Here is a 72,089-nt window from a genome sequence, read left to right as displayed (position 1 = left end):
TGAAGAACACAAAGTGATAAATGATAAATGTAGGTCATTTTCACCAGAATAAGCTGGCAAATGCAATGCTGGCCTAACAATAATTATTTCAATTTAAAAAATGCTCAAGTACCTAAAACACAATGTGCTTCATGATGTGCTATAGCCTCTCCATATCTCTATTGCTATTGAATTTTTGTATTGTAGGCTGCTGTGTTTAGAATGTAAATCTCAACTGTTTGATACAGCTGCTTTCAATCATGTTGTGCTGTTCGTTTTCACTGTCATTGTGGTGTATGACTCTATCTGCATCCATGCAGCCAAAGACATTGTTTATATTTTACTTTCTGTTTTATTTGTATTTATGTACATTTAATGATTTACTTCGAGGTTTTTAATTCTGCATTATGAGATGCAAATGTGAGCACTTCTGGTTAATTTAACCACAGGTTCTGACAGACTAATCAAAGGCTTTGTCCCATCAATAAAGAGATTAAAACAGAATTCTCCTGGATGTAATTAGGTGTGAACAGGGACAGAAAGGCGTGCGAGTGGAATTTGAATTTTACAGTAAGTGATGAATGTTTAAGAGTGAGGACTAAATTATATATATATATATATATATAAACATGTATTAGTGCATATATTAAGTAATACATTTTGTATTAATTCGTTACATCTTTTTCATTATAACTTAGAATTTGCATCATTAATATGAAAAATAAAAACTAATGACTACAGTACTGATTAAGCTTTTGAATAATAAAAGAATAAATAGAAGATTAGGTAAGCGCTGGGTTTGAATAAGCCTAATAATAACAGAGATTTGACTTCATTGAAATTTTATCTTGCTTATCTTTTTATGTATACATATGGGAGTGAGAATGATATATTTTCTACAGGCTAGAGGCAATTTACAATAGTAGCAAGCAGGTGAACTGGGTGCATCGATTCTGATATTAATGAGGAGAGTGTGATGGAGGTGAAAAACTGCAGAACAGCCCAGCAATGCTGAGAATGTGGAGGTTCTTCAGTTTAATAGCAGGGCCTCATTAATGGACTGTAATTCCATCTCCGGTTTGGTAGCTAGCCAGGCAAACAATCCAGCTAGCAGCAGGCAGGATATTCAATGGCTGGAGGCCACAGCTGGGGATACTTAAGGATAAGAAGAAAGCTCCAGCAATGAGGAAGGTAGGGAATTGGGGTTGGGAATTGGAGAACAAGGAGGCTGGAGATTGGCCTGCAGGGACAGATAGAAATTTGGGGCTGAGGTAATCCAAATAAGGCTGAGGGAAAGATTCCTGATGTTCCTGGCTCACAGACAATGGTGAAAGAGCCACTTCCTTTGAGCAGTTTACAGGACCTACTTTGGTTTACATGTCACGGTGGGAATCTGACAACGTATGTCTTCGTTTCACCTTTTGTTGGATTTCAGTCATGGCTGGCTGTGTTGTTATCAGGCAAAGACATTTTATGCTAATTAGGAATCTCCTTACTCTTTGTGAGTGTCTCATAGGAATGGAGGTCAACTAGCCTGATCTTGACTGCATCCAATCCTGTCTTCTGCTACTTATCCATTGTTAGGGGGGGAGGGGGGGTGGTGGTTTGGGTGGTTGAGGGAATGTGTTAAAATTGTGGAATTACTTCCCAAGAGCAGTTTGTGAAACTTTACAGTTTAGTTGGTAGTTCACTTTGTGGCCATTTTGGTTACCATCAAGTAATAGCTGTTTTCACAGTCTACTTAAAGTTGTGGTTGTATTTTGATGGTCAAACATTTCAAGTTGTTGATCATCTCGGAGTAGTTCTTACACAATAACTGTAGTCACTGGTTTCAACAAAATGTCAAAGGAGTTGCTGATGTCTATTATGTGGGTCAGTGTTACCTGATGTTTTGGGGTCAGTTAGCCAGACATTTGGTTACTAGTTAACTGTTGATGACACCAACAATGTGGGTTCAATTCCTGCACCAGCTGAGGTTAACATGAAGGACTCTCCTTCTCAACCTCTCCCCTCACCTGAAGCATGGTGACCCTTAGGTTAGACCATCACCATTCATTTCTGGGAGAGCAACCCAACGGTCTGATAGGACTATGTTGACTTTGTCTTTACTGTACTTACCTGAGAGAGTGACTTTCAAACAATGTCAGCTGTGCAGCCAGAGAGGCTGAGTGTTAAGCTTTGTACCTTATCAGCAAAGAGGCTGGGACAGGATGAAAACTGTGGAGATATCAAATATACGTCTGCCAAAAAAAAGGTCCCATTGTGCAGTGATAGTGCCTATATCTCTGGGCCAGAAAGTCTGGATCAACATATGTCACAACATGTCCAAAGAGGTTGATTTAAATAACTACCCCTGGGAAAACGTGGGTAGTGTCTTTGTTGTTTTATGTATTGAGGATGATAATGGTGTGTAATGATTTGTTTTGTCCTATGCACAATTTGTTTTCCATTTTCATTTAAAGAAGAAGATCACATTCTCCCTGTGTCTCCGTGGATTTCCTTCGGGTGCTCCGGTTTCCTCCCACAATCCAAAGATGTGCAGGTCAAGTGAGTTGGCTATGCTAAATTGCCCAGTGTTAAGTGCATTCGTCAGGGGTAAATATAGGGTAGGGGAATGGGTTTGGGTGGGTTTCTCTTCGGAGGGGTGGTGTGAACTTGTTGGGCCGAAGGGCCTGTTTCCACACTGTAAAGAATCTAATGAAAGACCATTTGCTCATTTGGAACCTGAATCTTGGCCTGGTAGAATACATATTTAACTTTGAAAGGGATGGAATATCATATAGTGTTACATAAAACAAGATTTCAATGGCTCAGCGCAGATCTTGTTATGAGTCATTACTATCAGCTAACTGGACTTTAGGCAGGTATGATATTCTCCAGATCACAGCAATGTCCCAGCAGACTCATGGTCACTATCAGTGAATCGAACAGACTATCTAGGCAAACATGACAAATTGTAAACAAAAATCAAGCAGAAGAGTCCATTGTACAGACAATTGTATTGAGCCTGACATTGCTTATTTTTTAAGAATAATTTGTGCAGCAATTGTGACACAATAGGATCAGTGAGCCTTTTTACTTGACAGAATCATAAAATGGTTACAACTCCAGGGAAGGTCATTCAGCCCATCAAGAGCATGGCAACCTTATGTATGAACAATTTAGCTAGTCCCACTCCCCACCCTTTCCTTGTAGCCCTAATCTGTTTTGCCTTCAGTTATTCTCTAATTCCCTTTTGAATGCAATGTCTGAGTCTGTAGCAATCATATTCTCAAGCAGATCACAAAAAGCTAACATCCCAAATTCAGCAGATAATAGGAAGCATAATTGGACTGTTGTCCTTTATTTCAGAGGGAATGGTGTATAAAAATAGGGAAGTCTTGCTAAAACAACACAAGACAATTGTCAGATCACACCTGAAAAACTGCAAACATATATTGGCATTGGAAGCAGTTCTGAGAATATCAGTAGTTTGACCCGAGGCGTGGAAGGTTTTTCCTAGGAGTAGCGATTGGGTAGATTGGGCTTTTAGTGATTGGAATTTAAAAGAGAGGAGACCATCCTGAAAATGTAACATTCTTGAACTCTTGACAGGGTAGATGTGGAAAGGTTGTTTCCCTTTGTGGGAGAGTCCACAACCAACATAAGGGCTCACCTGTTTAAAACAGAGAAGAGGAGAAATTCCTTCTCTCAGTGAGTGGTGAATCTGTGGTATTCACAGAGGACTGTCGATCCTAGCGCATTTTGGGTACTCAACGCTAAGGTAGACAGGTTTTTAATTAGTAAGGAAATAAAGGATTATGGGGATAAGGCAAGAGAGTGGAGTTGAGGGTTTTCAAATCAGCTTTGACCTTGTCGAATGGAGGAGGTGGACTAGTCTTGATGGGCTGATTGGCCTGCTCCTTCATTGTGTGAAAAGATTTTTCTTCATCTCACCTTTGATTTTTCTTTTGCAAAGAATTTAAATCAGTGTTCTCTGGGTCATGACCTTATCACTAATGAAAGAGGTTCTTCTTTTACCTGGACCTTTGTGATATTATTCATCATCTGTTAAATCTCCTTTAATTCTTCCCATCAACTACGAACAGATTGAAATCTCTCATTCTTAGAACCATACATGTTTTCTATATGCTCTCTAAATCCTTCACATTGGGGGCTGCCTATCCTTTCACCACAAACCCAGGTAAGAAAAAAAGTGATAAAGGTCGAATACTGTGTCCACAGTACCATCTCCTCTACAGGGGAACATCTGCATTCACTACACAAACTCAGTCCCAGGTTTCCTGTCCTGTTTCATTTTAATTCTCCAGTTTATTGTCATTATAACCTCTCGGTCCTCAGTCTTCCATGGTGCTCCAATGAAACTCAATTTCAGTCCAAGTGACAGCACCCCAACATTGACACGCAGCAGTATCTGAATCCAACACTTGCTTGTTGTCTTTTCCTTTACAGAATCTGTTTTACCTTGTAGTTGCGTTAAGATGGCAGGTGTCCATCATGTGCCTTCACCAGACACATCTTTGTTTCATTTTCTGACTCATTAACACTGCCTTTGGCTTTGCATCACCTATTCTTTGCCATTCAGTCTCTCCTATCATCAAGCCTGTTCCTGAGACCATCTTCATAATTCCAGATTTATTAATTAAATTTAAGTTCTGCTAGGTGCTGTGCTGGGATTTTAACTCATGCTAAAGCAATCAATGTTTACACTCTTCTGCTGGCATCAATACAGCTCCATCCTCAACAAACATAGTTACTGCTCTGTTTCAAGTAGTAGCACACAGCCCTTATGAGATATTAGAATCACATTTTCTGGTTGCCCACTCCTGTGAATTATGTGTCAACTTGGCCTGGGAGTAGTAACCAGAGACAATATTGCTTGCATTGCTTTGTTTGTGAGTCACATGAGGATCATTTCTTCTGCAGGAAGTCTCTGTGCATCAAAGCCAGAAACTGGCCACTGTGGAAGTAAAAAACATTCTGCAATAGCACTTGACTTTTACCATTTACTTGGTTTCAACGAACAGTTAAACAAATGAGTCATTCTCTCACTTTCTGCACAGTATGAGGATATTATAATCTGATACTTCATGGCAACAGCAGACAAACAATTTTGCTGGTCATGGCCACTGACAATGTCAGTGCTGGTAACATTGTTCCATAGACGACGAACCAATCAACATCACAATCTGGATATCAGCCATCTCCCTTCAGTTCACATGACCTGTTTTGTTAAGTCCTTTCACCCACACAGTCCCTATCTCTTTTTTTTACATCCAGAAGTGTTATCACACACAATTGAATGGCTTTTTCCATCACCAAATCACGTGTCAATTTTTATCTATTAGCCATCATCATTAAATCGCCCATTTCTTCACTTGTTCAGTTTATATGCAGAGCCCGTGAAGGACAATGCAATAACACAGAAGATGCACAGCCTCCGTATCAAAACTTTAAATCAACCCGTATGTGGATGTTATGACACACCTCTGGAGGAGGTAGGTCTTGAACCTGGGCCTCTTGTTTCAGAGGGAGAAACATTACAGCATAAGCCCCCACAGTTATCTTTTCAGTTAGTTTGTTTAAAATGATTCAGCTGCAGCATGCTGGTGTTGGTGGCTGATGCTTATGGTAGTAATTTTAAAAGGGTTAATGCTGCATGTACACTTATACACTTAATAGTAAGGCCCTGGGGACTGTTTCTGAACAAAGAGATCTTTGAGTGCAGGTTCATAGTTCCTTGAAAGTGGAGTGCACATAGACAGGGTAGTGAAGAAGGTGTTTGGTATGCTTGCCTTTATTGGTGAGTACACTGAGCAGAGGAGTTGGGAAGTCATGTTGAGGCTGTCAGGACATTGGTTAAGCCACTTTTGGTATACTGCATTCAATTCTGGTCTCCCTGCTAAGAGAAAGATGTTGTTAAGCTTAAAAGTCACACAACACCAGGTTATAGTTCAACAGATTGTGAGATTTTTTTTAACTTTGCCCACCCCTGTCAACACCGGCACCTTCACAATGTTGTTAGATTAAAAGGGTTCAAAAAGGATTTACAAGGATGTTGCCAGGATTGGAGCTTTGGGGAGAGGCTGAACAGGCTGGGGCTGTTTTCCCTGGAAGCTGAGGGGTGACCTTATAGAGGTTTACAAAATTATGAGGGACATGGATAGGGTAAATAGCACGGTCTTCTCCCCAGGGCAAGGGAGTCCAAAACTAGAGGATGGAGGTTTAAGGTGAGAGGGGAAAGATTTAAAGGGTACCTTAGGGGCACCTTTTTAATGCAGAGGATCGTGAGTGTATAGAATGAGGAAGTGGTGGAGTCTGGTATAACTACAACATTTAAAAGGCATTAGGATGGATATAGGAATAGGAAGGGTTTAGAGGAATATGGGCCAAACATTGGCAAATGGGATTAGATTAATATAGGATAGCTGGTTGGCATGGATGAGTTAGATTGAAGAGTCTGTTTCCATGCTGTACATTTCTATGATTCTTTGAAGACTGGCTGGAGCTTAATGCAATCCTACAATGTCATATAATATTGGGTGGGGCAAAGAGGAGTTCATCTTGAGATCCTGATGGGGGAACACATGTCACCATTGTTATCTGGTAAATCTTAGTTAATATATCTAACTAATCAAGAACTTAAAATTTGTACCTTAGACCCAGTATAGAAATGAAGATTGGCCATGAACTAAAAAATAAAAAAAAAACCTGCAGATGTTGGAAATCAGAAACAAAACGGAAATTGTTCAAAAACCTCAGCAGATGTGGCGCCGCTTGTGGATAGAAATCAGTGACTTTAGTTTCATTAATTAGTACTGGTTGGCAGCATGTACAACACTGGCAATGGCCAGTAATTATTGCCCATCCCTAATTGCCAATGAGGAGGTGATTATGAACCACATTTATGAATCTTTTGCAGTTCATGTTGTTAAAGTTGTTATCAAGTGCTGTTAGGTAGGGTGTACCAGAATTTGACCTAGCAATGGTAAAGGAATGGAGATATATCTCAAGCTGGGATGGTATGTGTCTGGGAGGCAGTGGCATATGATGTGCCTTCTCTTCTTGTCCTTCTATATGGGGCAGGTACAGGTTTTTGTCTCCTCTCCAATTTCCCCAAAGGGCGCTGGAGATCACAAAATTTAATCTAATTTTTTGACATTTTCTCAATGGGGTATCTCCATGGAAGAGTGCACACTGGAAATTATTTCTTGATAGCTTTGTTTAATTTCTTAAAATAATTGATTTAAGGTAATTGTAGAGGTTGCTAGTCACTTCCAAATGTCAAGTGTTAAACTGAATTAATTTGTATGTTTTCAACACAATATAGAGCCACTTGTAGAAGGAACACGCGGTGTCCACCAACACCCTTGAGCTGTTCAGGGCGGGGTGGGCACTGCAGGGAGTGGAGTATATTATTTTCCCCTCCTATTGCTGTTAGGCAGTGGTGTGGGGGCAAGAAGGAAAGAAAAAAAGAACAGGAGTGTCAGACATCAAAAAAAAGGAGTGTCAGACATTCTCACACTGTGAGAGCTGGCTCTGAGGGAGCTGGATCAGTGTCAGGGATACTCCATTTGTGTCAGGGAGAGGACTGACTCTATGCTGGCAGGCCACAGCCAATATGTTCCTGCTGCTGTTGGTTTCTGCTTTTCTTTTGGAGGGGGAAACCTGATTCCTGAACTGGCTGAATTGTTTAGCCAGTTTGTTAACTGATATTCCTTTTTATTGCAGAAAAAAACAATAGAGCTACTTGGTTGTCAGGGAGATAAACATACTGTCAAAAAGGCCTGTTCCATCATCTCACCACATCACTAACAGATTTGCAGCATCGAAATCTGTAACATTAACTTGATTGAGTTTTTTGGGGAAGTTACCAAAAAGATTGATGAGGGCAGAGCAGTAGGCGTTGTTTACTTGGATTTAGTAAAGCCTTCGACAGGGTTTTGCCTGGTAGACTAATTAATAAAGTTAGATAACATGGGATTCAGTGTGAGCTTGCCAACTGGATACAAAATTGGCTTAAGAGTAGGAAACAGCGAGTGGTGGTGAAGGATTGCTTTTAAGACTGGAGGCCTGTGACCATGGTGTTCCACAGGGATCAGTTCTGGGACTTCTTTTGTTTGTCATTTACATTAATGATTTGGATGAGAATATAGAAGGTATAGTTAGTAAGTTTTGTGGATAACACCAAACTTGATTTGGAGATGCCGGTGTTGGACTGGGGTATACAAAGTTAAAAATCACACAACACCAGGCTATAGTCCAATAGGTTTAATTGGAAGGTCGCTAGCTTTCAGAGCGACACTCCTTCATCAGGTGATTGTGGAGGGCTCAATCCTAACACACAGAATTTATAGCAAAAATTTACAGTGTGATGTAACTGAAATTATACATTGAAAAATTGATTGTCTGTTCAGCCTTTCATCTGTTAGAATACAGTGATAGTTTCACTTCTTTCATGTGTAAATCACAAAACCTTTTTTATAAAAAAGTTGCATTCTCGGGTTAGCTGTTAACAATGGTGATAGCTAGACAATATGTTGAAGGTGTTGGCCCCCTGTGTTCTCTGTCTATACCATGACGTTTAGATTGATTCTAATCTAAAAAGTGAGATAATAGAGTTTTACATAAATTCATACAGTTTTTGAGCTCAGAGTTCTACATGAATGTGTACAGTTTTTGACCAAAGTACAATGTAACTCTGCAGGTACAAATTCACCTCACAAAATATATGTGTGCATGTGGGTCTTTGTCTGTCTGTGTGTTTCTGTCTGGGTTGGGGGTTGTGAGTGTGAGAAAGTGTATGTGTGTGTGTAGTGAGTGCAGAGTGTCTTAAGTCTGTGAGGGGGTGCATCTGTGAGCGTGGGAGTGTGTGTGGGTGTCTATGTGCGCGTCTGTGTGTATGTGTGTCGATGTGTATGTGTGTGAGAGTGTGTGTGTAGGAGTATCTGTGTGTGTATATAGTGCAATGGTGGTCACCTGTAATGTGACATGAACCCAAGGTCCCATTGAGGCCCTCCCTATGGGAACCGAACTTAGCTATCAGCCTTTGCTCGGCCACTTTTCTCTGCTGCCTCTCCCGAAGTACAACTTGGAGGATGGCCACCCGAAGGTCCGAGGCTGAATTTCCTGGACCACTGAAGTGTTCCCCAACTGGGAGGGAACCCTCTTGTCTGTTGATTGTTATGTGGTGTCCATTCATCCATTGTCGTAGCCTTTGCTCGGTTTCCCCAATGTACCATGCCTCCGGGCATCCTTGCCTGCAACGTATAAGATAGACAACGTTGGCTGAGTCACATGAGTACCTGCCATGTACAAGGTGGGAGGTGTCCCCACACATAATGGTGGTATCTATGTCCACACTCTGACACGTCTTGTAGCGTTAACTGTGACAGTGTTGTATGGAGTTGTCCTGAGAGCCGGGCAGTTTGCTACGAACAACGACTCTGTTTGAGGTTTGGCGGTTGTTTAAAGGCAAGTAGTGGAGGTATGGGGAAGATCTCGGTGAGGTGCTCATCCTCATTGGTAATGTGTTGCAGGTCACGAAGAACATGGTGTAATATTTCAGCTCATGGGAAATACTGAACAACGAAGGTACCCTGTCGGTTGCAGCATGTGTCTGTCTTCTGAGGAGGTCATTACAGTTCCTTGCTGTGGCACATCGGAACTGGCGGTCGATGAGTTGAGCATCATACCCCGTTCTTGTGAGGGCATCCTTGAGTACTTCCAGGTGTCTGTCATGTTCCTCCTCATCTGAGCAGATCTGGTGTATGCCTAGGGCTTGTCCATAGGGGATGGCTGTTTTAATATGTTTTGGGTAGAAGCTGGAGAAGTGTAGCATCGTGAGGTTGTCTGTGGGTTTGCAGTAGAGTGTGGTGCTGAGGTGTCTATCCTTGATGGAGACACATGTGTCCAAGAATGAGACAGATAGTCGAGAGTAGTCCATGGTGAGTTTGATGGTGGGATGAAACTTGTTAATGTCACTGTGTAGTTTTATCGGTGAGTCCTCGCCATGGATCCAGAGGAAGAAAATGTCGTCAATGCTTTTTTAATCACCTGGTGTACAATGTTGGATACGACAACGGATGAATGGGCACCGCACAACAATCAACAGAGAGGAGGGTTCCCTCCCAGTTGGGGAACACTTCAGTTGTCCAGGACATTTAGCCTCGGACCTTTGGGTGACCATCCTCCAAGGTGGACTTTGGGACAGGCAGCAGAGAAAAGAGGCCGAGCAGAGGCTGATAGCTAAGATCGGTACCCATAGGGAGGGTCTCAACCGGGACCTTGGGTTCATGTCACATTACAGGTGACTACCATTGCACTATACACACACACAGATAGTCCTACACACACACACACACACACACACACTCTCACACACACACAGGCACTTCTATACACACATACATACGGACACACATACACACAGACACCCACACACACCCTTACAGACACACACACTCCCACACTCACAGATGCACCCCCTCACAGACTTAAGGTTCTCTGCACTCACTACACATACACTTTCTCAAACTCACAGCTCCAACCCTGACAGACAGGCACACACAGACAGACAAAGACCCACATGCACACATATATTTTGTGAGGTGAATTTGTACTTGCAGGGTTACATTGTACTTTGCTCAAAAACTGCATGCATTCATGTAGAACTCTGAGCTCAAAAACTGCCTGAATTTATGTAAACTCCGTTATCTCATTTTTTAGATTAGAATCAATCTAAACATCATGGCATTGACAGAGAACACAGGAGGCCAACACCTTCAACATATTGTCTAGCTATCACCATTGTTAACAGCTAACCTGAGAATGCAACTTTTTTTAAAAAAGGTTTTGTGATTTACACATGAAAGAAGTGAAACTATCACTGTATTCTAATAGATGAAAGGCTTAACAGACAATCAATTTTTCAACATATAATTTCAGTTACATCACACTGTAAATTTTTGCTATAAATTCTGTGTGTTAGGATTGAGCCCTCCACAATCACCTGCTGAAGGAGCGTTGCTCCAAAAGCTAGCGACCTTCCAATTAAACCTATTGGACTATAGCCTGGTGTTGTGTGATTTTTAACCAAACTTGATGGCATAGTAGAGAGTGAAGAAGGTTTTCTAAGATTATAAAGGGATCTTGATCAAATGAGGTCAATGGGCTGAAAAATTGTAGATGGAGTTCACAATCTGGATAAATCCGAGGTAATGCATTTTGGTACACCAAAAGGAATAGGGCTTATGCAATTAATACTAGGCCTTGAATAGTGTTGCAGAACAGAGAAACCTTGGGGTTCAGGTACATAATTCTTTGAAGTTTGGTCACATATAGACAGGGTGGTTAAAAAAGCATTTGATGCACTTGCCTTCATTGCTCAGTCTTTTGACTATAGGTGTTAGGGAGTAATATTGAGGCTGTATAGGACATTGGTGAAGCCTCTTCTGGAATACTGTGTCCAGTCCTTGTTGACCAGCTATAGGAAGGATATTATTAAGCTGGAGAAGGTTCAGAAGAGGTTCATCAGAATGTTGCTGGGTATGGAACGTTTGACTTCTAAAGACAGGCTAGATAGGCTTGGACTTTTCTCATTGGAGCATAAAAGCTTGAGAAATGACATTATAGAAGTATACAAAATAATGAGGGGTTTAGGTAGGGTTAATGGTAATTGGGGCCACATGGTGGCTCAGTGGTTAGCACTGCTGCCTCACAGCACCAGGGACCTAGGTTCAATTCCAGCCTTGGGCAATTGTCTGTGTGGAATTTGCACATTCTCCCCACATCTGAGTGGGTTTCCTTCCACAATCCAAAGATGTGCAGGTTAGGTGAATTGGCTGTGCTACGTTGCCCATAGTGGTCAGGGATGTGTAGGTTAGGTGCTTGAGTCAGGGGTAAATGGAGGGGAAAGGGTCTGGATGGGATACTCTTCAGAGGTTCAGTGTGCACTTGTTGAGGCACAGGCCCTGTTTCCACACAGTAGGGATTCTAATAGAAGTGTCTTTTCCGCAGGATGGGGGATTTGAAGATGAGGGGACACATTTTTAAGGTGAACAGAGAGAGGTTAAAAAAAATGTGAGGCAAATGCGTTACACTGAGGGTGATTCATGTATGAAATGAACTTCCAGAGGAAGTGTTGGTGATATGGGCGCAATTACAATATTTAAAAGACATTTGGATAAGTCCATTTGAATAGGAAGGGTTTGGAGGGATATGGGCCATGAGCAGACAGGTGGGACTAGTTTAGTTTGGGAATGTGTTAGGCATGGATTGGTTGGACCAAAGGGTCTGTTTCCGTGCTCTATGACTCTGTAACACAATGACAAAAGAAATCACAAATATCAAATTCCCTTGGCATTGAAGCTGTTTCAAACTCAATATATAACCCTTGAAAAATTTATTACAATGTTTAAGTTATTCCCTCTGGACCATTCACATCATGTTTGTTGTTTTTAGATCACATTGATAGCCGAGGTTTGAAAACTCAGGGTAATTAGGAATGAAGAATAAATGCTGGTTTATCAAATTACACCGACATCTCGTGACAAGAGTGAAAAATATCACAAGTAGCTAAATTTAGTGGTTTTAGTAATGAGGCCCCAAGTGCTTAGAGATTTTCCTGTTTAATTTTTCTGACTGTACTTCCAGCCTGATTAAATTAACATTTAAATACTCACCCTATACCACATTGAGTAAAACTATACAGAAAATCTTAGATAGTGAGGTTTCTTGCAAGATACTTTACAAGAATTTTAAGTGGGAAAAATCAGAATGGGATATTCAAAGATGCAAAAGTTAGAGACATATTTGAAATACAAGAGGTTTTTTTATTTACTCATGGGACATGGGCATTGCTAGCTAGATCATCATTTATTGCCGGTTCCTATATGCCCTTGAGAAGGTAATGCTGAGCTAACTTCTTTACCGCTTGAGTTCATCTGCTGTAGGTAAACCCACATTGCCCTTAAAGAAGGAATTCAGGATTTTGACCAGCATCACTGGAGGTATGACGATATGTTCCTTTGGCTTTGGAGGGGAGCTTGCAATTGGAGGTGTTCCCATGTATCCTTTGCCCTTCTCCTTCTAGATGGAAATGGTCATGAGTTTGGTAGATACTGCCTAAGAATCTGTGTTGAATTTCTGCAATGCATCTTGTCGATACTACTCACTGCTGCTACTGAGGATCGGTGGAAGGGGATAAATGCTTGCAGATGTGATATCAATCAGGTTACATTGGCCCAGATGAGTTCAAACTTTATGAGTGTTGTTGGAGTTCATTCATCCAGGTAAATAGGAAGTATCCCATCACACTCTTGACTTGTGCCTTATAGATGGTGATCATGCTTTGGGGAGTCAGGAGGCTGCAGTATTCCCAATATATTTAAATGGCAAGTCGTGTTGAGTTTCTGGTCAATGTTCAATCCCAGAACATTTTTAGTGAGAGATTCAGTGATGATAAATGCTGTTTCTGATTCTTCTGAGAATAGACTTTGCACATAGTCCCTCAACAATGTGGTGATAAGTTTGTCTCAAAAATAATTCAAATACTTTTCTATTGTACAGATAAAAGTGAATGTATTTATTTCTGTACAGATATGTAATTGTTTTGTATCTCATGTACTATTTCTTCAGATATATACTTTATGTACTGATATTAACCTGTGGCAGAGGTTGATTTCTGTGGTAAGAACCTGAATAAACCAGATTCTTGACAGATATTTTCTTCCTTTACATGACATTCCACACAGTGTCCAAAATGTAGAAACGATTTTGTAAATGATCTATGTATTAATTTCAACCAGTGATGTAGAATGGTGTTGTCTGATAATACACAAATCATTAACTTATTTATGTGAAATCCTGACCATTATTTAAAAATGTTGCCACATTTAAAACAAACCTTCCTTTAAATAGCACAGAATTAATTTTCATGCAAACTGCTGGCTGTCCTGTGATTATTGTACAGAGTTGTTTCATTCTAGAAGGACATTTTCCTTTGTACTTCTAGTGCAAGGGAATATTTCCAAAAGGATATTAACAGCACATCCAAATTAGAATACACCCTTTTCAAATTTATACCAATAATGCGAATATTTCTTCTACAGGAGCTATCATGCATTTTCTGTGTCAGAGAGAATCCTCAAGGCTTAATTAAACAATCATTTTAACTCGCTTAGCTCAATTAAGACTTGGCAATGCATATTTTATGAGACTTTAAACAAAGCATTAACTCCTGTGGTAGACAGGACTATTTTTGGATATATTGTCAATATCCATTCTGTTGAAATTTAATGCAGGACTATAAAAGATCTTTTTATCTCTTCAACCAATGTCTGCTTTGCATTAGAATGTGATTAGATTATTGCTGATACCATTTCTCTCCTTTCCTTTTCACTCCATTTAGCACAGGAAAGTCTGTAGATTTGTTTTGAACTCCCGCATGGTTTGTGTTGCTTTGCAGAAACTGGTTTTGTCTTTTACACATAATAAACCAGATATAGAGTCTAAGGGATGAATGTTAAATAACCTTTCATTCAGTGGCATTGGTCCAAGGACAAGATACAGGTTCAATTTGTACACACACTTTGAAATTTGTTCTATTCTGTTTTGGTATCATCATGTTATAAAGTTATACAGCATTGAAGGCGGCCATTGGACCCATCTTGTCTGTGCTTTCTTCTTGAAAGAGCCATGCATCTAGTCCCACCCTTCAGCTATCTCCTCATAGACCTGTATATTTCTCTTTGCAAATATCTCATAGAGTCATAGAGATGTACAGCATGGAAACAGACCCTTCGGTCCAACCCGTTCATGCCGACCAGATAGCCCAACCCAATCTAGTCCCACCTGCCAGCACCCGGCCCATATCCCTCCAAACTCTTCCCATTCATATATCCATCCAAATGCCTCTTAAATGTTGCAATTGTACCAGCCTCCACCACTTCCTCTGGCAGCTCATTTCATACACGTACCACCCTTTGTGTGAAAATGTTGCCCCTTAGGTCACTTTTATATCTTTCCCCTCTCACCCTATGCCCTCTAGTCTGGACTCCCCCAGCCCAGGCCTATTTATCCTATCCATGCCCCTCATAATTTTGTAAACCTCTATTAGGTCACCCCTCATCCTCCGATGCTCCAGGGAAAACAGTCCCAGCCTGTACAGTCTCTCCCTATAGCTCAAATTCTCCAGTCCTGGCAACATCCTGTACATCTTTTCTGAACCCTTTCAAGTTTCACAACATTTTTCCGATAGGAAGGAGACATATCAAGTCCTTTTTAAATATCAAACTTCCAAATATTAACTATTGAATCTGCTTTCACTACCATTTACAGTTATAAAGTCGTAGAGATGTATAGCATAGAGATGTAAACAGACCATTCAGTCCAACTCGTCCATACTGACCAGATGTCCTAAATTAATCTTGTCCCATTCACCAGCAGTTGGCCCATATCCTGCTAAACCTTTCCTATTCATGTACCCATCCATATACCCTTTAAATGTTGTAATTGTACCAGCCTCTGCCTCTTCCTCTGGCAGCTCATTCCATACAGGCACTACCGTCTGCATGGAAATTTTGCCCCTTAGTTCCCTTTTAAAGCTTTCTCTTCTCACCCTAAACTAATGTCTTCTAGTTCTGGACACCCCCATCCCATGGAAAAGACCTTGTCTGTTTACCCTACCCATGCCCCTCATGATTTTATAAACCTCTGTAAGGTCACCCCTCAGCCTCCGGTGCTCCAGGCAAAACAGCCCCAGCCTATTCAGCCTCTCCCCATTGCGCAAACCCTCCAACCCTGGCAACATGCTTGTAAATCTTTTCTGAACCCTTGCAGGTTTCACAACATCCTTCCTATCAGAGGGAAAGCAGAATTGCACACAATATTCCAAAAGTGGCCTAACCAATGTCCTGTACAGCCACAGTATGACCTCCCAACTGCTATACTCAATACTTAATCAATAAAGGAAAGCATTCTAAATGCCTTCTTCACTATCCTATCCACGAGAGACACCACTTTCAAGGAACTATGAACTTGCTATCCAAGGTCTCTTTGTTCAGCAACACTCCCCATTAAGAGTATTAGTCCTGCCCTGATTTGCCTTTCTAAACTGCAGCACCTCACAGTTATCTAAATTAAATTCCATCTGCCACTCCTCGGCCCATTGGTCCATCTGATCAAGATCCCGTTATAATCTGAGGTAACCTTCTTCGCTGTCCACTACACCTCCAATTTTGTGCCATCTGCAAACTTACTAACTATACCTCCTATGTCCACATCAAAATCATTTATATAAATGATGAAAAGCAGAGGACCCAGCACTGATCCATGTGGCACAGGCCTCCAGTCTGAAAAGCAACCCTCCACCACCACCCTGTGTCATCTACCTTCGAGCCAATTCAGTACCTAAATGGCTAGTTCTTCTTGTGTTCCATACGATCTAATCTTACTAACCAGTCTACCATGAGGAATCTTGTCGAATGCCTCATTGAGTCAATGCAAATCACGTCCACTGCTCTGCCCTCATCAATCCTCTTTGTTACTTCTTAAAAAAACTCATTCAAATTAGTGAGACATGATTTCCCATGCACAAAGTCATGTTGACTATCTCTAATCAGTCCTTGCCTTTTCAAATACGTGTATATCCTGTTCCTCAGGATTCCCTCCAACAACTTGCCCACCACCAACGTCAACCTCACTGGTCTATAGTACCCTGGCTTGTTCTTACCACCCTTCTTAAACAGTGGCACCACATTTGCCAACCTCCAGTCTTCCGGCACCTCACCTGTGATTATTGATGATCCAAATATCTCAGCAAAAGGCCCAGCAATCACTTCCCTAGCTTCCCACAGAGTTCTAGGATACACCTGATCAGGTGCTGGGGATTTATCCACCTTGAAACATCTTAAGACATCCAGCACTTCCTCTTCTGTAATGTGGACATTTTCAAGATGTCACCATCTATTTCCTCACATTCTAAATCTTCCATACCCTTCGCTACAGTAAACACGCATGTAAAATACTCATTTAGTATCTTCCCCATTTCTTATGGTTCCTCATATAGGCTGCCTTGATAATCTTTGAGGAATCCTATTCTCTCCCTAGATATCCTTTTGTCCTTAATGTATTTATAAAATCCCTTTGGATTATCCTTAAGCCTATTTGCCCAAAGCTATTTCATGTCCCTTTTTAGCCCTCCACATTTCCTTCTTAAGTATATTCCTCCTGCCTTTCTACTCTAAGGATTCATTCAATTCCTGCTGTCTATACCCGACATGTGATTTCTTCTTTTTCTTGATCAAAACCTCAATTTCTCTCGTCATCCAGCATTCCCTAAACCTATCAGCTTCAACTTTCAGGAGAAAGTGAGGATGGCAGATGCTGGAGATCAGAGATGAAAGGTATGGTGCTGGAAAAGCACAATGGATCAGGTAGCATCCGAGGAGCAGGAGAGTCGACATTTCGGGCATAAGCCCTTCATCAGGATTGCGGATGGGGTTGGGGATAAGGGGGCTGACAGATAAATAGGAGGGTGCTGGGGCTGGGAGGAAGGTACCTTGGAAGGCGATAGATAGATGTGGAGGAATGTGTTGATGGCAATCGGTCAGAATGGAGGGAAGTGGGAAGGAAGATGGACATGTGGGACAGTTCAAGAGAGTGGGATGGAGTTGGAGCTGGGATGAGGTGGGGCAAAAGAGGATGAAGAAACTGGTGAAATCAACGTTGATGCCATGCTGGAGGTCTGAAGGCAGAAGATGAGGCGTTCTTCCTTCAGACATTAGGTGGTTAGGATTTGATGATGGAGGAGGCCCAGCACTTGCATGCCCTTGGCAGAGTGGGATGGGGTGTTGAAGTGGTCGGCCACAAGGGTGGTGAGGTTGTTTGGTGCATGTGTCCTAGAGATGTCCTCCGGAATGTTCCAAGAGTTGGCGTCCTGTTTCCGCAATGTAGAGGAGACTACATCGAAAACAATGGACACAGTAGATAAGGTTTTTGGATGTGCAGGAAAATCTCTGCTGGATGTGGAAGGATCCTTTGGGGCCTTGGATGAGGGTGAGGGGTTAAGTGTGGGCAAGTGGTTTTACACCTCTTGTGGTGACAAGGGAATGTGTCAGGTGTGGAGGGTGGGTTGGTGGGAGGGTGTGGCCCTAATAAGGGAGTCACAGAGTGAATGGTCTCTGTGGAATGGTGATAGGGGTGGGAGGGAAATATATCTCTGGTGGTGGGGTCTGACTGGAGGTGGCAGAAATGGCAGAGAATGATGTGTTGTATCCAGAGATTAGTGGGCTGCAAGGTGAGGACCGGGGGTTCTATTCTTGTTGCATTTGGAGGGATGGGAGTCAAGGGCAGAGGTGAGGGAAGTGGAGGAGATGTGCTGGAGGACATTATTGACCATGTGGGAGAGGAAATTGCAGTCCTTCAATGAGGAGGCCATCTGGGATGTTCTGGAGTGGAATTGCTCCTCCTGGCAGCAGATATGACAGAAGTGGAGGAATTGGGAATAAATTATAGCATTTTTACAGGAAGTGGGGGTGGGAGTTGTTGGATTTGAAGTAGATGTCCGTTTTGAGTCAGTTGCCAGAAATGGAGGTGGAGAGGTCCAGGAAGGGGAGGGAGGTGTCTGAAATGGTCCAGGTGAACTTGAGATCAGGGTGGAAGGAGTTCGTGAAGTTGATGAACTGTTCAACCTCCTCGTGGGAGCATGATACAGTCATCAATGTAGCGGAGAAAGAGGTGGGAAATAGTTACAGCGTAACTACAGATAATGGACTGTTCCATGTCTCCGATAAAGAGGCAGGCATAGCTGGGACCCATATGGGAGTCCATGGCTACCCCTTTGGTCTGAAGAAAGTGGGAGGATTCAAAGGAGAAGTTGTTGAGGGTGAGGACCAGCCAATCGAATGAGTGTGTCGGTGGAGGGGTGCTGGTTGGGTCAGCAGGAGAGGAAGAAATGGAGGGCTTGGAGGCCTTCGCTATGGCAGATGGATGTGTACAGGGACTGGATGACCTTGGTGAAGGTGAGGCATTGGGGGCCAGGGAAATGAAAGTCATGGAGGAGATGGAGAGCGTGGGTTGCATCCCGAATGTATGTGGGGGGGATCCTGGACTGAGGGAGGCAGGACAGAATCAAGGTATGAGGAGATAAGTTTGGTGGGGCAAGAGGAGGCGGAGACACTGGGTCAACAGGGGCCTTGCACCCGAGCAGGAACAAACTGTCCCTGGACTCCCGTTACCTCATTTTTGAAGGCTTTTTATTTTCCAGCCATCCCAATCAACTTTTGAAAGCTCCATCTTAATATCGTCAAAATTAGCCTTCCTCCAATTTAGAACTTCAACTTGTAGATCCTGTCTATCCTTTTCCATCACTATTTTAAAACTAATAGAATTATTGTCACTGGCCCCAAAGTTCTCTCCCACTGACACCTCACTCACTTGCCCTACTTTATTTCTTAAGAGTGGATCAAGTTTTGCACCTTCTCTGGTAGGTACATCCACATACAGGATCCAAAAATATTCTTGTACACACTTGAACTCCTCTCCATCTAAACCCTTAACACTTTGGTAGTCCCAATCTATGTTTAGATTATAACCCTATTATTCTTCCAGATAACTGAGATGTCCTTACAAATTTGTTTCTCAATTTCCCACTGACTATTGGGAGGGTCTATAGTACAATCCCAATAAAGTAATCATCCCTTTCTTATTTCTCAGTTCCACCCAAATAACTCCCCTAGACGTGTTCCCAGGACGTACAGCTGTAATGCTATCCCTTATCAAAAATGTAATTCCCTTTCTTCTCTTGCCTCCCTTTCTATCCTTCCTTTAGCATTTGTATCCTGGAACATTAAGCTGCCAGTCTTGTCCATCCCTGAGCCACGTCTCTGTAATTGCTTTGATATCCCAGTTCCATGTTCCTAACTCCGCCCGAGTTCATCTGCCTTCCCTGTTAGGCCTCTTGCAATGAAATAAATGTAGTTTAATTTACCTCATCCTCTGCTTGGTTCTCACCTGCCCTGACTGTTTGACTTGCTGCTTTCCCGAGCTGCACCAGACTCAGATTGATCTGTTTCCTCATTATCTCCCTGGGTCTCACCCCACAATCTTACTAGTTTAAATCCTCCAAAGCAGCTTTAGCAAATCTGTGCCAGTATGTTAGTCCCTTTCTAATTCAGGTGCAATCCATCTTTCTTATACAGGTCACCTCTCCCCCAGAACAGATTTGAATGATCCAAAAATGTGAAACCTTCTCCCATTAGAAGCTCCTCAGCCACACATTCTTCTGCTCTATCCTTCTACTCCTACCCTCCTATATTCTCCCTTCAGAATCTTATCCTTTTTCCTTTCTATGTCATTCGTTCCAATGTGCACAGTGACCTCCTGCTGGTCCTACTCCTGTTTGAGAATATTCTGTACTTTCTCCAAAATATCTTTGATCATGGCACCAGGGAGGCAACACACCATTCTGATTTCTTGCTGACAGCTGCAGAAACATCTCTCTGTGCCTCTGACTGGAGAGTCCCTATCACAATCAATCATTTGGAACCTGATGCAGCCCTCATTATATTAGGGCCAGTCTCAGTATCAGAAATTTGGCTGTTGTGCTACATTCCCCTGAGAGTCCATCACCCCTTACATTTCCCAAAATAGCATACTTGTTTGAGATGGGGATAGCCACAGGAGACTCCTATATTACCGCTCCAACCGATCCATGTGATCAGAAAGGATTCACAACCAAACACTTTTTGCAGACATGGAAATTCTTCCTAATCACCCACATCTGACAGGAAGACCACATCACTCTACTAAAGGCCGTCTTTGCACTTCAACAATCTAAAGAATATAGCACAGTCTTACTGCTCTAAACATCACTCCTCTAGGCTAACTTAGTATCTATGTTTTATATTTTATATTTTAAAATTCTAATCCAGAGACAGATCTCAATAAAACATACAACCAAAAAAGAACCCGCTTTACTCACTATTATATAACTAAAAAAAGTTACATTTAAAAACCGTGCTCTTATCTGCTCCAGTGCTGTGAGCTCACTCACATAGTATCCTTCAAGGTCAGCTGTGAATTTTGCTGTTTGTTAATTTTTTTTTAGATGCACTCCAATGTCCAGAAATATTTGAACTCCAGCAACAAAAACAGTCAATGTGCAGATTCACTGCTGTGTCAGACAGCAGTTTGGTTTCTTTCTCGCTCTTTCACTGACCATGTGGACTCTGCTTTTGTCTTGTCTTCCTTTTTAAAGTGCTATTGAGTTGATTTTTTTCCTCACAGTTTGAAAACAATGCAAAGCTTAAAAAACAGTAACTACTGCTCCTGGAATTTGAGGAAATCACCTCCAACACTTAAAATATCTCAAAAAGGAGCAGCTCTTACAACCACAATTTTTTCCCGTCCTCCATCTTGGATTACCCAGAATTCTCACGCAGTACATTCCAGATGATCAAAATTTGCTCTGAGAAAGCAAAAAAAAAACAAACTGTCCTCACATCCCTTCTACCCAGTTTGCCAGTTTTTTTTTCTTATTCACTCAATCGTAAACCTTCATTATGTTTAGCACCTCTATTAAATCTGAATAATACTGTCTGCTTTAAAGTAAACGATCCCAGTTTTTCCTGTTCTCATACAAAAGTCCTTATTCCTGGTATAATTTTATACATCTGTCTTGTACATTCACTAAGCATTTTGCATCATTTTTAAAATGCAGTGCCAGAATTTGATGGACAGGGTTTAAAGTATTTTTGAAACATAGGAAAACCATTTCACACCTACCAACTACAAATTCATATCTAGTTTTCATAGAGGCAGATTAAAGTGTAATCTAACTTGCTCTCTGAAGACAGGGACCCAGATTTTAGTATTTTAAAGGGTAAAGTATGCATGAATCATATTTCTTGGTCTGTTTTAATTTTAAGGCAGGTGAGTTGGGAAACTGCTTGAAAGGAATAGCTAGAAAAAGCACCTTAGTGTTTTTCCAGCACTGCTTGTGGGTCAAGGGAAAAAGAGCTGCTTCCCCTGGTTCCCAAAATTTACCTGTAAAGTACTCCCATAAGTGGATATGTGATCTTCTCTCCCCATCATGTCTACTCCCAAACTGTTGTCTAACCCATTTGATGTTCACTCCCCTTCAAATGTTGACACACTCCCACTGTTCAAATCTCTATCAGATTTCTATTACTTCCTCAGTTCCTGGTCCCCATGCCAAGTCAGCTCCCCTCCTGATGTCTACTCTCCTCCAGAGCCTCACATCCTTCCAATGTTTGCTTCCCTCCCCACAATCAGTCAGACTTCCACGTCATCTGTTTGAGGCTGGGAAATGAAGTTTTGGTTTCCCCCAAAAGTTAATTCTGCCAATACATTCTTCAAGTCTTTGGAAAGCCATGTGTTCAAATGCTAACTTTCTCTTCCTGCTTCCCCAGCATTGTCAGTACAACAAACCTGACTTCTCATAAAGTCTTCAGAAAATTAGGTAATTACTCTGATCTTAGTTATCCTATAAGATTAATTGATTCATTAATTTTGGGGTTCTGCTCTGATAAATTCATATTTGCATCCAAGATCTCCATGCTTCGCCTGTCAACAGCTTTTGGCTCAGACTGCTTCAATATTAAGCTGTTTCCACTGGGGAAGCTTTGCCAAATAGCTTGGCTGAGAAAAGGAAATAATATTGCTGCTTACATGCCTTGCAAGAAAACAACCATAGCTCCAAGCAGAGGCTGAAGTTATCATACATTGGTGCACAGGAATTGTTTATTTTCAACAGAAGCAGCTGTTCATAAATGAAGTCAAGGTGAATAACCTGAATTGTGGTGCTTTGTGGCAGTTTTAAACAATCACCTTCTAATGTGGGGGATGGCAGTAGAACAAAAATGGCAGCTATTTCTGGATATAATGCTGAAGGTGTAGGACCAGTTCATTCCAAAGAGGAAGAAAGGGACGGCTGTGGTTGATGAGGGAAGTTAAGGATTGTATAAAGATAAAAGAAAAGAAGTATAACATAGCAAAGATGAGCTGGAAGCCAGAGGACTGGGAAACTTTTGAAGAGCAACAGAAGATAAGTAAAAAGGCAATGCGCAGAGAAAAAAAATGAGGTACATAGGCAAACTGGCCAAAAATATAAAGGAGGATAATAAAAGCTTTTCTTTAGGTATGTGAAAGAAAAAAAAGGTTAAGACTAAAATTAGGCCCTTGAAGTCAGAAATGGGTGAATTTATTATGGGGAACAAGAAAATGGCAGAAGATTTGAATAGGTACTTTGGATCTGTCTTCACTGGGGAAGACACAATCAATCTCCCAGAGGTAATAAGGTAATAAGGACATAAGGTAATGGATGAACTGAAGGGAATTTATATTAGGCAGAAAATCATGTTGGATAGACTGTTAGCTCTGAAGGCTGATAAGTCCCCGGGACCTGATGATCTACATCCCAGGGTACTTAAGGGAGGTGGCTCTAGAAATCGTGGATACACTGGTAATCATTTTTGGAATGGCAGGACTATCATATGTTGAAAGGTTGGAGTGACTGGGTTTGTATACACTTGAGTTTAGTAGGATGAGAGGGGATCTGATTGAGGCGTATAAGACTATTAAAGAATTGGACACGCTGGAGGCAGGAATCATGTTTCCGCTGAAGAGTGAGTCCAGAACCAGAGGACACAGTTTAAAAATAAGGGATAGGCCATTTAGAACAGAGTTGAGGAGAAACTTCTTCACCCAGAGTGGTGGATATATGGAATGCTCTGCCCCAGAAGGCAGTGGAGGCCAAGTCTCTGGATACTTTCAGGAAAAAGATGGATAGAGCTCTTAAAGATAGTGGAATCAAGGGTAACGGGGATAAGGCAGGAACAGGATACTGATTATGGATGATCAGTCATGATCATAGTGAATGGTGGTTCTGGCTCAAAGGGCCGAATGGCCTACTCCTGCACCTATAGTCTGTTGTCTATTGTCTACAATGTGATCTGTTAGACATAAAAGAATGCTTTGTTGAATAGCTTCAGCAAATTGCAATAAAAGCCAGCATTTCTAAATAGAAACTTACCATTCCTTGTAAGTTTCAGTAAACAGACCTGACTCCACCATCCTTTCATTTCTCTGCTGCTAAAAGCCCTTATTCATGCCATTGTTTCCTCTTGACTTGATAATTCCAACACACTTTCTCACATTACAACCTCAGCAAACTTGAGTCTTTCTAAACTTGAATCATTCCAAACTTTCTTGCCTGAATCCTAACTTGTGCCAAATCTTATTCACAAATTACCTCAGGAATATTGTCCAATATCCTAATGCTTCGATTTTAGACATTCTCAACCTTGTTTTCAAATCACACCATGGCGATGTTCTTCCCTAGCTCTGTAATCTCTTCCATAGTATTATTAGATGCGGTATGACAATGAGATGGCAATGTATTTCATGATGTTTATGCTGGTGTAGGGGCAATGTCACTGGATTAGTATTTCAGTAACACTGGGCTAATGTTATGATAAATTGGGTTCAACTCATATAGTAGGAGATGGTAGAATTTGAATTCAATGCATATCTGGAAAAAGAAGCTAGCCCAATGGTATGTAACTACTGTCCATTGTTGTAAAAAAGTTGATTTACTAATGTCCTTCAGAGACGAAAATCTGCTTTCCTTACCTGGGATTGACCTACATGTGACTCCAGACCCACAGCAATGTAGTTGACTCATAACCACCCTATGAGCAATTAGGGCTAGACAATAAATGCAGGTCCAGTCAGTGATGCTAATATACCGTGAATGAATGACAAATGACAGTGACATCAGCAGTCAGCAGCAAGACACTGTGATGCAAGGATGCAATAACTTGTGTTAGTTATAAAGTACATGGGGGAACTGTGTAAGGTGTAATCATGTGTTTCCACTAATCTATTGGAGTCAAACAGTGGTCACCCTTAGGTAATGCAAAACCATTGTATGCCCCAAATATCAGAGGAGACAAAACAGCCATCTCACAATGAGCAGAATAGAATCTCAATCCAAAACATGACTGAAACACCAATCATCCTCTAACCTGACATTGCTAATTCAGTCCTTTTGAACATCACTTGCTTTCATTGCTCCACACTGATGGCCATGCTTCAGCTTTCTATTTCCAAAGCTTTGGAACTTACTCAGTAAGCTGCTTCACTTTACCTCTTTCTGTCCACCTCTGAATTTACCTCTCTCCTTCTCCACTTCTTCATCTTTTCCCCACTCCTTCCTGCTTTCAGAGACTCTTATTACACTTCCTTGGGAAATTTAATATCACTAAAAGCAACTAAAATTTATTTTACAAATATCACCAGCCTAGGCAGTCATGAGTTGGAGAAGTCTATTGACCCAATTTGTTGGTACTGACAAAAAAATGGTTAATTGCCTTAACATGAGTTCTCTCTGTGATTTTTCTGGCCAGAAGCCTTCTCATCTGAAGCATTATATCCAAATCCAGGAATCCTCTTTATTTTAATCAGTATTGAAGTAGTATCTTTTGGAAGTTCAAAATAAAAGATTTTGTGCTACTATTCTTCTTTGACTGATTCATAAACATTATTGGGTTATTGACTTTTGAGAAGATTTGTAGCTCAGGTTGATGATAAGTATGCAAGTTAGCTCGTTCAGCTTGAAAGCTTGTTTTCAGTTGTTTTGTCACACTAACTTACGTATTTATTATTGGGTTATGTTTAGATTGATTAAATATCTTTTCACTCTAAAGACACGCTATAGATGGGTCGCTCAGTTCGCAAAGAATGTCATTGCCTGTGTGCATTAATTGGTTTGTACAGCTGACTATTCACAGAAATATCTTGCAGTTTGGCTAGCTCACTGGTGGATCAGAGAGTTGACATAACTGAGTCATCTTCTGGTTAACAACGTAAAACAAATAGTGTGCTACAGAGATCAGTGCTGGGACCTCAACTTATCACAATTTATATAACTGATTTGGATGAAACATCTGAGGATATGGTTCCTAAATTTGCTGACTGGATAAAGACAAATAGGAGATTAAATTGTGAAGAGGACATAAGAGATTGCAAAGGATATGGATAGATGAAGTGAGTGGGCGATGAACTGGCAAATAGAGTATAATATGGCAAAATGTAAAATTGTCCATATTGTCTGGAGGAATAAATTAAATAACCTAAATGGCGAGAGAGTGCAGAGTTCTGCAATAAAACAAAAGACATCTGAGTGTCCTAAATCGCAAATGTTTAGTATTCAGGAACAGCAGTAACCAGGAAAGGTAACAGAATATTATTGTTTATTATGAGGAGAACTGAATACAAAAGTAAGGAGATTGCGTGTCAGCAATACGGGATATTGTTGGAACTAGATCTGGTGTACTGTGCACAGTATTGGTCAGGAAAGATATAAATCTATTGGAAGCATTCAAATAAGTTCCACTAGATTAATGACTGGAACGTATGGGTTATCTTGCTGAAAAATGTGTTGCTGGAAAAGCACAGCAAGTCACGCAGCATCCAAGGAGCAGGAGAATCGACGTTTCGGGCATAAGCCCTTCTTCTCCAGCATCTGCAGTCCTCACTTTCTCCCGTGTGGGTTATCTTGTCAGGAAACCTTGGAAAGAACAGATTTTAATTTATTGCCATTTTGAAGTTTCTGATTTGATTTGATTGAAGTATGTAAAACCCCAAGATATAACTTAAACTGACTGGTTCTCTAGGAAATTTCAGAGGGCAGTTAAGCAACCACATTGCTGTGTGCCTGGAGTCACATATTGACCAGAGCAGATAAGGACTGCAGGTTTTATTCCTATAGATATTGATGAACCAGTTTGTTAAAAATTGTAATCAACAATGATTTCATGGTTGCCAGATGGATGGATTTTCAACAGCTCACAAAATTGGTTGCCTGTACTCTTTTTTTCTATGAAGTTAGTTGTCCGTACTAGTGAACTTGGAAAGAACGAGGCTTGACTACCGCATGGTATTACAGTCTCCATTCTTGGAGCATATGTATATAATATATTGCTGTCTTTGATGCAGCTACTGTTTCTTGCTGCATTGTTTGCAGAATGATTGTATTCTTTCTAGCTCCTGGAGAGATAAGATTCATAATCTGTAGTCACGGCCATATGAGTAATCTTTTATTGCACAGCAAAAATGATTCAAAGTTAGATGTTATTCCTACACAATAAGGAGGGATTGTGACATTCACACTTAATTATGATGAATTCGGTTTTTTTTCTACGGGTTTCTGTGTTAACTTTCCAGTTTGGCTTAATTTTAAATTTTGACCAACTCCACAAACAATAGAAGAGGTGAATTCAGTGAATATATTTTCTTTCATATGGCCAGTTAATGAAACACACTGTACATGGTGATTCAATTCAGAACTTTTCAGAAACTTTAGACTAGCTTTTAATTCCAGTTATTATTGAATTCTAATGTCACTATCTGCTATGGAGGGATGCAAACTCATGTTCCCAGAACATTAGCCTGGGGCTGTCAGTTACTAGTCCAGTGATGTTATCCCTTTTGCTATCTCCCTCTTTGACACTTCCAATTAATTCATATAATTTTTATATGCATGTATTTCTGTGGTCTACAATCAACAAAGGCACCAGACCTCTACCAAGGGGCACCTGACATCTGCTACAGGTGTCCCTAGACCTTATTTAGAAGGTTACCTTATCTCTTTCAAAGGGTGTACTGGCTATCCAAATGAAGCCACAAGCTTTAGACTTGTTCCAACCAGGTCTAGTCAGACACTTCAAGGTTCAGATGCTTACTTCACCAAAATCTCACACGAATGGAGGCAGCTCCTGACTTAGCTACCTCATGAAATACATTTTAATTTAGAAACTATCCTCAATATGTACACTCCCCCAAAAATGGTGAAGGTCAGGTTTGAACGTCTCCAACTGTGGAAATTCTGACTTTGGTTTATTATCTCCCTCAGCACTATGCTGGAGTGTTAGCCTTGCTTAAGTTGCTCTAACCTTGGAGTGAAATTTGAAGCTGAAACCTTGTGACTCTAAGGTAAGAGTGCTGAGCCACAGCTGTCACATGCCTCAATTGTAAGCTTTTATTATAGGATCCCAAAGAAATGCATAAGTGAGAGGGCCATGGGTTTGAAATTGAGCATCAACAAGGCTTTGAGTGCTCCCGTACTGTTTTAATTATGTGTCTGCCTTATTTCCACTGAGAACACATTATATTTAGAAATAATTTACCTGTATGTAACAGCAAATAGATTGTTCATTAACTTTCATTACATTTTTGAATTTATTGAAAATCTACTTTAACAGTTTTCAACCAAGACCACTTCTGAATTTTGTAGAAAAATAGGACTGTGAGATGCTCATCAAATGAATTCTATGATTTTGTTGCCTAGGAAATTCAGTTAAAGCTAATTTGTTCCTATGGAGAAAATGCCAAAAGGTTCTTTTTAATCGTTGCAGCTGGCAAATCAAATCTTGGTCATTGAACACTTTCTGCCCTCCCTTTGTTCAGGAAGCAATGTGTGATCTCCATCCAGAGTTGTACTTAACTGCATTACCAAGGCTTTTACATTTTGGAAACTAAAATTAGTGAAAAAATATGCATATCTTGTTATCATACTGATTGCCAACATTTTCTTCATAATATAAACACAAAACAAGCAGATGGTGGAAATCTGAAATAAAAAAAAACAGGAATTGCTGGAGAAACTCAGCAGGTCTGGCAGCAGCACTGGAAAGAAGGCAAAGTTAATGTTTTGAGTCCAGTAATCCTTCTTCAGAGGGATCTTCAGTTCTGAAGAAGGGTCACTGGGCTTGAAGCATTAACTCTGCTACCTCCCTGCAGATCCGAGCAAACCTGTTGAGTTTCTTCAACAATTTATTTTTTTGTCCTTGATAATTTTGAGTTTAGGACAGTTAGACAGAACTATGAATTTAAGGCATCTTAAGTCAAATGGAATGTGTTCACAGAATGTGCACTGCCCTTGAAATAATTGCACCTAAAAATGGGCACACAGGACGGATGGGTAAGATAGCATGGTTTCTGCACTGCACACATCCCTCATGTTGAAGCAATACAAGATATTCATGCTGCCTTCTTATTACCCAGCAAAAAAACTCATGACCTGTGTAGTTGTGTGGTAACGCCAGATGTCAGATATCTCTAACTGCTCCTTAAGATAACCAGCATCACTTAAACAAAGGGTGCACACTGCCTGCAAGTTACAAAGAAATGGGTTTTGTATATGGGAATGGGTAACAAGTACTGAGAGGGCACTGAGATTTTATGTTGCTGCCTTGGAGACCCCAGTGCCTCATACAGCAGGAAGAATCCTGTTATTCCTGGAACAAAAGGTCTCCAAAATAACTCTTCATAACTCCAAAATGTACAGTAAATTTGAATAACCAGCACCATGCTTTTCATAGGTTTAAAGAAAAAGGACTTTGTATTCATGTATTCACCTAGAAAATCTAGTGCCAAATCATTTATTCATCACTCACACATATTCTCAAGGAAGTAAAATTAAAGAGGAAAATGCACTTTTCTTCTTTACAAGTTATAAACAAAAGAATAGCTTGTAAGTTAAGTAATTTTACCATACGGAGTGGCATGGTGCCTCAGTGGTTAGCACCAATTCCTCACGGAACCAGCAACCGGGTTCAATTCTACCCTCGGGTGACTGTCTGTATGGAGTTTGCACATTCTCCTTGTGTCTGCATGGGTTTCTTCTGGGTGGGCTGGTTTCCTCCCACAGTCCAGGGTTGCGCAAACTAGGTGGATTTGCCATGCTAAATTGCCCATATTATCCAGGGTGTGCAAGTTAGATGTATTAGCCATGAGAAATGTATGGTTACAAGGGTGGGGTAGTTCTGGATGGGATGCTATTCAGAGGATTGGTGTGAATTTGATGGGCTGAATGACCTGCTTCCACACTTTAGGGATTCTATGATTAATCTTAGAGCAGCCCCAGTGAAGAGGTTATTTTCTTGAAGTGTACCTAGGTGAGTTCAAAGCCATTATTCAGATTCCTTCAAACAGATGGACTTTCCACAGCTCGCAAAGTTGGTTACTTGTCGTCTTTTTTTCTATGAAGTTCGTTTTTTTGTACTAGTGGACTTGAAAAGAAATAGGCTTGGATACTTTATTTTGTTTCCATCTCTATTCTTGGAGCATTTATATATTGTTGTCTTTGATGCAGCCGCTGTTTCTAATGCATTATTTGCAGAAGGATTGCGTTGTTTCTCCTGGACAGATAAGATTTGTAATCTGTAGTCAGCTACTAGTATGTGGCCACATGAGTAATATTTGTATTGCTCACTAAGAATGATTTGAAGTTAGATGCCATTGCTACACAACGAGGAGTGATTGTGACATTCATATTTAATTATGATTTTTTTTTCTACAGATCTCTGTGTTAACTTTACAGTTTGGTTTGATTTTGAATTTTGTGTAACTCTACAAACAATGGTGAATTCAGTGAATGTATTTTCTCTTTATAATTCCATTTAAGGAAGATACTCCACACATGGTGATTCAATTTAGAACTTTTCAGACAGTACTGAGTTCAAGCTGAAATTTCAAAATTCACCTGATTCTTGGCAGCTATCTGTGTAGCTGTTTAATGTGCATATTTGAAAAAAAAAATGCAGCTCCAGAAAAGTCCATGTTGAAAATAGTTCACGTTTAAAGTTATGAGTATGACATACCTTTACTGGGCATGACAAGGTAAGGGGCAAGCATTGGAGGAGGCAGAGGTCACAAAAGGTAATTAGATTAGATTAGATTCCCTACAGTATGGAAACAGGCCCTTCAGCCCAACAAGTCCACACCGACCCTCCGAAGAGTAACTCGATGGGGAAGGAGGTTACAGATAAAGAAAGATGAGATCAGAGAGAATCATAATCATGATAAGAGTTTTAAGTTTGGAGCAGTGCTTTAATGTGAATTAATCAAGCCCACGGTTCAGGGCTAAATGAAACAGGTCATGTGGTAGAATATGGATCATGGGGTTTTAAAATATGTTCAAATGTATGGAAGGCCAAAGGTAAGAGGTCACTCAGAGAGCATTGGAGTAGTCTGAAGTAACAAAGATGTGGATGAGGGTTTCAGTAGCAGGTGGCTTAATTCAGGTTCAAAGATAAGTGATCTTACACAAGTGGAAATATTGGTTCTTTTATTGCTATCCATGACTTTACATGAAGCTCAAATCTGACTGCTCTAATTTGGAAACTTGATGATAGCCTCCATTGTAAAGTGAAGATATCTCCAACATTTACATCAGTAAAGTTAATAAAGGATTCATGCTCCCTGAACACTCACTAGGAAAAGGTGCAGAGCCATCATGGTCCCTTTTGTGAAAACCACATTGACATTTCACTTTCTTCTTTGTTGTTACCTCTTCCTTCAGCCGCGAGGCCTACCAATCCATCCACAAGACCAGTGTGGCAATAAAAGTGCAAGCCAGTAAGATTTTGCTTTATGCTGATGAAAGTGAACATGTGAACAATGAAAAATGACATCAAGAAATGTTCAGACGTTAACCAGAAATCTGAAGTGGCTAACTGACAATTAACGTTGGAGTGCTGCATTTTAATTTTAAAATGGTTTTTGCAAAGGTCCTTTCCTGCTAGCAAGTTGTAGGAGTTACTGAACATGCTCAGCATGTGATGATGGACCCCTGAAACAACTCCAAATTTGGAAAAGGGTCTGCAACAAACAAAAAATTCCAACTCAAATAACTTACTCATCCTTTTAAATAGGTCTGGCATGTGTTCTTGATGCCAACAGAATAACTCAATCCAATATGTTTACACTGCACAATTGATTTGAAATATGTTGCTGCATCATATCCATCAATTAAAGTTTTGTATTTTGATGTTACTCATGACATATTAGCTGCAACCGGTCTCAAAAATAACTTTAATAATCCATTGCTAATAATTAGGCCTCAGTATATTTGTCTCAAACACATGAACAGGTAGTGCTGGAGTGGGGATAGTTAAAATGTAAAAAAAAAGTGGGCATCTATTAAACCCATCAGTTACATGCTGGTCACCATTCTTATGATGCTTGGTTTTGTTGAGTCCTGAGTGTCAGCATTTTCAGAGGGAGCTCCATCGACCTCACCAACATACAGGTAGTTCTATAATGTAATGGCTGTATTCTTGTGCAACCCCACATTATAGTTTCTAAAGTGTTGGTGATGTAATTATGTTACAGCCAATACATGTTTTAAAAGTTTGCGCTTTAGAAATAGTGCCCCAAATAGTCAATAGCATTAACAAAACACACGTTAAAGCAGAACGACATGTATTTCAATTGGGTCATGACAGTTTAATTGGGAACCTGCTTTAGATTTTACATTCATTCAGAAGGCTTTCAGGGGACAGAAATCCATCAATGAAAGGGAAGTGGAAGACATTGACTCACAGGGTATGTGCCCTTTACAGTGCTCCTTCTGTGTCCAGAAGAGTAAGTGTGTACTTTCCATGGCCCCAAGAGGAAACCTTCAACCTCCCCTCTGACAATCATGGTCTCATGATTATGTATTGTTACACTGTCTGTAAAAAGCTAGGAAGTAATTAGCTAGGACCAAACTGTATGGATAAGAGTTCCAGTAAGGCTTCATTCACAGCTACACAGGAGTGTCAGAGTTTGTATAATCTACACTGGTATAAGTAGTCTTCTGACCTAACAAACATGGCAACTGTATAAAGACAAACTGTGATCACTTTAAATATCTGGGAACCATAAGGCAACCAGCACATAGAATGTTTGTTTTCTTATGCCAACCTCCTCTCTGCTTCCAATTCTAATAACCTCAATAAAAGAAAAGTCAAAACAACAGCAGTTTTAAAAGGGAGAAGAACAGACAAAGGAAGCACATGGTGAGGTCATTGCAGGAGAGAGAGAGAGAACCTGTAGAGTTACTGCCTTTGCTGTTTGAACTCATGTATTGCTGGACATCGGAGTGCATCTGGGAAAATTATCAAACAGTGAAATTCACAACTGATCTTGGAGGAACTGTTGGGTGAAGTTCACAGCACAGCATCAGATATGTTAATTGTTGTTTTCAGTGTGGCCTACAGAGAGTCTGCAGTAGTGAGTAGAGTGGTTTCTTTCTTGATTATATGTTTTTGGAGATATGTCTCTTGAGTAAACTTAAAATATAAGCCATAACTATTAATTTAACCTGGGGCAGTGCTTTTAGAGAAATAAGACGATATTATTTTCTGGGTCTGTAGATTGTGAAGGAGCAAAAATGGCCTTTAGTAGAGTGATATGTACTCCTTCTCAGATGTGGGAGTTTAAAGAGACTTTAAGGGTTACTGAGGATTATATCTGCCATAGATGCTGCTGGCTGTGAATCTTATCAGATTGAATAGATCGGTTGGAGATACAGTTAGAAGCAATGAGGAATTTGCAACAGGTAGGGTAAATAGGCAAAGTCTTTTCCCTGGGGTCAGTGAGTCCAGAACTAGAGGGCATAGGTTTAGGGTGAAAGGGGAAAGATATAAAAGAGACCTACGGGGCAACATTTTCACACAGAGGGTGGTACATGTATGGAATGAGCTGCCAGAGGATGTGGTGGAGGCTGGTATAATTGCAACATTTAAGAGGCATTTGGAGGGGCATATGAATAGGAAGGGTTAGGAGGGATATGGACCGGGTGCTGGCAAGTGGGACTATCTAGTTGGCATGGATGGGTTGGACTGAAGTGTCTGTTTACATGCTATACATTTCTATGACTCTATTTGCTCCCTTACAAACTAATGCTTGTGTATTCTGCTGGCAGATATTGGCTGACCAACTCCCTGTTCTCCAATTGCTGTGACTGTCCTGGACGGACCGTAGATACATCGTCCTGGCTTTGGTTCTCCTGCCTGGTATCCTGGTCATGACTGTTTTGCTGACAGCCCTTCATCTCCTTTTATGCCTCCCAATTAATATCTGTAGCTTGCAGGATGGTGGGGTGCTGATATTTTTTCCACAAAAATGCATCTTAGAAAAGACAAAAAAATCTCAGCAGCAAAATACAAAATGTATAATTTCTTGTGTGTCTTCTGAGCTGAGGCACCTTCACTGAGGGACCATTTTCATTTCTGACATTTGACAGCTCGTGTTGACAGTTCAACCCAATTCTGTCATCATCTGATGAGTTTTACACACACACACACACACACACACACACACACACTCAGTGCAGGTTTACAGTTTATAATATTTCCTTTTTTATTGTCTCTCTAGGATTTGAAGAGATTGTCAGCTTTGTTTCGGAAATGACAATTACATTCAGCTGGTGTGCTTGTCCCTGAAGACAGCAAAGGCTATGATAATACTACACGCTTAATTATTATGGTAATTCCAACCTTTTTTACCATCTGATTTTGTTCTCAGGTTAATCAGTCAAGAAAGGAAGTCAGGATCAGATGTGAATTGATTTTGGATTGGCATGTATTGTGTGACTGTTGTCAGCTGTCATTATGTCTGCATGATGTGATTAACAATTAAATACCTGGTGAAAACTCACAATGACAGAGTTTTTCACAGATGGTGCACAAGGTACTTCCAGGGCAGATTGATGGATTTCTTTTGATCCAGCCCTTAGGATGTTTTTTGGCTAGGTCAGTAATTATTGCTCATTCCTAAGTGCTTTAAGAAGATGATGGTGAGCAGCCTTCTTGAATTGCTGTGGTTCATGTGCTGTGGATGGACCCACAATTCTGTTGGGGGAGGGGAGGATATTCCCATATTTTGGTCTAGTGACAGTGAAGGAACAGCAATATATTTCCAATTCAGGGTAATAAGTGACATGGAGGGGAACTTGAAGATGGTGTTCCCATATATCCGATGCCCTTGTCCTTCTTGGAGAAAGTGAGGACTGCTAGAGATCAGAGCTGAAAATGTGTTGCTGGAAAAGCGCAGCAGGTCAGGCAGCATCCAAGGAGCAGGAGAATCGACGTTTCAGGCATGAGCCCTTCTTCAGGAAGCCATTCTTCATGAGCCATTCCTGAAGAAGGGCTCATGCCTGAAACATCGATTCTCCTGCTCCTTGGATGCTACCTGATCTGCTGCGCTTTTCCAGCAACACATTTTCAGCCCTTGTCCTTCTAGACAGAATTGGTCTTGCACTTGGAAGGTGCTGTTTAAAAATATTTGGCAAATTCCTTCATGGCATCTTGGATATAGAACATACTGCTGCTGTTGAAATCTGGTGATGGAGTGGCTGAATGTTTGTGGAGGTGATGCCAATTAAGTAGGCTACTTTGTCCTGGATAGTGTGAAACTTCTTGTGTTGTTAGAGCTGCATGCATCCAGGTAAGTGAGCACTTGACATCACACTCCTAACTTGTGCCTTGCAGATGGTGGACAGGTTGTGGGGGGGGGGGGGGGGGGGGGGGGGGGGGGATGTGGGAGGGGGATGGACGGGGTTCAGAAGATGAGTTACTCATTGCAGTCAAAAGGTGTGGCACTGGAAAAGCACACTCGGTCAGGCAGCATCCAAGGAGCAGAAGACTCGACATTTCGAGCACAAGTTCTTCATCAGGAATGCAATTGGTTTTGGGGGGGGGGGGCAAGGGAGCTGAGGGAGGAGGCCCAGGACTTGCATGTTCTTAGCGGAGTGGTAGGGGGAGTTGAAGTGTTCGGCCAAAGCGTGCTGGTGTCCTAGCTACCTTACCCCCAGCCCAGCCTCCTCCCATTAATCACTCAGCCTCCTTGCCTCCCAATTAAAATTCCTGATGAAGAGCTTATGCTCAAAACATCAATTGTCCTGCTCCTCTGATGCTGCCTGACTGGCTGTGCTTTTCCAGCGTCACATTTTTTGACTCTGATCTCCAACATCTGCAGTCCTCACTTTCTCATAGTTACTAACTTCAGTATTCCTCATCTCTGAACCATTCCTGGAACCACTTTATTTGTTATGGCAAGTACAGTTCAATTTCTGGCCAATGTTGAGATTCAGTGATGGTGACACTATTGAATGTCAAGGGGCAAGAGTACATTTTCTTTTACTTGGGATAGTCATTATTTCCACTGAATATTGCCCAGTTCTTGTTGCATTTGAACATGGACTGCTTCAATGTCGGACGAGTTGTGAAAGGTGCTGAACATTGTGCAATCATTGGTGAACATCCCCACTTCTGATCTAATGTTGAAAGGAAGGTCATTGATTGAACAGAGGAAGATGGTTGTGCCTCAGGCACTACCGTAAAGAACTTCTGCACAGATGCCCTCTGAGTCCTTTATTTTTATTTATTATTACCAAAATAAGTACTTCTGTGTTCTCACACCATGAGCTAAGTTTAAACCCATATCTTCCACATTACAAAACAACTACTTTCAATCCTGCGACTTCACCTCAATCCACCATAGTTTTAGCAGATTTGCTGTTCTAACCCTAATCCCAGATCCTGGCAGTTCCAGACCTTACTACTGTATTCCAATGCTTTCTTTCTTTGCCAGGCTCCCATTTTCTACCTAGCAAATCTCGGTTACCGATATCCTAATCACATGCTGTGCATCAGCTCCCAGTCCATCAACACCTTCAATTTAAAATTCTCATCTTTGTTTTTAAAACCCTCATGGCCTCAACACCTCCTACCTCAGCAGCATTCTTCTGTCCTACAACCCTTCAAAAAGATGGCTTTTCACTAATTCTGTTTTCCCTAGCCTCATTATTGGTCACTGTGTCTTCAGACAACTGGAGCTCTGGCATTCTATCTCCAATCTTTGTAGCTCATTCAGTTCTAAATCTCTTGATTTTCACGTCTCCTTAAAATCTATGTTTTTGCCCTGCCTTTTAATCGCCATCCTCATATACCGTTCTATGCCTCAATATTATTTTTTATTTGATTATGCTACTGCAAGATGCATTGGGATAGTCTCCTTCAGGATACAAATGCAAGTTTGTATGAACTTCAATATTATTCTTAAACCTGGAATATTTATTTGAGAATACTTCTAAGCAATTGATATCTAATAATATATAGTCAACGGGGAAAGATTATTAATATATTAGTGAGTTTTAAAAAGATTTGTAGCTCAGGTTGAGCACTGGTGGTATGGCCTGCTTTCTATTTATATGCTTAAGTTACCTTGGGTTGGTGATGTCATTTCCTGTGGTGAATACACCAGGATACATGAACACCAACTAGCCACAAAAAGATATGACCCACTCTCACTAATATCTTTATATACAGATGAGCGAGGACACCACTTTGACTGGGACAACATATCCATCCTAGGACAAGCCAAAAAGAGACAAGCATGAGAATTCCTAGAAGCATGGCGTTCCAACCAGAACTGTGTCAACAAATCGTGGGCGGCAGGGTGGCACAGTGGTTAGCACTGCTGCCTCACAGCACCTGAGACCCGGGTTCAATTCCCGACTCAGATGACAGACTGTGTGGAGTTTGCACGTTCTCCCCATGTCTGCGTGGGTTTCCTCCGGGTGCTCCAGTTTCCTCCTACAGTCCAAAGATGTGCGGGTCAGGTGAATTGGCCATGATAAAATTGCCCGTAGTGTTAGGTAAGGGGTAAATGTAGGGGTATGGGTGGGTTGCGCTTAGGCGGGTCGGTGTGGACTTGTTGGGCCGAAGGGCCTGTTTCCACACTGTAAGTCTAATCTAATCTAATCTAAACATATTGACTTGGATCCCATTTACCACCCCTGAGAAAAAGAACAGGAAATGATGTCACCAACCCAAGGAGACCTAAGCACATAAATAGAAAGTGGGCCATACCACCAGTGCTTCATCTGGAGGCTCACTGATGATGTTACCGAGTATGGTGATGAACCTTCTGAAAATGAACCTTACAGCTCAGCAAGCAAATCTACATCCATTATTATTAATGTATTGCCATTGAGAACATGCAATAGAAGAAAGAGAGTACTTGCAGTTATAACTTTGTGAAATTTTGATTATTTTGCTGCTCTGACATTTGGGGGTTTGATTTCAGTGCCCTCAAACTTCAAATTGTGGAGGTTTTTTGGACAGCTTATAGAGTCATAGTCATACAGCATAGAAACAGACCCTTTGGTCCAACCAGTCCATGTCAACCATAATCCTATACTAAACTAGTTCCTTCAGCCTGCTCCTGGCCCATGTCCCTCCAAACCTTTCCTATTCATATACTTATCCAAATGTCTTTTAGAATCCTTACAGTGTGGAAACAGGCCCTTCAGCCCAACAAGTCCACACCAATCCTCCAAAGAGTAACCCCCCAGAGCCATTCCCCTATCTATTATCCTATAGTTACCCCTGACTAATGCACCTAACCTACACATCCCTGAACACTATGCACATTTAGCATGGCCAATTCACCTAACCTGAACAGTTGTGGATTGTGAGAGGAAACCGGAGCTCCCAGAGGGTACCTACACGAGACACAGGGAGAATGTGCAAACTCCACGCAGTCACCTGAGGCTGGAATCGAACCTGCGTGTCTGGCGCTGAGGAAGCAGTGCTATCCACTGGGCCACTGTGCTGCCCAAAAAGTCCTAGCCTATCTAGGCTTTCTTTATAACTCAAACCTTCCATACCCAGCAACATCCTGGAAAATCTCTTCAGAATCCTCTCCAGCTTAATAATATTCTTCCTACAACTGGTTGACCAGAACTGGATACAGTAATACAGATGATTCCTCACTTTTTTCCAGTACATCCTCAACATGACTTCTCAAATCCTATACTCAAAGGACTGAGCAATGAAGGCAAGTATGCCAAATGCCTTAAACCACATTTTTATGTTCACACAACCACCAGAATTTCCTGGAGTCCTAAACATAGTTGAAAACCTGCTATGTTTCAAAAGACTGTATAATTCATACCTTTACCTAGGGTACTGTTAATGCTGCAAGATAAATTGTAACGATATTAAGGAATTTTTTTTTGTTGTAGGAAATGATACTCCAGCATTAACTGACAGAAGGTATACAATGCTTTAAACTTTTTTATATGTCAGAAGGATTTGTTTTTCCATTGTTAATTAAGACTGCATATTTCCATTTTAGCAACATATCACCTTTACCTCAATATGAATCAGCCCTTCAATCTCTATACAGAGGAACCTTCGTTTTCTGAATGAGATGGGCGGGCATTGTTTCATTTGAATAAATGAGCTGCCAGAGGAAGTGGTGGAGGCTAGTACAATTAGAACATTTAAAAGGCATCTGGATGGGTATATGAATAGGAAGGGTTTGGAGGGATATGGGCCAAGTGCTGGCAGGTGGGACTAGATTGGGTTGGGATATCTGGTCGGTATGGACGAGTTGGACCGAAGGGTCTGTTTCCATGCTGTACATCTCAGTCACTATGACTCTATAATTGCTTATTCGGATAATCAACTTTACCTTAAACAAGGGAAGCCATACTGATCTAACACTGCTTTCTGCTGGAGAATTTGGTTAAATCCATAATTTTAATGTGTCTGCTATTTAAACAAACTAATCTTTGCATTCTGCAAATTACAGGTTAAACACTAAATCCTTACCATCACATAAATATTGTATATAAAATCCCTGCATTAAACAAGATCCTGAACAGCTTCTATGATTGCAAGAGCATTTGTCAGTTTCTGGGAACTCAGTGTCATGTTAGCAAAACAGAAGCACCACCTCACGCATACGTTTACTTGCTTGGCCACTTTTTTCATGAACGGCCAGTAGAGTGACGGGAATACCCTGTAAAACACTTACTTTTGCAAAGGGCTATATAACTAACCCTTACGTAAAAAATATCCAGTCACTGATGTTTGAGGTGCTTGGGTTTCTTTGTTTTTGCCAGCGTTTTCACAGTCTTCTTCAGTACAGATAAACCAAATACACTTACCTTTTTGACATAACATTTTTGCGGGACCTTGAGAGCTTCTTCGGCTAATCCAAAATTCAGATAATTGGTAACACAATAATTACTGTTAGAATAAACCTCTCCAGTGTTTTTCTTGGTGGTCCCAGACCTCACTTTGTGACTGATTACTTTCCCAAATTTCATCACCCCACCTGCATTAAACATAATGCTTATCCATCATCCCCACTTTGTTAACTCCCATGGCTTGTCATCATCTAACATGTTGACTCATATTTTGGTGTAACGACTTGCACCATGCTTTCAGGTAGTGCATTCAAGATAACAATTCAGAGAGTAAACAAAATGTTTCCACTTGTTAGCACTTGTTATTTTCTCAATCATCTAAGGTCTACGTTTCTGGTGACTGCACCTCCCACCACATCGGAAACCATTTCGCCTTACTTCCGAAAACCATTCATGATTTTAAATCCCTCTATAACATGCAGAATGAAAGCAAGCTGCTTGTAGAACATTTAGAACATAGAACATAGAACATAGAAGGATACAGCGCAGTACAGGCCCTTCGGCCCTCGATGTTGCGCCGACCGAATCCTACCTAACCTATACTAGCCCAATAACTTCCAAATGCCTATCCAATGCCCGCTTAAATGACCATAAAGAAGGAGAGTTCACCACTGATACGGGCAGGGCATTCCATGAACTCACAACCCGCTGTGTGAAGAATCTACCCCTAACATCTGTCCTATACCTACCACCCCTTAATTTAAAGCTATGTCCCCTAGTAACACCTGACTCCATTAGCGGTAAAAGGTTCTTAGTATCTACCCTATCTAAACCCCTAATCATCTTATACACTTCTATCAGATCTCCCCTAAACCTTCTCTTCTCCAATGAGAACAGCCCCAAGTGCCTCAGCCTTTCCTCATAAGATTTTCCTACCATTCCAGGCAACATCCTGGTAAACCTCCTCTGCACTCGTTCTAAAGCTTCCACATCCTTCCTATAGTATGGTGACCAAAACTGCACACAATACTCCAGATGAGGCCTCACCAGAGTCTTATACAACTGCAACATGACCTCAGGACTCCGGAACTCAATTCCTCTGCCAATAAAGCCCAGTACACCATATGCCTTCCTCACAGCACTATTTACCTGGGTGGCAACTTTCAGAGATCTGTGTACATGGACACCAAGATCCCTCTGCTCATCCACACTACCAAGTAGCCTACCATTAGCCCAGTAATCCATCATCTTGTTATTGCTACCAAAGTGAACGACTTCACACTTAGCTACATTGAATTCCATTTGCCACATTTCCGCCCAGCTCTGCAACTTATCTATATCCCGCTGTAACCTACCACTTCCTTCCTCACTATCCACAACTCCACCAACTCCACGAGATTTGTTAAAATCTTAATTCAAACAAGTATTCTCATTGCAGGAACATAACAGAGATCCTTTAATGGAGTATTTTACTCTGTTAACTTACTTTTTAAGCTGCTGTGCTAGTTAAATAATATGCTGAGCATCTTTTTTTTCTTGCTTGATCTTTACTGCTGTGACATTCAAGTCTCTATATGTGTGTCAAGGAGGCATTACCAATGGGATTTCCCTAGCTCTCTTTTTGTTTTACTAATAAACACTGCAATTCCCGCTCCTCCCAAAGGACATAGGATTAACGCTAGGAGTCTTGAACTAAGCAAAAGTTCACCAGCTTTGAAGATATCAGGACTGCAGGATTGCTGTTTCTGTTTCATTCCATTGCCCAGTCATGGTGATTCACCCATGGATTCTACCACAGGATTTTGGGAAATAATCTGGAATGTACTGACTGCTGCTGTAGATTCATGGTTGAAGAGATGTTTAAAATGTTCTTTGTAGTACTGACGAGTGGCATTGTCACCCTTACGTAGAGAAACACCTTCCTGTAAACGAATGTCCATTTGATTTTGGTTTATCAATGAAAAACGTCATGTTCAAAGATATGTATTGCTATGAAAAAAACATCCTTCATTTCTTGCAGAATAACATTGCAACTCAAGAAGGTAGCATTTCATCTGCTCAGAGCCCAAAGACACATCCAAAAGCCAAGGGCATATGTTCGGAAGAAAGGCCTGAGAGATCCAACAGTATGCTGACCTTCACAAGAAGCAAAGCTTTTTTGAAACCAGGAATACCATCCTCACAGTTATAGAGATATATAGCCCAGAAATAGACTCCTCGGTCCAACTAATCCATGCTGACCAGAAATCCTATATTAATCTAGTCCCATTTTCCAACATTTGGTCCATATCACTCTAAGCCCTTCCTATTCCTATACCCATTCAAATGCATTTTAAATTTTGGAATTGTACCAGTCTCCACCAACTCCCCTGGCAGCTCATTATAGAGTGAAAACATTGTCCCCAGATCCCTTTAATCTTTCTCTTCTCACCCTTAATCTATGCCGCCCAGCTTTGGACCCCAAATTCCAGAGAAAATTCCCTGTACACCCATCCCATCCATGTCCCTCATGACTCTATAAAACTCCACAAAGTCACCCCTCAGCCTCTGATGCTCCAGGGAAAGCTCCAGCCCATTCAGCCTCTCCCTGTGGCTCAAATCCTTCAACCCTGGCAACATCCTTATAAATCTCCTCTGAACCCTTTCAAGTTTCACAACATCCTTCGTATAGCAGGAAACTGGAACCACACACAGCACTCCAAAAATGGTCTATACAATGTCCCGCACAGCTGCAACATGACCTCTCAACTCCCATATCCAACATACCGACCAATAATGGAAAGCATACCAAATGTGTCCTGAACTATCCCATCCACCTGTAACTCCACCCCGAAGGAATTATGAACCTGCGCTCCAAGGTATCTTTGTTTAGCAACACTCTTGAGGACCTTACCATTAAGTGTAGAAGTCCTGCCCTGATTTGCCTTTCCAAAATGCAGCACTTCACACCCATCTAAACCAACCTCCATCTGCCACTCTTCAGTGCATTAACCCATATGATCAAAATCCTGTTGTACTCTGAAGTAACCTCCTCGCTGTCCACCACACCTCAGATTTTAATGTCATCTACAAACGTACTAACCATACCTCCGACATTCACATCAAAATCATTTATATAAATGACACAGAGCACTCGACTCAGCATTGATCCTGTGGTACTCCACTGGTCACAGGCATCTGTTCTGAAAAGCAACCCTCCAACACCACCCTCTGTTTGCTACCTTTGAGCCAGTTCTGCATCCAAATGGCTCATTCTTCCTGTATTCCTTCTGATCTAACTGTGCTAACCAGTCTATCATGAGGAACTTTGTTGAATGCCTTACATTAGTCCTTATAGATCACGTCCACTCTCTTCCCTCCTCAATCCTCTTCATTACTTCAAGTCAATTTAGTGAGACATGATTTACCACGTAAAAAGGCCAAGTTGCTTATCACGAATCAATCCTTTCAAAATACATATGATCTGACTTATCCAGTCATAGCATGATTGTCAATTTTTTGTATTCAATCCGAACTGATAGAGAGGCATGTCTCATGCCTTCCTCACCACCCTAAATATTCCTTTTCGGGCAGCTATGACATGAACTCCTCAGTATATCAATGCTTCATCAAGGTCAAATATTTTTCCTCCTTTAAGACATTATTACATCTTAACCTTTTTGGTCATTTGATACAATACCCCTTTATGTGGCTTGGTGTCATAAGTTTAATCATGCTCCTGTGACATGACTTTGAATACTTCATGATGTTTAAGATGTTCTGTTAATATAAACTGCTGATCTTCTTGGTGATAGTGCTGTTTAAGACAACTGCTTACAATAGAGAAATTAAACTGGTAACAGGATATTCCAAAAATAGTAAGTAGATTTTCCTGTCTATTATGATCCTTTTCATTGTTACATTTCCAATTTGCATATCATCTGCAAACTTTGTAATTATACCTTGTATACCCATAAACAAATCAATATATATATCAAAAACAGTAAGCTTATTGATCTGCCCACTATAATTAATGACTTGTTTAATAATGTTTCATCTCAATTACCCTCAAATTAATCTTATCACACAGAATTCTGCCCATTATATCCGTGGGTTGACTTCATAAAATCCCGACAGTATGGAAGCAGACCGCTTAGCCCATCAAGTCGTCACCGACCTTCTGAAGGGCATCCCACCCAGACCTATCCCTGCTACCCTAGCCCTGTAACCCTGCATTTCCACAGCTAATCCACCTAGCCTGCTCATTCCTGAACACCATGGGCAATTTTGCATGCCCAATCCACGCAACCCACACATCTTTGGATTAGATTAGATTACTTACAGTGTGGAAACAGGCCCTTCGGCCCAACAAGTCCACACCGACCCGCCGAAGCGCAACCCACCCATACCCCAACATATACCCCTTACCTAACACTATGGGCAATTTAGCATGGCCAATTCACCTGACCCACTCATCTTTGGACTGTGGGAGGAAACCGGAGCACCCGGAGGAAACCCACGCAGACACGGGGAGAACGTGCAAACTCCACACAGTCAGTCGCCTGAGGCAGGAATTGAACCCAGGTCCCTGGCGCTGTGAGGCAGCAGTGCTAACCACTGTGCCACCGTGCCGCCCTAATTGTGGGAGGAAACCCATGCTGACATGGGGAGAATGTGAAAACTGTTACCCAAGGCTGAAATCAAACCCAGAACCCTGGCGCTGTGAGGCAGAAGTGTAAACCACTAAGCTATCATGATGCTCACCTCTGAGTGTTTAGGCTATGTGAGTAGTAAATACTGGGTAGTTGCTCACATAAATCCCATTAGCAATACCATATATTATTTATTCAAGACTGAGTTAGACAATGTTTTGTTTAAAAGCTGGAAAATGGAGTGAAGGTCCAGTATCCAATTGGCCATGATCTCATGGAATGTTTGAACATATTCAGGGTCTATTCCTGCTCCCATTTATTCTACTGTTACAATTGACCAGATGTCGAACCCATGTATCAGTAGTCTAAAGTGACCTTGAATGACTACAGTAGATGTTGTGTAATCATTTCGGTACAAAGTTATTACACAAAGCCATTGTATAGAGTTGTTAAACAAACATTGGTATTGGCCTATCATGATACTTTTAATTGGCCCAGATTTTTGGATCAGCAGGGTATTAACAGGTAATTTCTGATCAACAGATCTAACCGACAGTAAGCCTTTTGAATTATTTTAAATTATCGGTGATTTTTGTGACAAAAAAGTCCGAGTCTAGTCTGTTCCAAAGGCATTCATCAAAGGAAAGTGGAAAGAAATGGCATTCAGCCAAGGAATAGTATTGCAGGCTAAGGCACATCCCATTTTTGTTTAGCATTTACTGCTGTATTTCAGGAATTAAATCATGTAAAGTTCAAAAGCCACCTTGACATCAACTGAGGACAGGTCCATGTAAGTGAGAGAGTAAGGTGGCACATAGTTAAGACAGAAGGATATATGTGGGTTTTGGGGATAGGGTACAAGATGTGTCATGTGGGTAGCAACATGGGTGAGGCAGACAGTGTGACAAGCAGGGGAGGCAGTTGACATGCCAACTGGGTAGGCTGCCAGGTGGATGAGAGAGCTAGTGTGCTCGGTTCATGGATGAGCAGTCTGTGTGGAGGGTGGTGGTGGGGATTATTGTGTTCATGTCCAGCAGCAGTGGGAAGGGGTGTGACGACAAGTTGGTTTGGTGTTGAGTGTCTGGGGCATTCAGTTTGTGTCAGATTGGAAGGTCATATTGGGAGGTAAAAACAATGACTGCAGATGCTGGAAATCAGATTCTGGATTAGTGGTGCTGGGAGAGCACAGCAGTTCAGGCAGCATCCAACAAGCAGCGAAATCGATGTTTCGGGCAAAATCCCTTCATCAGGAATAAAGGCAGTGAGCTTGGGAGTCAAGTGCAGAAGAGTCAGGCTGTGTCAGGAGCTGCTCTTTGGGTCGGGAGGGGGCAGTCAGTGGTGAATTAGTGGGTCAAGTTAATAGCTATCAGAAAGAGAATAGGTTTAATTCCTTTAACAAGTATGGAAATTGCTGGAAGAAACTCAGCAGGTCTGGCAACATTTGTGGAGAGAAAGCAAAGTTAATGTTTTGAGTCCAGTGACCTTTCCTCAGAACTAGTAGTGGCTAGGGAAATGTGTTATATATGCTGAAACCAGGTGGTGGGTAAAGGAGTAAGCAATAGTTGGAGACTGAGCCCAGAGGAAGAGTTAAGGAGACAAAGAGATGAATAGTGTTAAACCAGAAAGAAAACAAATGATAATGGGAATGCTTTACATCAGTTTCATAAATTCCAGTTCACGGAGAATAGCCACATCCTCATCACTATGGTACACAATTCCTTTACACACATATCCTCAATTAGGATGATCTTAGGGCCCTCTTATCTTGGAATAAAGGCCTGAACCATCCTCATCCACCACTAACCCCTTCCGGCTGGCCAAGCTTGTCCTCACTTTGACCAACCTCTCCTTTAATTCCTCTCACTATCTTCAGGTCAAAGGGTGGCCATTAGTATCTCCATGGGCCCCAGTTATATCTGTCTCTTCATGGGGTACTTGGAACATTCCTAGTTCCAATTCTACTCGGACCTTTTGCCTAACGCGTTCTCCAGTAAATCAATGGCATAATCGTGCTGCTTCCCTCTCTCAGCCATGTGGAAAAATGTATCAATTTTACTTGCAATTTCCTCCCCACTCTCACCTTCACCTGGTCCATTTCTGACACCTCCCTTCCCTTCCTTGATATCTCTGTTTCCATTTCTGGGGATAGGATAGGACAGGGATTCATTAATAGTCACCACAAATCCACCCTGCTTTCTGTAAAGAGTGAATTCCATTCTCCCAATTTCTTTGTCCCTTTCAGATCTGATGATGTTAGCTTCTACAGGTGGGCCTTATGGATGTCCATTTTTTCCTCAGCCACCATGGGTGAGAGGGCCTCAGCCTGTCCAACCCATTTCCTGCACCCCTTCTCTTCCCTCCCACAAGACTGATAGAGTCCTTCTTGTCCTCACTTTGCACCCCACCAGAATCACCATCCAATGGGGATTATTGCCCAATACCTGCCATTTCCACCATCTCCAACTGGATGTCACACCTCCTGCCCTCTGTTCAGCCTTCCACAGGGACCGTTCACTCTGGGACACCCGGGTCCACATCCAAACCCTCTCCAGAGCAATTTCCCATGCCTTCACAGAAATTGTGAAACTGGTCTGTTTACTTCCTCCCTCTTCACTCTTCAAGTCTCCAGTTACATCGTCCAGGTGAAGCAACAATTTACCTGCACTTCACTCAGTTTACTCTATTCATTGCTCATATTGTGGTGTCCTCTGCATTGGGAAGACAAAACACAGACTGGGCGATCACTTTCTGGACATCTACATTCACCAGAAAAAGTGACCACGAGCCTGTCCTTTCAACCACCCTATTGCCTGGCCAACACCTCTGTCTCAGGCTTGCTGCAGTGCTCCACTGAAGGTGAATGAATAGCATCTCATTTTTCACTTGGGGGACCTACAGCCTTCAGGACTGAAGTTTAATAGTTTTAGGGCTTCTTCCATGTCCTTTGCCCACTCCCACACTCTGCTTTCAGTACAGCCAACCCATTTTCAAATATTTATTGTCCCCATTAGCAGCTCTTTCATAGAATGCCCTAGTGTGAAAGCAAGCCATCTGGCCCACTGAGCTCACACTGATCCTTATCCCTATTGGCTAATCCACTTAGCCGATGCATCCCTGAACACTATGGCCAATTTAATCAACCTAACCTGCGCATCTTTGGACTATGAGAGAAAACCCATGTAGACAAAGGGAGAATGTGCAAACTCCATAAAGGTAATTCCCTGGGGGGGGGGTTGGGGGAGAGGATTTGAACCACTGAGCCACCATGGCACTCTTCTTTCCATTGGCTTACCATTATCCATCCCTTTGTCTATCTAACTCTCTCTCTCTCTGGGCTCCATCTCCATCTGTGCCTTACCTCTGAATCCTCACCCCACCCCCCCTCCCCATCCCCCACTCCCTCATCGTGAACCTTATCCTGGCTACTTCAATTCTGAAATAACTGACCCAGAACTCTCCAAACATTTTAGGGACTTTCTTCGAGGGTTCTGAATACAAGGGAATTGAATACCAGGAGCTTGAATTCTCTGAGCAATTCCATCAGAGATAGCCACATTTGGAAATCTGCAAGGTCCCATTGTATAATCAGTGCTCCAATGATTATCTGGCCGTCTAAGTATCGGGGGTCAGTATCTTAAAAGTTAGCTCATCTGGTGGAATATTTCAAATTTGCAACTGTAATTGCAGTTTTAAAAACAAAAGTTCTTTATTAGGCTGTAAGGCCTTGTAGAATGGTATGAGCTTTCAGAAACTCACTACTATAAATGCAGGTTATTATTCCCTAACACAGAATAATGAACTGACACCAATTATAAACCAGAAATAATTCTACAAAACATTGGTTGAATGTCTTAGCAGTTCTGTACAAGAAAGAAAATAGTCAACAAAACACCACAATCTGTGAACACTTTGTCATAATATCTGAGCCAAGTGGAATTCTTGAAGGAGAGATTGCAGGCTGTAAAAGATGATTGTTTTTTCCAGGAAGCAGCCGTCCAATGGGCCTGGACACAATGAGGTCTCAGGAGACCTGCTGGAGAGCAGAAAGCACAGGCAGTAACACAAAACAAATGAGAGGCATCTGCAGAACAAGGCCAGCTGTAGAATTGCCCTGCTGGAGCGGCAATTTAGTCTCACTTTCCCATCTCAGCAACAGGGAAGGGAGTTCAGCACCCGGGAGGTGGATTTATCTTAACACACGCGAGTCGAGAGGATGAATAAATTCGGGAGAGTCAGCGATGGGAACACAAAGCCCTGAAATGAATAAACCACCCAAGAGCCAGACAGGAGGGGCGGGGGAAAAGTCTGGTCCCGAAACGAAAACAAACTGTGCACAGAGGCTGCTGGCTCAACATGTCACAGCAACAGCTTTCAGGCAACTTCGAACCCCTAAATACATGTTGGAGTTTGGATCAACATAAAGACAAAGGACACACTTTGACTAAGGTTCCCCCTTTGTAACTGGTGAGGGTCTCAAGTTAACCAGATGCAATACCACCACCACCTTTCATTTTGAAAATACTGGGGAATATTTACGCCTTAAAATTGTGTGTGTGTGTGGTGGGGGAGCGGATGTAGGATCACACCCGGGGTATCCCCCCCTCCCCACCCCCTTTTGAGAAACACTTGATGGAATAAAATGTTCCCAAACCACAGTGGCTCAGAACTCCACCCCCAATGTTTTCTCAATGACTCAGTTGCTGCGGGGGCGGAAGCCTTTGATCTGGGAACGTCAGGAGGAGGGCTGGACGAAGAGATGCTGAAATGAAATAAAAAGCCATCTGGGCATGTTGCAACAGCTCCCAGGGAAACACTGAGTGAGGGAGGGCGAAGAGACAGGGAGAGGGAGGGAAATGAACTAGAACCGTCCATCATCACTGGGTCTTCGCAGGTTTAAAATCCCCAGGCAAAAGGGAGAGAGAGTCCAGGTCAAACAGCATGCCAGAGATGAACGGTCAAACGGTCCTGAAGGAAGGGCTGTTGGAGAAAAGGAGTGACGGCTTGCTGCAGTTATGGAAGAGGAAGAGCTGCGTGCTCACTGACGAGGGGCTGTGCATCTACGAGCCGAAGGCGAGCCGCTCCAAATGCAAAGTGCTGCCGTTCGACAACATGAAGACGGTGGACTGCGTGGAGAGAAAAGGCCGGTACGTCTACTTCACCATCGTGATGGCCGACAGCAGGGAGATCGACTTCAGGTGCCTGGAGGACACGACGTGGAACGCGGAGATCACCCTGGGCATGGTGCAGTTCAAGAACCGCCAGGCCATCCAGTCGGTGAAATCCAGGCAGCTGGCTCACATCTGCACGCCGCCTCCAGCCATCAGCACCATGTCCTGATCCAAAGAGCCCCGAGGTGAGTGCGTTGTGCGAGCGCCTGCCCCGTCCTTTCCTCCCATCGCCGGCCTGCCACTGTCTCTCTGTAGAGTTTCCAATGAATGGAGGAACAATGAACGCGGCTTAACTGTGAAACCAATTTGATCAGCAGGCAATCGCCTCTCGGTTCTGACCATTCTAGTTCTCCCGACAACACGAACATAAGCTCACAATTGAAATAAATTACTGTATACATTTGGGAGAATGGAAATTTAGTAGAAAACAAGGAACAATTGGATTTTCCAGTGCTCTGGGATGAGAGGATTTCTGTGTGGGGTTTAGCTCCACACATTCTGAAAACCAAATTTTAATAATCATGCTATTTTAGTAAAACAAAGGCAGTAATTGTGCACAATAAGGCTGTCACTTAAGGACGAGGCAACCACCATAACCCATAAGATCGTGTGACATAGGAGCAGAATTAGGCTATTCAATCCATCGAGTTTCCTCCATCATTCAATAGTTGTGCAATTTTTTTCTCAACCACCTTCTCCCTGTGACCCTAGGCCCCTACTAATTAAGAATCTGACTATTTCAGTCTTAATTACTTGGCTTTCACAGCCTTCTACTGCACTGAGTTCCACAGATTCATTACCCTCTGGCTGAAGAAATTCCTCCCTATTTCACTTCTAAAGGGTCGTCCTTTCACTCTGAGGCTGTGCCCTTGGGTCCTAGTCAAGATTAGAGTGGTGCTGGAAAAGCACAGCAGGTCAGGCAGCTTCTGAGGAGCAGGAAAATCGACGTTTCAGGCAAAAGCCTCCATCAGAAATGAGGGCCGATGAAGGGCTTTTGCCCAAAACATCGATTTGCCTGCTCCTCAGATGCTGCCTGACCTGCTGTGCTTTTCCAGCACCACTTTAATCTTGACTCTGATCTCCAGCATCTGCAATCCTCACTTTCACCCTTGAATCCTAGTCATTCCCACTGGTGGAAGCATCTTTTCCACATCCACCTTATCCAGCATTCTGTAAGTTTCAATGAGATACCCCTCCCACCCTTCTAAATACCATCAAGTATGCACCCAGAGTCCTCAACCCAAAAACAATTAAGCTCCACAGGACGAGGATCGTGACATTTTCAAGTAAGGAATGAGTAAGAAACTCAGTCAGCCATTTGAATTGTGTAAATATAGTACTCCTGAAAGTAGTTGAAAAGCGTGGCACTGGAAAAGTACAACAGGTCAGCTTTCAAGGAACAGGAGAGTCGACATTTCAGGCAGAAGACCTGATGCTCAGACGCTGCCTGACCTGCTGTGCTTTTCCAGCATCACCCTTTTCGACTCCTGACTCTCCAGCATCTGCAGTCCTCCCCTTCTCATACTCTTGACAATACTCATTTTAAACAAGATTATTTTCAGTTAGTTAGAGAAACAAGAGTTATGGGAAAAAAGTAGGAAAGTGGAGTTGATCTCGTTCAATGGCAGGGTAGATGTGGGCTGAATGGTCTACATCTGCACATATTTCTGTTTTTTTTCTCTCTGATGAACCGTCATGGCTACCAGCTTTCTAAAGCACTGGCTGTAACAACTGTTCAAGAAGTGGGTCACAATTTTCTCATCTCTCAGAGGTTGCTCGTACACTATCAATACTGAACCCGACTGTGTTACACAGGGTAGGAAAAGTTTTATATATATTGCCAATCACAAAAAAATTACATTTATATATTACGGTTAAATTAAAATATCCTTTCAAGGTATTGAACCGCTGATGAAAGTATAAAGTCAGATGATTAATGGTTTGTTCGATGAGGTAGACATTTAGAATCATTTTAAGAAGGGAAATGTTGAGGCTGGTGTGATGCAGTGTTAGAGTCCCTACTTTGGTGGTGGTGGTGGTGGTGGTGGGTGCCGCAGAGGGCCTGGGTTCAACATCAGGATGTGTGTCATGTCTCTGCAGATTGGTTAAAACTGTCTAAAAGAGGAAGTGGAGATGGAAGGTTTAAGAGGGAAAATTATGAGCTTTTGCTCAAAGTAACAGTGATGGAGCAATTAATATCAGAGCTGCACAAAGGGCCAAGATGAGATCTGGAGGGTTTGTAGTGATGGGAAAGGTCAGGAAGGGGAAATGATTTGAGAGCAAGGATGAGGATTTAAAATGTGATATTTTGTCAGATGGAAAACCAATAAGCATGGGTTGCTTGGGGAACAGGTTTTAGGGAGAGTTAAAATGTTTGAAGGCGGAGGTGGGTACTGCAGCTGCTGGAGATTAGAGTCAAGATTAGAGTGGTGCTGAAAAAGCACAGCAGGTCACGCAGTATCCAAGGAGCAGGAAAATCGATGTTTCAGGCAAAAGCCCCAGTCAGCAGTTTTGGAGGGTCTATGGACGGTGGAAGGCCACAGGAGCGATAGTTTCATTAGCAGGTAAGGCAGGTCTGAAATCAAGGTATGTTGCCGATGTGGAGGGAAATAGGCTTGGTGTGATATTGCCAAATCATGCTTAAAACCTCATCTCAGGTTCTGACGCTAGTTTAAGTCAAGTTCAAGACTTTTGCCAGACAGGGAAACATTGGACAGGAACGAGGTTTCTGACAGGGACCAAAGCCAATGGGTTTTGTTTGATGAAGTCTCTGCTTGATTCAAATCTGGATGTCAGATATTTAGAGACAGCAGAGGGATTCAAAGGATGGTAGTGAGCTTAATCTCAATGTCATATGATAATTGAGATAGATGGAGTGATTAAAAACTACCTTTTAATATTTGGTTTAGAAATTATTCTTACACACTCTGGCTGCAATAAGCACGTAAGCATACCTGAAACCCCTAATTAGACCACATCCTTTTACATTAATTCAACTGCCGATATTTCATCCTTCAATTAAGCCGCTTGAAAAAAAAGGAATAAATTGCTTTATAGCACAAGTTATTCTCTGATGATTGTTCCTATTGTCATTTGTCTGTGCTATCATGTAAATTTTCTTGCTTTCTATTTGTGCTGACTAACTTTAGGAAAAATAAAGGTTGAGGTGTTCATTCATTTTAGAGTTTTTTTTGTAATATCATAACGTGCATAAGGTGGCTGCTATGTTAGCTAATATTCATTCCCTATTAAGTGAACTGAGGCTTTCTCAGGATGTAACAGTTGCCATAAAAATTCAGATTTCTATTTAATTTAACATAAACTTCTCTGTCATTTAAACAAAGGCACTAAAATACTTATAAAAATGCTTAAAAATTGAATAGAACAATTTTTTTAAACCAACAATTAATATATTTATTAATATCATGTGATGAGTCAAAAATATTAATATCTTCAAATATTTAGAATAGCAATATCAAAACACAATTCAAGTATTTGGAAAAGAGTTCAAGCAGTTAATACCCTGTGTAATGTCTGATAAGCTTTTTGGATTCAACATTTGAAGTTTTTAGTTCACATAAAAAAAAGCTTCAAGTTGTATACTCGTTTAATATGGTATGCAGAATCTACATTCAGTTGTTCTGTTTTTACCAATTTCTCAAAGTTGCAAGAACAAAATACTGAGCAAGTCTGAAGCAAAAACAGAAAATTCAGGAAATAGCAAATCTAGCAGCATCTACATTAATGTTTCATCACAACTGATTATCCATTAACCTGGTTTTAGATAGTTCTCAAAAAAGATATTTCTCTTAACAGATGTTGGTAATTAGTAATTTTGCTAAAGGCTCACAGAAATCTATTACGAACAATCTAACTTAATTATATTTAACCTATTTTGCATAACATGTCATGTAACAGATACAAATACCTTTACTTGCAAAAGCTGCAGACCTGGAAGGGTCCTTCATTGATGGGAAGCTGTGTGCTTATGGTCTACTATTAAAACCTAAAGTCAGAATAAACTTAACGTTTACCTGGTTTTTTTTAAATATTTATCTCAAGATATTATAATGCTACAATATTGTTCTATTGTTCCATCAACTGTTCAGTATTTCAACCAAATAGCTATTCCTAATATGTGAAGTGGGAAAATAACACTTTTTACAGTTTTCAAATCAGTACTAGAACCACTAATAGTCATTGCTTGAGTCTCATTTACTTTCCTGGTGGTCACCCAAGATAAAATTATTTCACAGTCAGCCGCATTGGGAAAGGTCTCCCATGAGCCTCTAGAGTATAAATGCTGCTGTTGTCCTAAGGTTGTTCAACAATGCCATGGTGAGGCAACATAGTTGGATCCAATGCTCATTCAATATTCAATGGAAAAGATGAAAGAAAAGGCAAAAGGTGAATCAATCTCGATTGCCTGTTGGATATGAGCAAGGAGAACTCAGCTGAACTTGCTCGCATGCAGTTGAGACAAATTATTTTAGCATAAAATAGCTTTATTTTAAACAGAAAGCCAACAGTTGTACATTATTTAAATTTTAAGCAGATTGCATAATTGGAAGTTAATGCCCTGGATGTTGGGTACAATAGCTTCTTTAGCATTTAAATCAATCAGATAACACAATATGAAATTAGCATTGGATGGTTTATTTTTTAATTGTGGTGGGATACACACCCAGAGTTATATCCTGCAGTACTGTTTCTGGTCCCTCCCTGTAATTGTACTAGGTGCTGTTGACTTTGTGTGTCATAATAGCTTTTAGTCATTGGCCTTTTACATTAATAGAAATAAGTTTGGGTGTCTTCATTGAAACTTTTTGTTTGATGTTTAGGTCAGCTTCATTAGGATCTGAATAGATCTGATCCATAATGGTACGTCTCCAGCTTCAGTACTGTGAATGCTTTGAATGTGGTTGAACATTGAAACTGATTGGCAATCTTAGCATTAAAATAGTTTTTCCCAGCATGAGTCATTAATTTCATTAATTAGTTTTATGCATGATGAAAGTAAATAATGTGTGTGTGTAGGTGGGATGCGGTAGACAGCTTTCATTGACTTACCACAATTTTCCTGTGATCCAGATTCGTGAAAGATTGCTGGTGCTCTGAGTTTCAGTCTGACTAATTTTGCTGACTAAATTTTTTAAAAAAATCAACCAGAGAGTAAACTGTTATGATTCTTTAGGAACCAGTTTACCACTGTCTAGACTTGGATACAAATCCAGTCTGGACAGAATTACCTCTTTTTGTAACTGATGTGTGTATAATATTATTTACAACTTACTACGTAGTGTGAGGCAAGCATTGAACTGGTTCTAAATCTTCACCTGTGTAACAGTAATAGAAAAAAATCTTAAAGTAAACAAGTTGGTGAGAACTCTTCTCAAGTACTGTGTGTAACTCTGGTCACCCTATAATAGGAAGGATATTATTAAACGACAGAGGGTTCAGAAAAGATTTACCAGAATGTTACTGGGAATGGAGGGTTTGAGGTATAGAAGATAGGTTGTGACATTTTTCACTGGAGCATAGGGGGTTGAGGGGTGATCTTATTGAGCTTTATAAAATTATGATGAACATAGATAAGGTGAATGACAAGGGCCATTTCTCTAGGGTGACGCATTTCAAAACTAGGGGGCATATTTTTAAGGTGAGAGGAGAGAAAAGACATGAGGGCACCTTTTTCTTACATAGAGGGTGGTTTGTCTGTGGAATGAATTGCCAGCAAAAGTGATGAATGCAGGTACAGTTTAAAAGGCTTTGGATAAGTTCATGAATAGGGAAGGTTTGGAAGGATATGGGCCAAGTGCAGGCAGGTGGAACTCGTTTAGTTTGGGAACATGGTCAGTATAGACTAGTTGGACCGAACAATTTGGGATTGTTTTCCACTTCACTAGAACAGTCAAAATTTCTACAGTTGTTACCAGAAGGAGAAATGTGTTTTTTAAAAAAAGAGGCCACAAATGTTATTAATGCTACCAGAATTGATGCCTCATGTATTTATTAAATATTCTGTGATTTACCAACTTTCAGGCATTTATGTGTATTAAATTAATGAGGTATACTTTTTAAAATATGAGAAAATGAATGTCAAAATGATTATCAAGGTTGATCTAACAATTTTAGTATCAGTAATTTTTTTTAGATTAATAAGCCTGACAATTAATGCAAAGAAAGATTGCAGGTGCATCATTTAAGCTAATAATCTAACCTTTAGTTTAATATTAGCATTGGTGTGACTTATGCAGAACTATGTATATATATGGCATCCATAACTCACTCATATCAACCTTTAGTTAGTTCTATCAGTGGCACCAATGAACTTGAAAGTGTTGTATATTAACACAATTTCAGTAATTCAACTTTGAATTTTCCACCAGTACCAAATGAGTAACTAGTTCAGTCGGAGCTGGGAGTAAAGTGCATTGTTAGGGAGATAATGAACATAAATCAATACCAACCAGCCTTTCTGAAAGTGATTTGAAGTTAATTGCTGCCATCTCTGCATGAAAAATATGGATGAACCACGAGGAATTCTGCTAAACCATCCCGGTGACTATTTTCAGACTCCAGCATTCAAAATACATTCAAATAATATCTGAGTGAATTATTCACATATTATCTGGTTCTTTACACATCTAATGTGACCAGAACATAATACCTGCTCGATTTGTAAGTTTTACAGATCCAGGATATAACATTGTTATTGTTTGTATAGATTGAAACTTAAACATTCAAATAAGATTATATTTAAAATTTAATCTTGCAACATTTCTAAACTGAGAACATTAATAAAGTGTAACAAACTATATCATCAAAACAATGCAGTGCTGCAGTGAAAGATAACATCAGTGCCATCGCTTGTAACTTAAGTGTTATTTGATCTTCATCTCACTTGATTAATGGCGAAAATATTGATAGTTAATATTTAACCATGATTATACGGACTTTTATTTAATTCGTAATTAATACAGCTTCACTATAATTATATTAATATTTATTAGGTCAGATTCATGCCATGGATAGTTAAATGTGAAGCCACGGAGAAATCTCACCATAGATTTGTTGACATAGGACAAGCAATTAGTTTAATCTGTTGAGGTCTTGCTGACCATGTAGTCTCGCTAGGAATGAATGTGGTTAACAAAGAGGGCTCTAATATTACAGGATAACTCGGATCAGCTGACTTGCTTTCACCACAAGCCAGACTACATGCTAGTAATGTACCCTCACAAGTATATTACTGTCTTGCAAGGATAGTACCAGATGTACGTTCTTTATCGAAGTATGCAAATGGAAATTCTAACCCACCCTCATCCTGGCTTTGGCATCTCGAGTATATAAGACACAGTGTGGCTGACGTGGGGCTGTAAGTTATATGTTACAGTATAATTCAAAATAAATGATCTTGCACTGTATTGAATTTAATGCTTGAATACAGCAGGCATTTTTGTTGAGGTCAGTTAGAGGGTCACAGAGCATGGAAACAAACCCTTTGGTCTAACCAGTCCACGCCATCCATAATCATAAACTAAAGTATTCCCATCTGCCTCATATCCCTCCAAGCATTTCTTATTCATGTACTTTTAGATTAGATTCCCAACAGGTCCACACCAATCCTCTGAAGCATAACCCACCCAAACCCCTTTTCCCTCTGACTAATGTACCTAATTGACAATTTAAGCATAGCCAATTCACCTAACCTGCACATCTTTGGACTGCGGAATAACCATAGCACCCAGAGGACACATGGAGAATGTGCAAACTCTACACAGACGGTCACCTGAGGTTGGAATCGAACCCAGGACCCTGGTGCTATGAGGCAATGGTGCTTACCACTGAGCTACTGTGCTGCCCCTTATCCAGATGTCTTTTAAATGTAACCACATCCACCACTTTCTCTGGAAGTTCATTCCACAAATGAACCATGGGAAAAGGCACCTGTCAATCACCTTATCTATACCCTTCATGATTTAATAAACTTCTATAAGGTCACCCCTTAACCTTCTAACTTCCAATGAAAAAAGGCCCCAACCTATCCAGCCTCTCCTTATAACTCAAACTCTCCTTTCTTGGCAACATCCTGGTCAATCTTTTATGAATCCTCTTCAGTTAATAAGATCCTTTCTACAACAGGATGACCAGAACTGGACGCATTACTCCAGAAGAGTTCTCACCAATGTCCTATATAACCTTAACATGATGTCCCAACTCCAATGCTCAAAGGTCTGAGCAATGAAGGAAAGCAGGCTAAGTGCCTTCTTAACCACCCTGTGTACCTGTGACGCTAGCTTCAAAGAATTATCTATCTGAACCTCGAAGTTTCTTTGGTCTAAAACACTACCCGAGGCCTTACTTTTAATTGTATAAATCCTGCGTTGATTGGCCTTACCAAAACCTGATACCTCACATTACTGGTTCTCACCTACCACCCCACCAACCTGCGCATACAACGTATTATCCGCCGCCATTTCCGCCACCTCCAAACGGACCCCACCACCAAGGATATATTTCCCTCCCCTCCCCTATCAGCGTTCCGCAAGGACCACTCCCTTCGTGACTCCCTTGTCAGATCCACACCCCCACCAACCCAACCTCCACCCCCGGCACCTTCCCCTGCAACCGCAGGAAATGTAAAACTTGCGCCCACACCTCCACACTCACTTCCCTCCAAGGCCCCAAGGGATCCTTCCATATCCGCCACAAGTTCACCTGTACCTCCACACACATCATCTATTGCATCCGCTGCACCCGATGTGGCCTCCTCTATATTGGCGAGACAGGCCGCTTACTTGCGGAACGCTTCAGAGAACACCTCTGGGCCGCCCGAACCAACCAACCCAATCACCCCGTGGCTCAACACTTTAACTCCCCCTCCCACTCCACCGAGGACATGCAGGTCCTTGGACTCCTCCACCGGCAGAACACAACTACACGACGGCTGGAGGAGGAGCGCCTCATCTTCCGCCTGGGAACCCTCCAACCACAAGGTATGAATTCAGATTTCTCCAGCTTCCTCATTTCCCCTCCCCCCACCTTGTCTCAGTCGGTTCCCGCAACTCAGCACCGCCCTCCTAACCTGCAATCCTCTTCCTGACCTCTCCGCCCCCACCCCACTCCGGCCTATCACCCTCACCTTGACCTCCTTCCACCTATCCCACCTCCATCGCCCCTCCCCCTAGTCCCTCCTCCCTACCTTTTATCTCAGCCGGCTTGGCTCTCTCTCTCTTATTCCTGATGAAGGGCTTATGCTCGAAACGTCGAATTCTCTATTCCTGAGATGCTGCCTAACCTGCTGTGCTTTGACCAGCAACACATTTGCAGCTGTGATCTCCAGCATCTGCAGACCTCATTTTTTACCTCACATTTATCCAAATTAAACTCCATCAACCACCCCTCAGCCCACTGACCCAATTGATCAAGATTTCTTTATCATTTTAGATAACCTTCTTCATTGTCTACTATATCACCAATTCTGGTGTCATCTGCAAACTTACTAACCATACCTTCTGTAATCTCATCTAAATCATTTATATAAATGACAAACAAAAGTGGACCCAGCACAGATCCCTGCTGGTGACAGGCCTCCAGTCTGATATGTAAGCCTCTACCATCACGCTCTGTCTCCTGCTGCTACTTTGGCAAGCTCATCATGAATCCCATGTGCTCTAACTATACTCATTGATCTATCATGCAAAACCTTGTCAAAGGCTTGATTTAAGCAGCAACATCAGCAAAAGCATAAAGATTAGTTTTATTAACAAAGGAAAAAGGTAGCTCAAGTTTGATTTCCCAACAATATGATATGCTGGGGTATGCAAAGTTATGAGTCAAGTGTTGAAAATGGGATTAGAATAGTTAGGTGGTTGTTTTTGACCGGCATGAATGCAATAGTCTGAAGGGCCTTTTTCTGTACCATAGGTCTCTGACTCTAAGGAGCAACACCCAGATATTTGCATGTGTTGACTTTGATCAAGGACAGAATCAAGATTCATCAAAAATGCCAACCCACAACTAAATAGAATGATATGGTTTTTAAATTACGGGAAGGTGTATAATGTACACAGAACATATTTCAACAATGATCCACTGTCTACATGGGTATAGAAAGTGGAGAGAACTGGGGAGGGAATATATGTATATCTGTCATCTCCTTTATTAAAAGTATTTATGACATCTTTCATGGTTAGATTGAGTTCTTCTGTTCCAAAATTGTTTGATTATCTTTGGACTCTAAATGTTGCTGTTGTAACTAAGAAAATAGTATGAGTGGGCTCCACCTTTTTCCTTTTTACTCCAATGTATTCTTAGTTCATGTCCAGTTTGCATTTTATCATATAATTCTTTTCTCTCCAGCTATCATTGATATGCAAAAGTGATGAACAAATCTTGACCTGCAACCAAACAACGCTGAACGGGACAGGATTGATTTTGTGTCTGCATCCATCACAAGACTACACCTCAGTTCAACCAAATGACAATCATGACTCAAAATGGATGTATCTTCACGAGAAGGACTGTATTATAATAATCTAGAGAACAGATTCATTATTCACAATACGCTTCTCAGTCTTAATTTTTTTTATTCTTATTTATTAAATGACCAATACTCACTGTAGCGATGACTTCATGCAAGTCATACATAATGCATTGTAAATTACTGATGCCAACTTTATTTATTGAGATATACTGTCTTTTCAATGCTTGACATTGTGGCTTTTTCTCTGCCAAATGGTAAATCTTGCAATCTGTATGAAGATTGTTTTTTTTTGTCTGTTAACATGTAAATAAAAATAATGACAAATGTGACCTGAAACTATTTTTTATTTGACAATGCACCATACAATATTACACCAAGAAAACTGTTATGAATTAGGGTGGGGTGGACAAAGGTCAAAATTATAGGGCACTGGCAGGATTAAAGGAGGATGAAGAGAAGGAGGGATGGAGAAAGAAGGAATGACTATGTGATATTCAATTTGATTGTTCAAAAATTAAAGCATATTACAAACATTGTACAACATGATGCACTTCATCGATTGAGAGTCTAAGGTGCATTGAAATGTACAATCCAATATGTGGTCGAGTTTCTTCCCTACTACATCACCTGTTTCAAGTCAGGCAGTAGCAATTTGAAAGGTCACCTGACTTGAATGTTTTTCAACCACATTGGCTTTCCAGATTTAGTTTATTGTCATATGCATATATACTGACAAGAGGGCTGTTATGGTGTACTGGTAGTGTCCCTACCTTTGAGTTAAATGGTTCAGTTCATGGGACACCTGCCACTGATGTATGTTATAACATGCCTAAACATATTGATTAAAGACATTTTTAAAATCTTGTGGCACAGTGGTGGTGTCTCTGCCCCTGGGCCAGAAGGCTTGGGTTCAAGTTCCACCTACCCTGAACAGGCGGATTAAAATAACTATGTACTGGGAGGGATTAAAGCATTTGGCAGGGGGGAAGAGGAGTGATGGTAGGGTATCATAGTGTATCTGATAGTCTCTGCATTGGGGTGTTTCAGAGCAGTGGCAGAGGCCTCGTAACCAAAGGCTTCCTGGCAACTGCGTTATCAAGAGAAGATGCTTTGATGTGGAAGCAGTAGAAATCCTTTTGCAGCAATTGCAGCTTTGGACAAATCTGACATTGCTCCAAGGTGGCTGCAGGGTGATAAAAGTTATGCTTCATGATGCTTGGCAGAATGTAATCACTTCCCTGAAGATGTGGGTACAGAGAGTCCAGTGACTTTAATAGAAGTGGCAAGGTTGAAGATTGCATTGACTGTTCATCTAACATGATCCATTTATTATTTAAACAAGCACATTATTCATGCACATTGATTTCATTGCCATGTCTCTAGCTTTACAATGTCATTTCATTTAAGCTGCATCATGCATTTCTTGGTGTTTTCTAATACCTTCCTTAAAAGAGATGTATACAAGCAATGATCCTGCTAGTGGTTACCAATATAATGTATTGGAAAATATCTGGTGAAGCTACACATACTCTTCGTGAGTAGCCCCTGAAAATTCAAGGTTGGAAGTGGATAAAGAAACTCAGACGGGAAAGTAGGAGGTTTTGCCTTCTTCATTCTCCAGCTATTCATTACACAATCACTTACACCAAATTGTGTGTTGACCTGCAGCTTCATATCCTGATTTGAATTATGTTTACTTACCAGCATGTTGTAATGGAATCTTGTTGGAAACCAGTTTTATTCACTTTTTCGGTATCAGAGAAAACTTTGTCTTGACGTTTGCACCAAGTCACTGCATAAAGCATCTTTTTACTATCAATGTTATTCTACAAGCAACAGGATGTAGATTCATTCCAATTAACTAAGGTAGTATGCTTAGTGGATGGGTGAACCTGTAAGGAAGAGGAGGAGATGGTAGAGGCAGGGAGAGTTGTAAACACCTGGCTGTAAAATCTTGTGTACATTCACAACCGAAGAGCACAAGACTATAATATAACATGTTATTCTTTGCAAACTACTGCCACATCTACAATGTTTTTTAAGACATTCACCTTATTATTATTTCCCCAATCCATGCCCACTTTTTCTGCAAGTCTTCATGAGGTTTCTAGCTCTTGCACCAGACTAAAATGGCCCTAATCAAAATGATAAATAGCATTCTCTGTGACACGGACTGTGGTCCAGTATCAATCTGCATATTTCCCAAACTGCCTGCAACATTCGACTATGGCTCATCACACATTATTCTCAAACACTTTTGCCAAGTTGTCCTCACCAAGTTCAATTCTTATCTATCCAGTTGCAATCTGAGATTTTTGTTTCTCCCTCTTCCTCTCAAAGATTCACCCATGGCGCTTTGCTTTTACTCATTTAAATGCTGCCCATGAATAACATCACCAAATATGTGAAATCAGGTTCCCTATGTATATTTGATGGCATGTAGTTTGATGTCACCATGACTTCCCTGAAGCATGCCTTTTTATGAAGCACTGGGGAGACTAAAATCATTGCTTTTGACTCCACAGCACAACTATATTCCTCGTCACTATTTCAAGCAAAACTAGAGTTATTGCAATCTTAGTATCCTATTCGACTCAGAATTGAGCTTCTGACTATTTCAATCATAAGAAATCTTTGCTCTGATCTCTGGCTTTGCTTATCACCACCCTTGCCTCAGGCCTTCTGTTGTTTTACTTTCAGACCGAACTATTCCAATGCTTTGATGGCTGCCTTCCATTTTCCATCCTTCATAATGATGAATTCATCAAAAACCCTGCAGCTTGTATCCTAACTTGTACCAAGTTCCTTTCTCCCAGTCCTCAATCATACTCAGTTACATTCACTCCAGTCTACAAGTGGATTTGAAATTTTTATTATATTGTTCAAATTCTTGCAGGACTTCACCTCCCCGTTTCTCTGTGAACTCCTTTCACCCTACAATGTCCAAGACTTTGGCTTTCCTCCAACTTCAGGGTCATGTGCAATCCCAGACTTTCATCATTCTCTCAAGCAATGCCCTCACCTGTCTAGGCCTGCATTTCTTGAACATTCGCTCTTAACCTCTCCCTATATCGACGAGTCTCCTTAAAACCTACCTCCCTCTCAATATTTCCTTTGGCTTAGCATGAAATTTTGTTGGGTTAAGTTCTTTTGATACGTCTTTGGAATATTTTTTACTGCATTAAAAGTGCGATATGAAAGGAAGTTGCTGCTGAGAGGCAAGTTCATTGTAGAAAATGGAACAATGGCAGGTTCCTCCCAAACAAGTCTTACAAAACTGCTGCTCCCACACAGTATGTCTCAAGCACATGAAGTAAGACAAATGCAGCACCAATAAAAATTATTACAGCAACAATGGTTACTTATTCATTCGGTAATAATCTTTTTAAATCAGGCATGCCTGAGAACTGCTAATATTACATTTACACAGGGATTTGAGTTAACATCTTAAAAACTGCCTTTAATAGAGAAAAATGCCAGTTTTTCATTACCATAATAAAAATTAAAGTTGTGTATTACTGACAGGGCAAATATTGCTGCTTCTACCTGTCTTGCCACAGAAATATTTAGCATTCACATAGGATGGAGTCTCAGTGCTAACAAAAACATCTTTACTAAATTTTCTTTATCCTAAAACCACAGAAACATGATATTTGGAGCACTAAGGCAAATAAAATTGGCCCTATATTGCCCCAACATACACCAATTGTATCCCCTTTTTTGTGGGTTATTTCTGTTATCTCAATGCAGGAGAAATTCTACTCGCTACTACCCAGATAGAACCTGTGACATAAACAATGTTTCCATTACACTTACAGCAAAGCTCTGGTCACAGGCTGCGGCATCTCAGCAGACATTCCAGGGCAATGCAGTCTGACATTGAACAAAGCATTATTGTTCCAAAACAGTGATTTGGCTTCCTAATCATTTCAGAAACAAGTTTGAAGTAGAAGCTAGTCAAAGTATACAGAAATATTGTGAACGACTACAACACATTGTTACTGTACAGGGGCTTTAGGGTAAATTGAATCCACATAGACAAGAAAGTCTGAGCAGGTGACCTACTTGATTTACCTACAAGTTACATTCTACTTAGTTAAAGATATAAAGAGCGGTAAGGATATATATGGGGGTAACATTTTAAATCAAGTTACTGTTTACATGTGTAAACTGTGTGCACTTTGTGATTATAGTTTATTATCTTAAATACCTGGCAGGTGAAAGTCATTTCCTGTTTTAATTATTTTTCCACATCATCGCATGTTTCCTGACCTTGCATTGGGTTCAATGACAGTTAGGGAGATTTATTAATTTATTCATGGATGTGGCTGTTGTTAGAAAGGCCAGCATTTACTACTCATCCTTTATTCAGTATTCAGTGGAGCCATTTTCTTGAACTGTTGCAGATGTGTGGCGAAAATGTTTCCACTGCGGAATTAGATCAAGAGTTAGAAGATTTTAAGCCAGAAAGAATGAGGCAATGGCGAAATATTTGCAAACCAGGATCCTGCAAGCTTGCAGGTGATTGTCTCTCCATAAGGCCTTGTCCTTCTAAAGGGTACAGAATGTGAGTGTGGAAGATGTGTTGAAGGAGCTGCAGTGTATCTTGAGATGATATACACTGTAAATAGAGTGGATGAAATCTTAGCTGAAAATGTGTTGCTGGAAAAGTACAGGTCAGGCAGCATCCAAGGAACAGGAGATTCAACGTTTCGGGCATAAGCCCTTCTTCTATGCCCGAAACGTCGAATCTCCTGTTCCTTTGATGCTGCTTGACCTGCTGCGCTTTTCCAGCAACACATTTTCAGCTCTGATCTCCAGCATCTGCAGTCCTCACTTTCTCCTGGATGAAATCTTAACCAGCTTTAAATTATTTCTGCTATTGGGACCAAGTGTTCCATACTGATGATACATTTGAAATTCAGTTAAGGATGGTAGACATACCCTCAAGGCGTGAGGAACAATCAGAGGACACAAAGTTTTGGACAATCAGTAGCCCCATCATGAGAGGTCAGTGCTGCTGAGGTGGGTAGGCCATTGTGGTCTTCTTCAAAAAGAGGGTGATTTTTGATTTTTATTTTAAAAAGTGGAGCCACAGCTGTTATGCCACATTTGTAGATGCACACTGTGGCATTAGCGGACTGTTCATGATGAAGGTAGATTGAAGAGATGTCAATAATCCCACTTACAGGTTCCTGCCAAGCTCTGGCTTCAGCAAGAACCAACCAAGTTCAGGAAGACCCCAGTGACATCATCAACACTTTGGGCCTTATTGGCTACCAGCTGATGATGGGTGGGCAGCTGTTGCAATGATTTCCCCCAGTTGGGAAGATTGTTTGGACACAAGAACATAGCAAGGCAACCTGATGTCCTGGTTTCTGATTCTGCTCCTGATCCCATCTGCAAGCTGCCTACATGGGCTAAGAAGATTCTGTCAGCTGACCCTGGCATGCTGAGGTATGTACATCAGGGTCTTGCTCCTGAAATTTACAAGAATAAGTTTCTGAAGGAAACGACACTTTCAGGAAGAAGCACATTCTGAATTTAAGTTTCGGAATTAAACTTACAAATCAAATTCGATGTAGAATTTGATGAGTTGTGCATTTTTTTGCAGCCGGGCAAATTTGTAATTCATAGCAAAATAGGTGTAACAGGGATAGCTGGCCACATCGAGGTAAAGGTATGATCATTGTGGAAACTAGCAAAGTGTTAGTATGATCTACCCTTATTATGAAGTCACAATTGTCAGTATTGAATGAGCTGGTGGCAGTGGATGGACAAGCTGCTTCCCTGAGTGACAACAGCATCTTGTGTTCATATCTCAGGCATGCCATTAGTATGTAGTATTTACTCTGTTGCAAGGCAGGTCAGAGCTTTTAAAGTTCTGAAACAAATAAAGACAATCCATTCTCACGTTGTGCCAAAAAATGTTGTGACAAAAAATGTCTCTGAGACTCCTCTTTGTATGATAGGCCTGGAACAGTTTTACGTTTCAAGGTGGATTGCAGTACTCAGACTCTAGTATACATTTTTAAAACTTAATTTGTAAGATGTGGGCATCACTGACTGGCTAACATTTTATCGTCCATCCTTAGTTGCCCTTGAGAAGGTGGTGGTGAGCTGCCTTCTTGAAACACTGCAGTCCAATTGCTCTGGGTTGACCCACAATCTGATGAGGGAGGGAATTCCAAGATTTTGACCAAGTGACAGTTAAGGAATAGAGATATATTTCCAAGTCAGGACAGTGAGTGGCTTAGAGGGGAACTTGAAGGTGATGGTGTTCCCATATATCTGCTGCCCTTGTCCTTTGAGACGAAAGTGGTCATGAGTTTGGAAGGTGCTGTCTGAGGACCTTCGGTGAATTTCAGCAATCTTGTTAGATAGTACATACTGCTGCTGCTGAGCATTGAGTGGATGCTTGTGGTTGTTGTGCCAATGAAGCAGGCTGTTTTGGCCTAATGGTGTCGAGCTTCTAAATGGAAGTTAGTTTTAGTTGCTAGAGGCCAGTCATCGCAACTCTAGAACATTTCTGCATGTGTTCATCAGGGTCACGTTCTTGGCCCAATTATCTACAGCTGCTTCACCAATGTCGGCAGGTTCCAAGTGACTGATTGTGTTAGGGGACTCTCTAATCCGAGGTACAGACACATGTTTCTGTGGCCAGCAGCGAAAAATCAGAATGGCGGGTTGCTTCCCTGGTGCCAGGATCAAGGATGTCTCAGAGAGGGTGCAGAATATTCTCAAGGGGGAGAGAGGCCAGCAGGAGATCATTGTATACATTGGAACTAACGACATAGGGAGGGAAAAGATTGAGATTCTGAAGGGACATGACAGAGAGTTAGGCAGAAATTTAAAAAGGAGGTCCTCAAGAGTAGTAATATCTGGATTACTCCTGGTGCTACGAGCTTGTGAGGGAAGAAGTAGGAGGATAGAGCAGATGAATGCATGGCTGAGGAGCTGGACCCCCAAATAGTCAGAGGGAAATTGAGAAACAGATTTGTAAGGAGATCTTGATTATCTGTAGGAACTATAGTGTGGTAATTGTAGGGGATTTTAACTTTCCAAACATAGACTGGGACTGCCATTGTGTAAAGGGTTTGGATAGACAGGAGTTTGTTAAGTGTGTACAAGAAAACTTTCTGATTCAGTATGTGGTTGCACCGACTACAGAAGGTGCAAAACTTGACCTACTCTTGGGAAATAAGGCAGGGCAAGTGACTGAGGTGTCAGTGGGGGAGCACTTTTGGGTTGTGACCATAATCCTATTAGTTTTAAATTTGTGATGGAAAAGGATAGACCAGATCTAAATATTGAAGTTCTAAATTGGAGGAAGGCCAATTTTGATGGTATTAGGCAAGAACTTCCAAAAGGAGCAAGTGAGGACTGCAGATGCTGGAGATCAGAGCTGAAAATGTGTTGTTGGAAAAGCGCAGCAGTGGTAGTCTGGCGCACTGACTTCTACACCGCTAAAGCCAAACTCCAACTCAAGGACACCTCTTCCTACTGCCCCCTCGACCATGACCCCACCCCCCATCACCAAACCATCATCTCCCAGACCATACAGAACCTCATCACCTCAGGAGATCTCCCACCCACAGTTTCCAACCTCATAGTCCGGGAACCCCGCACTGCCCGGTTCTACCTCCTTCCCAAGATCCACAAGCCTGACCACCCCGGCCGACCCATTGTCTCAGCATGCTCCTGCCCCACTGAACTTATCTCTACCTACCTCGACACTGTCCTATACCCCCCTAGTCCAGGAACTCCCCACATACATTCGAGACACCACCCATGCCGTCCACCTCCTCCAAGACTTCCGTTTCCCTGGCCCCCAACGCCGCATCTTCACCATGGATATCCAATCCCTCTACATCTCCATCTGCCATGGTGGGGGCCTCCAAGCCCTCCATTTTTCCCTCTCCAGACGTCCCCAACAGTACCCTTCCACCGACACTCTCATTTGTTTGGCCGAACTGGTCCTCACCCTTAACAATTTCTCCTTTGAATCCTCCCACTTCCTCCAGACCAAAGGGATAGCCATGGGCACACGTATGGGCCCCAGCTACGTTGTCTCTTTGTTGGCTACGTAGAACAGTTGATCTTCCATAATTACACCGGCACCACTCCCCACCTCTTCCTCTGCTACATTGATGACTGCATTGGCGCCACCTTGTGCTCCCACGAGGAGGTTGAGCAATTCATCAACTTCAAGAACACATTCCACCCTGACCTGAAATTTACGTGGACCATCTCTGACACCTCCCTCCCCTTCCTGGACCTCTCCATCTCCATTAATGATGACCGACTTGACACTGATATTTTTTACAAACCCACCGACTCCCACAGCTACCTGGATTACACCTCTTCCCACCCTATCTCTTGCAAAAATGCCATCCCGTATTCCCAATTCCCCCGCCTCCGCCGTACCTGCTCCCAGGAGGACCAGTTCCACCATAGAACACACCAGATGGCCTCCTTCTTTAGAGACCGCAATTTCCCTTCCCACGTGGTTAAAGATGCCCTCCAACACATCTCGTCCACATCCCGCACCTCCGCCCTCAGACCCCACCCCTCCAACCGTAACAAGGACAGAACGCCCCGGTGCTCACCTTCCATCCTACCAACCTTCGCATAAACCAAATCATCCGTCGACATTTCCGCCACCTCCAAAAAGATCCCACCACCAGGGATATATTTCCCTCCCCACCCCTTTCCGCCTTCCGCAAAGACCATTCCCTCCGTGACTACCTGGTCAGGTCCACGCCCCCCTACAACCCATCCTTCCATCCTGGCACTTTCCCCTGCCACCACAGGAACTGTAAAACCTGTGCCCACACGTCCTCCCTCACCTCTATCCAAGGCCCTAAAGGAGCTTTCCACATCCTTCAAGGTTTTACCTGCACATCCACTAATATCATTTATTGTATTCGTTGCTCCCGATGCGGTCTCCTCTACATTGGGGAGACTAGACGCCTCCTAGCAGAGCGCTTTAGGGAACATCTCTGAGACACCCGCACCAATCAACCACACCGCCCCGTGGCCCAACATTTCAACTCCCCCTCCCACTCTACTGAGGACATGGAGGTCCTGGGCCTCCTTCACCGCCGCTCCCTCACCACCAGATGCCTGGAGGAAGCATGCCTCATCTTCTGCCTCAGAACACTTCAACCCCAGGGCATCAATATGGACTTCATCAGTTTCCTCATTTCCCCTTCCCCCACCTCATCCTAGTTTCAAACTTCCAGCTCAGCAATGTCCCCATGACTTGTCTGGACTTGTCCGACCTGCCTAGCTCCTTTTCCACCTATCCACTCCATCCTTTCCTCCCTGACCTATCACCTTCATCTCCTCCCCCACTCACCCATTGTACTCTATGCTACTCTTTTCCCACCCCAACCTCCCCAAGCTTATCTCTCCACGCTTCAGTCTCTCTTGGATGCTGCCTGAACTGCTGTGCTCTTCCAGCACCACTGATCCAGAATCTGGTTTCCAGCATCTGCAGTCATTGTTTTTACCTTATTTATTTTAGAGGCAGGGATTTTGCTGACACTTAACATCCTGATCCCTTTTTTTCTGGTCTCCTAACAAATTCCCTTTTGAAAAACAGACATTTGAATATTTGAAATAAATATATGAATATGTGTGCATGGCTAAAAACTACTTTGTTGCATTTTCCTGCATTTCTTAGTTCACATTGTGCTACATCAAAATTCATATAAACATAATGATGTAGCTGATGACATGACTCGGTAAAATGGAAGGCACTAATTTAAAATGAACATGTGGGGAGAGGGGTTTCGGCACCACACAAGAGAGTGGTATTTTTATAATCAATTATGCACAGCCGATGATTACATACAGAGTTGAAAATCCTAACTTAGTAATAAAGAGCAAGCAGCCTCTGGAGCAGTGTATGTGTGGACCTTATATCATTTAGGGGAATGTTGTGGGTGGTCAAAATACATTCAAGTGCTGAAAACGTTTCATGGGCAGAAGCTGCAATTGACAACAGTGGAAGATTTTCAACTACAGAACGGTTATGCCAAAGACAGGCCTAACATTAACTGTGTGTGTGTGTGTGTGCGCGCGTGTGTGTGGGGGGGGGGGGGGGGGGGGGTAGCATCTATATATTACAATGTACAGAACAAGAGTAGAGTGATCAGTCTGTTGGCCAAGCATTACAGTTTGCCATGGCAAACATGTACTTGATGCAGCTAAGCTCATACGGAACAAATGATTTCATCAAGGTTTCCGGAAAGGCCGCGGACTTGTTTAATTTTAAAAGGATGATGTATTTACTGTTAGCTGACTGTGATTCAAGATTAACTGAAGTGGTAAGACAGCAGACCCAGTGATCAGATTACTAAAAAGGAGCTATGTGATACAAGGTTTCCCAGAAGAATTAATACTCGACAATGGACTTCACTATGTGAATAAGGACTTCAGGAAGTTCAGATTGTCAGCATTAATGAGGTGACAAGTTCTCCCATTCCATCCTTAGAGAGAGTGAAAGACCAGTAAACACTAGGGGGTCACTGATACAGACTGGGAATTAGCTGACCTCAGATACAGAACAACACCCTTAAGTAATGGGTATTTAGTAGCTCAACTGTTATGGGGAGAAGATTAAAAACAAATATAGCAGTTAGAGCACAACCTTAAGTCAAATGTAACCTCTCAAGGAAGGCAAAGCAATTAAAATAAAATCCACAAGGAAAAGCAATAGAGATAGTACAACTCTTGACACAAGGTGAACACTCTGTCAACTGTAAAGTCAAGGCAGAAAACCTGATTAAGGGATAAGAAGTCAAAAGCCATGGTCATCAGAGAAAGGTTAACTGAGCACCTAGAGGGTCAAGCAGAAGGAAGTGGAAGGCATTGATCTTTCTCAAGTGAATAAGTGAGATTGAGTGTGATTATCACATGAGGTGGGACAACCACATCTATACCACAGAGAGATACAATGAGCCCGGACTTAGTACAAAGACCATTACCTGAGTGATGAACTCAAGTGAACCAAACGAGAATGTCCAGTCTGAGTTCCTGATCAGCCCAACGTGTGAGATTCACTCTCTGGAGGGGATAGAAGGGAGATGGTAATAATTCTGATAATAGTAATAACGATGTTAATAATTACATGAATGATTACAAAGACTATGCAATTAAGTAAAAGTAAATTACAGGAGTAATGTGGATCCAGGAGAGATTAACTCGGGGATGGTTCTGATCAACTGTTCATTTCTGAAGTTTTATCCATTAACTGTGAATTAGATTTAGAAGAAAGTCATATTTGCCATGAAGTCTCAGAATCACAAAAGTTTGATTATGCTGAATACGGTCAGACTGAATATTATTTTAGTGACAATTTACTGAAATGGAAAAAACTAGTTGGCAGTATGTCATCTGTCAGTTCAGGCTCTGTTCTGACATATTGTAAGCATGACCTTAATTCAACTGCATTCTTAGTAAATTAATCACATTCCTAAGATTAGCTGTTTCCTGTTGTTGAAAAGAATGCTTTTTTAAAGGTGCAATTACAGATTCATTTTGAATTCAGGCAGAGATTAAGAGTTTTAGGACTTTAGTTGTAGGACTTCAGAAATCTGAGAGACTCAGTACCTTTGTTATGATACAAGCAATGAAAGATTATTGATCACTTTTCTATTTTGTAAACTGTATGACCCTTGAAGACCAGTGCAGTCAGGAAAAGACCATCAAGAGCAATACTTCTTATAAGCTGCATGGCTGTGTGCACCCGTTCTGATGTTCCACACACATAGATCAGCAACATTGACTTCCAATTCCAGAAATTGTACTGGGGCCTCAGAGACCTATGCAGAATTAAAGGGCTTGCTGGTCAAAGACTTGCTTCTGGAATGTGGTTTCAAAAGAGACAAAATGGTTTTTGACAAGACAGCTCTGTGATGCAGTATTCTATCCTCAGCCCAGCTGTTTGTTCCCAGGGATGCGCACCAAGACAAACATCAATAGTGAGAGATGTTCTTTCGTCTGTCTCAAAACCGGTTAGA

General features: G+C 41.5%; 1 protein-coding gene and 1 long non-coding RNA gene across 2 annotated transcripts; both read left to right on the top strand.

Moving 5' to 3' along the window:
* Positions 1 to 13,038: 13,038 nt before the first annotated feature.
* LOC132828409 (uncharacterized) lies at positions 13,039 to 37,501 on the top strand. Its single transcript, XR_009646117.1, has 3 exons — positions 13,039 to 13,271; positions 34,207 to 34,317; positions 37,161 to 37,501. It is a non-coding gene; the product is annotated as an uncharacterized LOC132828409 (long non-coding RNA).
* An 11,687-nt stretch (positions 37,502 to 49,188) lies between these two features.
* LOC132828408 (pleckstrin homology-like domain family A member 2) lies at positions 49,189 to 60,389 on the top strand. Its single transcript, XM_060845490.1, has 2 exons — positions 49,189 to 49,756; positions 59,937 to 60,389. The coding sequence occupies exon 1, from the start codon at positions 49,342 to 49,344 to the stop codon at positions 49,738 to 49,740; it is 399 nt and encodes a 132-aa protein (XP_060701473.1). The 5' UTR covers positions 49,189 to 49,341; the 3' UTR covers positions 49,741 to 49,756; positions 59,937 to 60,389.
* The last annotated feature ends 11,700 nt before the right edge of the window (positions 60,390 to 72,089 follow it).

The sequence above is a fragment of the Hemiscyllium ocellatum genome, chromosome 26, assembly GCF_020745735.1.
Source record: "Hemiscyllium ocellatum isolate sHemOce1 chromosome 26, sHemOce1.pat.X.cur, whole genome shotgun sequence".
In the NCBI taxonomy this organism is placed as follows: Eukaryota; Metazoa; Chordata; class Chondrichthyes; order Orectolobiformes; family Hemiscylliidae; genus Hemiscyllium; species Hemiscyllium ocellatum.
Note: the sequence above shows the minus strand (reverse complement) of the source record. Positions and strands in the feature narration are given on the sequence as shown.

Coding starts and splice junctions, on each gene's coding strand:
- LOC132828408 (XM_060845490.1), top strand. CDS start 49,342: ATGCCAGAGATGAACGGTCAAACGGTCCTGAAGGAAGGGCTGTTGGAG.